General features: G+C 36.0%; 1 protein-coding gene and 1 pseudogene across 2 annotated transcripts; both read left to right on the top strand.

Moving 5' to 3' along the window:
* The first annotated feature begins 45,475 nt into the window (after window positions 1–45,475).
* EDNRB (endothelin receptor type B) lies at window positions 45,476–67,490 on the top strand. 2 transcript variants are annotated; one of them, XM_039886932.1, is made up of 8 exons: window positions 45,476–45,667; window positions 46,609–47,146; window positions 61,603–61,715; window positions 61,851–62,055; window positions 63,432–63,581; window positions 63,964–64,097; window positions 64,659–64,767; window positions 66,244–67,490. In XM_039886932.1, exons 2-8 carry the CDS (start codon window positions 46,661–46,663, stop codon window positions 66,376–66,378), a joined length of 1,332 nt encoding a protein of 443 aa, XP_039742866.1. In that variant the 5' UTR covers window positions 45,476–45,667; window positions 46,609–46,660; the 3' UTR covers window positions 66,379–67,490. The 2 variants fall into 2 exon arrangements, with proteins under 2 accessions (XP_039742866.1, XP_039742865.1); XM_039886931.1 differs by lacking the exon at window positions 45,476–45,667 and having other exon boundaries at window positions 46,400–47,146.
* LOC120622586 (uncharacterized) lies at window positions 55,938–56,056 on the top strand (annotated as a pseudogene).
* Window positions 67,491–72,089: the final 4,599 nt, after the last annotated feature.

Raw genomic sequence — 72,089 nt, 5'->3', positions numbered from 1 at the left:
ACCTGTCTAGGAAAGCACAATCTACTGACATGTCAAAAAGAAAAATGGAACTGAATTAATGATAACTAATTAAGTTTCTCATTTAACAGCTGTGAGAGTAACATACAGATGAATTTAATAATCAATAAGGAATATAATTTTAGATGATTTTTTAAACTGAGCAAGCAATAAAACTTCACTAACCCAAGACTGAAATGAAGCTAAAGATTAACTGCAGAGCCACTATTTTTTTAAATCAGTTAATACTTCAGAATTATAGCTTTCTGATATTATTAAACATTAGCCTAATCCTTAGATATATGCTTTGTCTAGGTGTCAGTACTAGGCATGAATGAAATGATTTTTTTTTAAGAAAAAAATGAGAAAATACATACTTATGATATTTAATCGCATACACACAAATGATGGTTATGCACATGTCATGAATACATGTACATTCCTTAGAATTCCCAAGCAACTGTGAAAAAAGCTTTAGGGTTAGTGTCTAGAAGGAGCTAATAGACTGATTTCCAGTAAATGTGATTACACTCAATTGTCAAACAGTTCTGGGAAATATTTCCTTTTAATTTTAAAAGCTTTCTTTGTGAAGCGTTTCCAAGGTTCAGTAAAACAAAATTACTACTTTTGGTTAGTTTTTTTAATAGATAAAGGTGTTTTACAACATGCAAGCTTATTCACTCAAGGTTAAAATTCTGCACACTGCCATCAGAACCACAATCCCAATGGCCCAAGTTGGTCAGTGTCTGGAAGGAGCTCCACCCCAGTCTGCTGACTGCCCCTACCATGGCCACCATCTCTCACATGTCCTGGGAGCATCCTGAAGTGCTGTGAAAGCCCTTCTGGAAGTGAGTTGAGCTGGTGTGTGCCAAGCAACAGGTATGAAGAGATTGGTTATCTGGGATTTACACAGTGTGGATCCAAATTTCCAATAAGCACCTGAGTCCCAGGGTTGGTTTGTGGCCTGCAGCACCCCCAGAAAGCTCAGAGATGTAGCAATGCCCCCCAGAGTGTGTTGTTGTGCCAGCTGTCACCATGTGGTCTCTGAGTGGCTTGTGGTCCAATTTGCCTATAGTCACATAGAAACTGCAGGTTAATGAAACTGCACATAGCACTGCAGAACCATTCAGGGGCGGCCCACAGTGAGATCTCTGTGGTCATCCTTCAGTTAGTATTCAAGAGGGAAAGAGGTCTCAGGCCCTTTCCTCAAAGTACAAAGTTTCCGTTTTCACCTGACATGGTAACATTTGTTCCCCACTTAGTATTTTACATTTAAATTGCTCAGTCCTTGTTCTAAGTTATAAATGGTCCTTGATAACTTAGAACATTCAGATATTGCAGTGGGCTGAAGTGAGCCACGTCTCCTGAGGGCAGACGGCAGGGACTCAACCTTTCATATAGCTCCTCAAGCAAATCCGGAGGCCTCTGAGAACAGATTACATCTGCGGATACACCACGACAAACACCTCCCTCTGTGTCAGCTCTTATCTTAGTGCTAGATTAAGAACAACACCAATAATAGTAGTGATCACTTATCTAGTATTTATTATGTGCCAGGCCTAAGAGCTCTCTAATCCACACAGTGGCATGATGAGCTACATTTTCTTATCGTACCCATTTTGCAGATAAAACAACAGAGGCACAGAGAAGTCATCATATGTCCATATGTGGTAAATGTACTCAGGAGAGATTCTCTTAACCATATGATTTGTTAATTCTTTTTTACATTATAATGCGTAACGTGTTTGCTTATCTGCTTTATTCACCCAGTGCAGATGAGCTGAGGAACTGGAATAATAAAGTTGGGGGACAGATGAAAGTAGGTTGTTAGAAACAAGGCAGAGAAGTCATTTTGAAACAAATGAGGTGGAAAAGCCCAGACCTGTAACATCCTGTATATCATATGTTTGGTTTTTAAAATGACACTGTATTTTCAAGATACATTTATTTCAGTTATATCGGTTAGAGGATAGGGAATTGATTAATATGTCTTAGATAAATTTTTATCCTAAGGAATAAAAATGAAGAAAACAAGTAAGAAAATCTTCTTGTTTCTACTTGGTCTGAGTACTTCCTCTGCTTTTCTACACTTTCTTCCATTTAATAACTCAGGCTCTTGCATACCTGGGTAAACACAGTGAATTAAAAAATGTTACTTTCAAAATGTTGTATTTGGAGAAAACAGAGCTCATGGAATGGGCATGCCTGTATTGGAAAGTTGTCTCTTAAGCTGTCAAAGCAGATGCAATGTCTTTGTTAAAGTTTTCTGTAGAGCTTTACTCATTGGGCAAGATATGTGATGTCCTCTTATCAACACCCCGAATTTCAAGACCTTTTCCCAAAAGTCCCTTTTTCCATGTGATGGCTCCCATCATTGTCTCTAGGGTATGGTTCATAGCAGCCTCAGCGAAAAGACTATGCTCTGGTTCATTCTCCAAATCCCATAGGAAAAGTATATCTTTTTGTTCTGATGACAAAAATGTACCCCAGGCTCTCTTTTACTCCATTCCCTCACAGTTAAATTTAAACTCTTTTATTGTCTCATCCTCTGTGACATTTTAAGTTCTATTTTAGTATTTTAATATTGCATGATAATAATTTTATTTTATAAATAGTTATTAAAGCCCTATTCTGAACCATGTAGTTAGACATACAATGACTGTGATCCAGACAGGTGAATACTCACACATACATAAATATAGTGGGGGAGTCACATAATGGACAATGAGACATAGTGAGAAGTATGCTGTAATAGGATAAGAAGAGAGAGTGAGAGTAACCATAGGCAGGACCTACGAGAAGAAGCAATCTGAGAAGACTTCTTTGAAGAAGTTATTTCTAAGTTGAAATTTATCAGTGACTGTGATATTATCAGGTGAAGGGGCTAAGATGTAGAAGCTGGAGGTGAGTGCTCGGTGGAAGGAGAAAGCACTGTAGGCAAGGAGACCATCATGTTCAATGTCCGGGTGTACAGCATAGAGCATGGTGAAGAAAGCCACTCAGTATGCCAGGAGGTAGAGTTTGAGATCGAATTGCTGGAAGAAATGAGGCTGAAAACGAAAGCAGGGGCCAGAGCCTGGAAATGTGTTTGGCCATCTTAGGGAGTTTAGACTTTACCCTGGGCAATGTGGAATTACTGAAGGGTTTTAGGCTAAGAATGATAGGATTTGAGTTATATTTTAGAAAAAGCACTGCCATAGACTGAATGTTTGTGTCCTACCTCCAGTGAAATTCATATGTTGAAACCAAATCCCCAACATGATGGTGCTGGGAGGTGGGCCTTTGGGAGATTAAGTCATGAGGGCAGAGTCGTCATGCATGGAATTAGTGTCCTTATAATAGAGACCACAGAAAGCTCCTTTGCCCCTTCTACCACATAAAGACACAGTGAGAGGACAGCCATCTATGAACCAGAAAGCGGGCTCTCACAAGACACCAGATTTGCTGGCCTTGGTCTTGGACTGCCCAGCCTCCAGAACTGTGAGAAATAAATTTCTATTGATTATAAGGCCCTCAGTCTATGGTAATTTGTTATAGTAGTCTAAACGGACTAAGACAATCACTTTGTCTGCAGCAGTGCAATCAAATCAAAAGTTTGAAGTCAGAGAGATCTTTCAGGAGGTTGCTGGAGTTGTTGAGGTCATTTTAATGGTCACCTGAGCTAAGATTGTGGGAGTATAAATAGAGAGAAATGAATACTTCTCAGAATTTTTAGGAGATAGCACCTTGAGAAAACAGTGATTGGCTCTAAGTTGGACGACTGGGTTGATCATACCTAGAGTTCAAAAGAAAGATCTGGGATGGATTTATGACTTGGGAGTTAATAGTAGGGGGAAAAAAGTACAGAAGAATGTCAGATTGTTTAAGGAAAATGCATAATATAAGAAAACTAAGATGGCCCAGGAGAGACACCCCTCAAGACATTACTGCCTATGTATTCTTTTATTTATATCACATATTTTGGGTGCAATTACTTAATTGAATGTAATTACTCAACAAAAATAATTATATGAGTTGCTATGGAAGGAAAAATAATACTATCTATAAAAACCTCCTTTCAATAAACTTATTCAAGTTTTTGAATAGATTATCAACAATGAGACAAATAATATGATGAGATAAATTTTTCTGGAATGTAGCTTAGTGAAAAAGCTGATGAAGCCTGTGAGTCCTGAGCTGACTCCTGAAATCCTGGTAAGTAGTGGTTGAGAAAGTTACTGCACAAAGCTGAAGATGCTGAGGAGTGTTTGAGAGAGCTTGGGAGCAGCATGGCTGAAACTGAGGATTCAGGAGAGGAAAAGGAGAGATGCAGCTGACAAAGGTTGAGACCAGACTGTGATCTCTTGCTTTTCTACCTTCTATACCCAGGGAAGCCATAGCCAAGGAAGGACAACAGACAGATTATTTTGCTAACTGATCATTGATCATTCAAGATCCAGACAGTCTTCTCGAGGGTGAAAGACGCAGAATTCTTTTCAACATTACTCTAGGTCAGTGGTTCTCAAAGTGAGATTTGTAGACCTCTAGGATCCCTTGCTACTGTTTCTGGGAGTCTGAAAGATCAACCCATTTTCATAATAATAAAAAGATATCACTTTCTTTTTCACTATATTAAAATTTTCACTAAAAGGATAACTGCTAACACCTTAGCACAAATCAAGGCGGTGGAACAAAACTATATTGTGATCACTGAATTCTTGACCTCCATGCACTTACAGAGGGGAAAATAAAAAGCTGGTTTAACTTAAGAATATCCTTGATGGAGCAGTAAGAGAATTAATTATATCAAATCTCAATCTTTGAGTTCATGTCTTTAAGAAGTCCTTGTGATGAAGTGGAAACTACAAACAAAGCATTTCTCCAGCCTATAGAAGTATGACAGTCTCAGAGAAAATGACTAGTATGGTTGGTTGAGTTGTGAGTTGAACTAGCTGCCTTTTTCATAGAAAGCTAATTTTACTTGAAAAACACTATGGTTATTTAGACATGGGTATTTGGCAGACATTTTCTCAAAAACAAGTAAGTCTGTCACATCAAAAAACAGCTGACACTATTTATGACTGGTGACTGAATTCAAGCTTTCAAGTGAAAATTAGAATTTTGGAAAATTTATATCCATAACCTTGAGTTAGATAGCATTATAATACTTAAAGATTTTCTGATGAGATAGTGGTGATAGTAACAAATGTGATTTTTAAAATATTGTATGTAAAATGTGCCAACATTTGGCACATAGTTAAAATTGACTAATAAATGATGTTACAAAATAATGCATGGGTAAAAGATCCATTCAAAGAGCAAAATGATAAAACAAATTTAATATTACAAGCAAAAAAAAGTTTATTTATATGAGTTTATATTTCACATTGCACCTAACCTTTAAGAGGTTAAGTTATGAAATCAAAGAAGATCTACAAATACCCCAAAGAGCTATTAAAATATTCTTCCTTTTTCTAATACATAACTGTGCAAGGCCAGATATTTATTTTTTAACCAAAACAACATATTTCAACAGAATGAGTGCAGAAGCAGATATGAAAATCAAATAATCTTCATTAAGCCAGACATTATTTTACATATGCAAAAATGTAAAATAATGCCACTTTCTCACTAAATGTTGCTTTGTTTTGGAAAAAAATGTTTGAAAATATAGTTATTTTATGTATATATTTTTATGCCATCATGTAATGGGTTCTTTTTATTTTAAATAAGTAAATATTTATGAAAATTTGTCTCAGTTTTAATTCCTAAAACAGCACATTTCATAGACATAACCCATGCCAACATGAGGTCTTTAATATTTTAAGAGTGTAAAGGACTCTTGAGACCTAAAAGTTTGAGAACTGCTGCTATAGCCGATAGTCACTAATAGGTTGTAATATGTTTAGTGATATAATGAATGTGTTTTAAACCTCTATCTCTTACACTTATATAGCATTTTATCATTTAAAAGGGCTCTCACATTAATTGATTTGATCTAGCTATGTTAGGAAACTGAGTCAGAGAGGTTATGTAGCTTAAAAAGGTATCACTCCTAGCAAAGTACGAGAACTGAGACTAGTTTTGACTCCCAGTTCCAAGCTCCTTCCATGATATCCATCTAGCTCTGGATTAGATTAGACACGCTTTTCAGAACTCTCGGAAGCTAAAGTTACTCGCTACTCAAACTTTTGTACTTTCATTTTCCTACTTTGCTGTTCTTACATTTGCTTAAATGTCCTGATTTCGCCAATGTCAATGGGCAATATAACCCCTCTTAGATAATGTACGATACGGACGCATACTTTAAATTAAACTAGGCTTTACTCCTAATAGATTACTGTTGGTCTCAGTTCCCACCTTAGTGCTTCCAGGTAAATTCTTCTTCGTGACTTAAACAGGCCCCTTTTTCTGTGACCCCACCTGGAGGAGATCGCTGCTTGTACTTATATTTATGGCTCCTACTCTTTGTAAACCCCTTAAATGGAGACCACACTGATCACATAGTACTCCCAGGCTCCTACCTTCTCCCTTGAGTTTAATTTATCAGCAACTTGGTGTGATATGATTCTAGGAGAAGTTTTAATAAGTTTTTTTTGCTGTAACTGAGAGTTAAACATAATATTAACATTTTTTTTACACTATCCTTCATTTTGCTCGTGTCCTAGTTTGCATTTTTGACCCCCTGTGAAATGATTGATTCTACTTCTCAGTGTAGTTTCTGTGATTATTCTGATAATCCTTAAACATCATTCTTCTTTTCATGATAGTTTTATCCACTCAGTACTTCTGTAATACTTTGCAACTCCCTCTGTTATAACTTGTTACCCTATATTATTATTTGTTTAACCCTAGACTTTTAACCCCTTTTAGAGAGTAAAGGCACATATTTTTATGTGCCTAGGATCAAGCACTACTATCAAGAGGCATACAATAAATAAGTATTCAATAAATAAATGAATGAAAGAATGAATGAAGACACTGATCATTATCATTTGCCTAGATCATTATTGAAAATCTTCAAAATACCATATGTAGAAGTATGGCTGGAAATATCTTAAAACACTTGACTAATTTATAATGACAATTTAAAAATTATAAAATGTTGAGAAATAAACCTAATGAAAGAAGCGTGAGACCTCCTACACTGGAAAAATTACTAATAGAAATCAGAGCAGATTTAAATAAAAAATGGGATATACCATGTTGAGAAATTAGAAGACTTAATATTTTTTGAATATTAGTTCTTCCTAAGTTTATCTCTAAATTCAATATAATCCTAACTCAAATCCCAGCAGTTTTTTTATGAAAATTGACAAGCAAATTCAAAAATGTGTTTGGAAATGTAAAGGGCCATGAAGAGGATTACTAGAAGAAGTCAAACCTTGTTATTAAGCTGTACTATTTAAGACAGTGTGATATTGGCTCAAGAATAAACATATATGCCAGTGGAAAAAAAGGGCACACAAAAACTGACCCATAATTAGAAGTGTCACCTGATTTATAACGAGCGTCAATACAGTGCAGTGGGGGAAAGATAGCCTTTTTTAAAAAAATAGTTTTGGGTCAGTTGAATAACTATGTGGAAAAAGGTGAATCATGACCCCATTCCCAACCTCATACGATACACAAAAATTAGTTCTGGATGTTAAGGAGATCTAAATGTGAAAGTAGAATAATAAAACAGAAAAAAGAAAATATCAAAAATCTTGATGACCTTAAGCTAAGCAAAGATTTCTAAAATAAATTATGAAATGCACCAGCCATAAAAGAAAAGATTATAAATTAAATTTCTCTATTAAAATTAAGGACTTAGGTTTATCAAAACATAATTAACAATGGAAAAGGCAATACATAGATACTTGTAAGAAGATATTTGCTAGACATATATTCAACAAATAACTGATTTCCAAGATATATAAGATCTCCTATAAATGAATAAGAAAATGGCAGATAATAAAATGTAAAAATGTTCAGAAGTCTTAAAATGACATTTCACAAATAAGAATAATCCAAGTGGCTAATAAACATAAATGAGATATTCAACTTCAATAACATCAAGGAAATGCTAATTAAACTATAGTGATATACCATTTACATGTCCACCAGAATGGCTAAAATGAAAAAAACAACACCATATTTACAGAGATCATGAAGCAACTGGAACCTACATATACTGCTGCTGGGAATGCAAATCATTTCAACCAACTTGTAAAACTATTGTAACTAATGAACCTGAATGTACTCATGTCCAATGACCCAGTATTTATTAAGTATATAACCCACAGAAATGCTGCTATGGACTAAATTGTGTGCCCGCCTCACCTAAAAAAATAAAAATAAAAATAAAAAAATACACATGTTAAAGTCCCAACCACCAATGTGACTATAGTTGGAGTCACATGCGTTTAATTAAGTAATTAAGGTTGAATGCAATCCTAAGGGTGAAGTTCTAACCCAATAAGACTGGAGTCCTTATAAGAAGAGGAAGAGCCCCAGGAGTGTACACACAGAGGAGAGGCCATGTGAGGACATAGCAAAGAGGCAGTTGCCTGCAAGTCAAGGAAAGAGGCCTCTCAAGAAACTAGACCAGTTGATACCTTGATCTTGGAATTCAACCTCCAGAACTGTGAAAAAATAAATTTCTCTTATTTAAGCTACCCAGTCTGTGTTATTTTGTTATGGCATCTCTAGCAAACAAATGCATTTGCATTCAGATGTTCATGCACACACACAAAATAAATGTAGAACATTCCTAGCAACACTAGAGAACAACCAAAACCTAGAAACAGCCCAGATGTGCATCAAGGGTAGATTGTATAAATTGTTGTAATGTATACAATGGAATGATTCTATTCATATAAGTTTCTGACAAATCAGTCAAAATGAATCTGTAGTGTTAGAAATCAGGAGAGTGGGTGACCTTGGGGGCAATAACAGGAAGTGAGCAAAAGGGGGCTTTCTGAGATGTAATATCGGTTTCAGTGAGTGCTGGTTACGTGGATATGTCTCTTGTGAAAAAGTTATTGAATTGTACCATTATTTACATAGTTTTCTTGTGTTACACTTCAATGACAAATGATAGGTCTGGGATTCAAACCCTGGCTTTGTGGCTCCAAATCTCTTGTTATTTCATTATATTATAAAATGGTTTTATTTTCTGATCATGTCAGGTAGTCTTAAATATCTGTGCACATTCTTCGATCATCTATAATGACAACTCATACCATTAAAGATGTTCTAGAACTTTTGCTCTGACTAAAGAGCTCCCTGTTATAAGATTCTCTTCAATAAAACCTGCTTTTATTTTTAATTTCAGAACGTTTTGTTCTCACTAAGTTAGAAAGCAATTATCTTCCATAGTCATGTTTTCTCCCATGAAGCTCAGAAGCAGAAAGGGTTTTGCCCTCACAAAACGTCCTGCATGCTTACACTGACTTGAAGTTTCCCATGCTGAGTCATGCTGGGAATGCGGCAAAGCTCCTGGCTTTAAAAGTTCTCAGAAACTATTTAACCTCAAGTTCATCGAACACACTCATACTCTAATGCATGGCAAACGTAGTACATGGATTTTCTCCTAGTACTTTCCATTTAAATCTCTCAAGTATTTGCTCTTTCATTTAAAAATTTTCCTTTTGATCTAACCAATTTTTTTCACATAATGAGTCAACTAAAGCATGTTTCTCAAACATGGCACAAACCACAGGAAAGCCCCCAAGTCCACAGATTTTCTGTTCATGTCTTTAAAGTTAATTAAACCCCAAATTGTTCAAGTCAAAGTCTTTAATACAGTCTATTGATTATCAACTGTTCCAATTTCTAAATGTACACTACCATAGAATTAAAAATAATAACTATTTTATCTTAAAAGAGATATAACTAAAAGAAAAAATATAATACAAACTTTTGGTAAATAATTGTATCTTTTTTCTCCCATATCTTCTATTGTCCCATTTTACCAGTTATTCGTTTGAAAGAAAAATTTCAAACCTTAGAATTTGCTGAGTCACTTTCCCTGCTTCTTTGCCACCATTCTAGTGGTGTTTTATTGTCAAAAGTCATATTCGCCTTTCTGTCATGTTCTCAGAAAAGATATTCATTTACACATATCCTCTCTCAGCTTCCGCACAGCTAGCTTCCTGTTGCTCTCTCCAAACACTGCTGCTGGAAGTGATCTTGTTCATGCTGATCAAAGAAAGACAGTGAAATTCATCTCCCCCTCCTCCACCTCTTCTCTCTGTCTCTGTTTCTCTCTCTCTCTCTCTCTCTGTCTCTCTCTCTGTCTCTCTCTCTCTCTCTCTCTCCTCTCTCTCTCTCTCTCCCTCTCTCTCTCTTTCTCTCTCTCTCTCCCTGTTCCATTTTACATAGAGAAAAACAATTGCATAGGAAATTAGAAAGACCCAAATGTGATATTTTCCAAATTTAACCAAAATTATAAAAGATACACCTTTTTATTTTTGCCTTGAGAATCATAGAACAAATAGATTTTCATGTGAGAAAAGTAAATGCATTGCAATGTTTTAAGGAAAAAAAATGTAGCTGGGCCAGGCATTTCATAAGTTTTAGATGATACTCTATGGATCTCTTATTTCTAGTTCATTCTAAAACATACTCTGACTCACTTAATATTCCAAAATTTAGTTTTCTGAACCAAGCTCCCTGCTCTATATCTCATTTCTTATCCCATCTCTTATTACTTTCTTTGATATCGATGTTATGGCCCAAATTACCATGTTGCTTCCCCTTATCATTTATATCAGCAGATAGCATTTCATCAGTGAGTCATCAAATATTTATCAAGAACCTACCATATCAGGCACTGTTTTAGGTAGGAGGTCTATAGATTTGAACAACGCAATTAAGAAAGAGTCATGATAGTAAATATATAACATAATATCAGAAGATGATAAAACTGAATTGGTATAAGAGAATAGAGAGCTAAGGAGTGGAGAGACTACCTTAGTTAGTGTCCTAGAGATGCTCTCTCTAAGAAGATGTGAGGAGGGAAACTTTAGTGAAGTTGGGAATCAAGACAATCAAAAATCTAGAGTAGTGTGTTTCAGCCTGGGAGAGTAGAGGTGATTCATTGAGAGGGATGCCCGAGGAAGGATTAAGTTCGGCATGTTCAAGGACCAACAACAAGGTCAATGTGGCTGGTGCCAGATGAGGTAGGGGGTAGGAAAGGAGGTTGGAGAGTTCACCAAGACAGAGTGTTTAGATCCATTCAGGGAGTGGCAAAGAGAAACTTATTTGGCATTTATCTTCCAAATTATATTTAGAAATATATTTGGACTTTTTTCAGTTACTAGAAGACATTGGAAAATGTTAAACAGGGGAGCGATTTGAACTGACATATATTTGTTCGGTCTCCTTGACTGAGGTGCGGGGAATTAACTACAGAGGCAGCAAGAGTGTAGGAAGACTCCTCAAGGCATTCCTGTCTCTCCAGGTCACACAACCTTGTATGTTTCTCAGATGTGGCTCCGCCGTTTTATCTGAGCAGCTCATTCTTTGGCCACCTTAAGTGATAACTTGCTGCCTCATCTCTCTGCCTGGCTCAAACCCAAGACTTTGCCATCTTCCTTCTGCCTCAACATGGCATTCTTCAGTTGGTCTCTGCTACTAGGGAGCAACCCACACCCCCACAGCCAATTTGTACTTATGCCCCGTCACCAGGACACTGGAATATTTTAAAATCTTTGTTTATTTCTTTATTTGACATTCCTTCTTTTTCAGTGGACCTAGAATTCCAAACTCTCTACAGTTTAAATCACACAAGCTCAATGAACATGCATATAAAAACAATTTAATTCTGGTAATGATGTTAGAAAAGTTTTAAATAAAGCAAATATTCTTTCCGAAACTTCTACATCGAACAATCTTAATGAGTTGCACAAACTGACTAGAAAATGGAGACATCAGTTCCTGAAAAGTCTTGGAACTTTGCCTTAATCCATAGCTTGGAAAGGCAAGAAGGGAATGTTACAGAAACATTTCACTTAATTTTACACAGGTCAAGAAAAACCACATTTTTTCAAACATCTTTAAACATCATGTCCGTTATTTATTTACAACACCAGATACATGCAGGCTTCTGGTGTTGGTGGAATGCAGCTGACATCAGAAGAATTTCTGGCTGCTCAATTACGCTTCAAAGTTGTTAAAATTTTCCAGAGCAAATATCTCCAATTTCTGATAACACAAGGTACATTATGTACAGAAAATGCACTAGGTTAAAACAGAGTCAAACCCTTGGAAATAAAATGGTAGTTTCCAGTCATAAAAACTACTCCTATTTATCACTACTGAATAAAATGAAAAGGGTAGAGGTTTGGGGGGTGGGGTGCTTTGAAAGCAGGATAAGTGTTCCTCATGACTTCCCTTGTGAACAAGGGCCTCAGATCAGCCTGCAAAATGGACATCAGAGAGATTCACGTTACCCCAGTGTGATAAATAATGAAACACAATGAGTAATTGTCAGCAAGTTCTTAGAACCTTCTCAGACCCAAGCTACCATGCAGAATGCATTACCTCAGGCTCCACAGGGTCATGGGGGAGGTAACCAAGTGTTGGGACAAGTAAATAGATATTATTGTACTGAACTCCTGTCGTTATAACAACCCTTTGGAAAAACCGAGATTCCATTTTTCTCAGTTGCTTTCCCAACTGTGTTGGGAAAGAATAAACGGTCTTTGCAAACGGTAATCCCAAATATGCAAATTTAGCTTCTAATCTTACAGTGGAACCATAGACCTGACTATAGAATTAATTTTTGAAATAAATACTTTATCTTTCATTTTCACTTATCTGAAAATATTCCTGTAATATGAAAATGCTGTGTGCACGTAATATTTATAAAAGGGAGGTAATGACACAGAAGGTCCAATTATGCTGCAGATACATAACCAGTACTTTGGTACCACAAGGAGGAAATGGAACTCAGCTTCTTATGAAACAGGTATCGAACTCTTCTACTTTAGGAACCAGTGAGATGTCACTTCACAATATCGAAGGCTGAAGTAACTCTAAGGGTGTCCCAAGTTGTGTAAGGGTAAGTAAAGGCTGCTTCTTGCTACTTTTGCCTGTTTATTTAACTTCAAGGTCAATATAGGACCTGAAAAAAAAAAATGTCATTTCTCAAAATCCTTAACCTTTTTTCAGGAGCAATTTACAATTTTGCAGCACCAGCTTAGGAGGCAGAAGACATGAATATGGCCTTGACTCATCAATGACCAGTTGACTATATGACTAAAGTCCTCAGCTAATTGCCCTATTTATTATTATTCTCCATTCCCCTTCATCCACCAGCATGTATTCTCTTTATTTCCATCATAACACTTAATAAAACTTATAATTATTTTTATTTTCTTATTTATTTACTATCTCTACCACTAACACATAAATTACATAAGGACAGAAAACATGTCTGTCTTGTTCAACTTCCTATTTCTCAAGAGCACTTGTCTAGTAAAAAATGAAAATTTAGTAAATATCTACTGAGTGAATGAGTAAATGAGTCTTAACTGAGAATTGGGGTGGAGGTGGGAAATACTATCTACTTCACAAGATTTTTAAATATCAAATGAGATTATACATTTAGAGCATTTTATAAAGTAAAGGTATAATTAAAATGAGCTGTTGTTACTATTTACTCCACATGAAAGTCTTCTAATTCCAGAGAGAATAGAATCTCTTTCTTCATAACCAGTGGGCAAATAATTGTAATGTTGCTTAATGTAACAGAGTTGTCAAACATAGGTTTCTGATAAACTAACCTTTGAATCGAAAAAAAAAGATAATTTTGCTATAGTAGACAAATGGGAGAAAATTATTCATATTTTATAATTTTAATTGATATAACATTTAATTTTGTATGGTATAATACTACTTATAAGCAATCTTTCATCTGAGTTCAGAGAACTGTTATGGCACACCATCTTTGTCTTATGTTTACACGAAATTGCATGTGGATTCCTTTCTTGTTGGAAACAAGATGCTAAACTTTAATTCAATACCTCTATGGAAAGACATGTGAAAGATAAACTAGGGTTTTTAAGCCACAGTTGTTAGTTGATGGACTATTTAGAGAATTTCTTAAGAGTCTTGAATAATAAGACATGTCATCCAAAAAAATCTTTTCTGTCCCTTTGGGAATTCGAACTATTTAGGGTTACATAATACTACTTCAATATGTAGTTTACTGCTAATAAACTGTACAAATGTCACCATTTTAGCTAGACAGTCTCAGAAGCAAACATGAATATCAGCGATAGAAAAATAATTTGTTTGTTCTACACCCCAGCCAGAGCTATGCTTATCATTATGGAAAGACCGATTGCATTGTGGAAACAAAGGTATGTACTTAACGTCGCAAAAGTATAGTTTGTGCAGTGTTAGAAGGATAGAGTGCTTTCGGAGGGGCGGGGGCAGAGGGGACAAGCACCAGTTCAACACCACCCAGCTGAGCAGGTCAAGAAATGATTCCTGGGCAAATGCACCATCCTTGTGCCCCGGAGGGCTGATTCCTACCAAGCCCTAGATAGGATTGCTGGAAACTCCAAGACAAATTTTTAAAATTCTGAACAGTAACAGAATTACATTTAGTTCTCTAGTCATTCCTATCACCGTCTTCTCCCTGCACTTGGCTGTATTTTCCTTCACTTTTAAACTTTGATTACTCTGCTTACAATGAAAACTGCAGTATTCTAGGGCGTTTTTTACCTCCTCTGCAAATAATTAATGTAAATAAAAGATGAAAAGAGTCTTTTTACCCAAATGTTCATACTTATCCCTAATGCTTACTTTTCACGAAAAAGTAAGATTTAATAGCCCAAACTCTTGAAGCTTTGCACAGCTACAGCTAATAGTGCAATGAGACTGAGAGAACGAGCCAGTGATTGGGGTTGTGAAATACTGGATATTCTAGTGATGATTCTAAGAAGACTGTAAAAAAATGATATATGAATCTGTTTGTGTCTGTGAACATGTGCATTTTTTTAGAGGAGAGATTCATAGCTCTCATCAGATTCTCAGAGAGGTCTAAGAGAGAGGAAAAAATGTTAAGAATCATTTGATCACCAGTGATGATACTCAGATAAATAAGGGCGCTTGATCATTTGTATTGTGACAATGCAAGTTGACGTCTCTCATCGACTTCTCTTTTCAATTTCAATTCCTGTTTACTTTCTCTTACTTTAGTCCTCTGTCTGCTACCACTCACAAGAGCCAGTCCAGAAACCAAAAAGTTGGGAAATCACTAAGCATGGAGGTATTACCAAATTTGTATGACTTTCAAGTCGTGTTGGAGGATGACAGAAGAGAGCTGAGTATAGGAGGGGCTGTATTACTCATGCTCTTCCTTGTCTCCCTCAGACCCTGTGGAGGATCGTGTACTCCCTCCTCCTCACCTCCACACTCTCCTCCTCTCTTTGAACAATGTTTTGCCACCACAGATCTTGTGCTTCAGCTGCAGACAACAGACAACCATCGTGTAAATCTCTATCTCACAGTGCTCAGATCAGATGGGACACTGAAGTAAAAAGATAGTGGTATTTTGGAAAATACACATGAATATAAACATTAACATGAAATTCTTCCTTCACAGCAGTCACCTGAGGATGATTCGTTGCTCAAAACCTTTGTAGAACATCTTCAGATTTGGTTTAGTCTCATCAGCATAAAGCAAATTTCTCAATGTTGGCCACAGTTTGGGGAGATTTAAAAATTACCTGATATTCTGACATGAAAATTCTGATTTAACTGAGATAAAGCAATGATTCTCACCCTGGGCCATGCATTAGAATCATCTGTGGATATTTTTAAAGATATACATACATGTTCCCTAACTCCGGACAACTGAATGTGAATCTCTAGGGGTGATATCTACACGATTCTATTTTTGAAACTTCTTAGGTGATTCAAATATGCAGTAAGGGGTTGAGATTCACTCCTCTGCATTCATATTTCATTATTGGTCTAAAATATTAACAGCCTGCTCTATTCAATGGAATTACCTCCACACAGATCTTGGCTTTTTCTAAAAACTGAATCTACCTTTCAGAATTTTTTAAACAACTTGCACAAACCCTAGCAATATAGTTAAAACAAAGAGGTGGCCTTATGCTGAATCCATTAAAAATCCTCCTAGGTGATTTCTTTTGAAGGGCCAGCATTCTGGGAGTTCTAAGTGGATGTTTATGATCAATATGCCCTGTTCTGAAGCTTTCAAAATTATCCAAATTTGTGGATACTGCCAAAATATATGGTTTCGTCCATAAGATATATAATAGAGTATGAGTGAACAACCACAAAGCAACATGAAAGAGTCCCAACAGGAAAGTTCATCCAAGATTTCTTACTAGCAAAATAATAGTTAATATTTATTGAATGATTACTATGCACTTATGGTTCTCTGAGAACTTTATATGCACTATAAAATTTATTCACAACTGTTTTCTGGAATGGCATTATTACCCCCAAATTAAGGTTTAGAGAATTTAAGTGATACTTCTGTTTTTTCAGTTTCATAGAACTTTGATGTCCAAGTAAAATTATAACTTATTACATGGTATTGACTGTTAGGATAAAACAAAATAGTCAAAATTATGAGCCATATGCCTATAAATGCCAAGATTTTACTCCTTGCATTCTAACAAATATGTTAAAATACCAGTCTGTTAATTCTATTTCTTGTATCACAGAAATCCATTGCCTTTGAAACTTTAAAGCTCATGGTGAGAACTTTTCTTCTCAAAATATTTTATTTTCTATGTTCTCTCAGTGGACCTGGTGGAGGACACTTAAGATGGAGTTCAAAGGAAACAGTGACTCAAAATTTCTGCAAAGCAATAGATTCACATTTAAAGGAAACACACACACACACACACAATCTCTCTGTCTGCAGTGTCAGAATTTATTGTTCAGTGATTTATCAATATTGTATTATTACAGCTGAATTTACACTGACTGGAAAAAGTTTATTCACTCAAATCACAAAGACACTGTTGTTGGCAGAATAATGGCCCCCTAAAGATATTCATGTCCTAATACCTGGTACCAATGAAGATGTAACCTTACATGGCTCAAAAGACTTTGTAGCTATGATAACAATTAAGGACCTTGAGATGGAAAATTATCCTGAATTATCTGACTGGGTGGGTTCAACCTAATCACGTGAGTCAATAAAAGTAGGAGAGGCAGAAGAGGGAATCAGACAGGTATGGTTTGAAAAAGATTCTACTTGCCTTTGCTGATTTTAAAAATGGAGGAAGGGAGCATGAGCCAAGAAATGTGGGCAGTCTCTAGAAGATGGTAGAGGCAAGGAAATCATTTTCTCCTAGAGACTCCAGAAGGAACATAGCCTTGCCAACGCCTGATTTTAGCTCAATTAGACCTGTGAGGGACTCATGATCTACTGTACAATAATAAATATGTGCCATTTTAAGCCACTATATTTGTGATAATTTATTATGGAAGCAATAAAAAACTAATACAGGCACAGTCCTAGATTTCCCATTAAATCACTTTTAATTGCTAAAGAAGTCTTTACATCACAATGTCTGCAACTCTAAGTGGAGATAATATAGCATTTTTCAGGAATAAATATATCCTTTTCTTAGTTCTTACAATTTTTTAAATTATATGCTATTCTTTATGTTTATTTAAAAGTGTCATCAACAATAATGTCGGTAGTTACCATGTCATTTGTTTAAATTCAGTCACTACTTGAATTCTATTTTCATTGTTATTTCATCAGTTAATGTTTACTGAGGATCTGTGATTGCAAGGCAATTTCACTAGGTATAAATGAAAGTTTCTTACCTGTAATTAAGTATTGTACGAAATAATGTTTTTGGTGCCAAATTAGAGAAACTTAAGCCATTTTCTTGAACTTTTCAAAGTTTAGCTATGTAGTAGGACTGTTGCATGTTTATTCATTTCTTAATCTCAAATCTTTGTTTAAAATGAACGTGTGCACAACGAATAAAATAAACTATTTTATAACATTGATAAAATTCCAGAAAATAATAAAAATGCAACAGGATTTTTGAAGTAAAAGTTAAATAAAATTTATCATGACCACTGTTGAATATTAGCATGGCAAATGATGTATGAAAAATAGGGCAAAGTAGATGGCACTATAGATAGGGGCAGGATTGATTGTATGTTGATGTTGGGTAATAGGTGCATTGGGGCTTATTACAATATTTATCTGCATTTGTGTAAGTGTGACATTCTCCACATTATGAAGTTTATTTTAAAAATATTGCACATTAAAAAGGATGATCATCTATTTTTGACTTAAAGCCAATTTAAAGGAAAGTTGGAAACAACTAATTTTTTCCTATAAATTGATTCTTACATCTGTCTTCTTCTTTTCATTTTACCTGTCCCATTCACCCTAGTTCAGACATTCATTACTTGTTTTCTAGATTCTTGCAATCAACTCCCACCTAATACCCCTTTCTTCAATATCTCCCCAAATTCATCCCTTTTACAAATGCCATGCTATTCTTTATGCCAGTCCAATATGCAAAAACTTTTTAAGGACATTCTGTATATAGATTCCTCTGTCCTATTTTTAAAGTTTCCGCTCTTTGGCCCAAACTATTTATTTATTTAACTTGTCTCTAACCCAACAAATGTGAGAAGAGTCTAGTCTCCTCATTCTTCTAAAGATGCCGTGTTCATAATTGCTGTACAGAGACAGCCTTCTCCTCTCCATGTATTCCAGTTCTACCAATCTCTTAAGATTGATTCATTTCCTTGAATCTTGTTTTATTTTTGGATATTGAAATAAATTGATGATAACAGATATATAAATATATTTTTATATGCTAATATTAGAAATATATAATATACATATTTTTATCTTAATAAGCTTATTTATTTAATTGGATCCATTTAAATGTGTCAATTACTCAGAAAATGATCACTTGACTATTCACAATGAGAGAACTTAATGGAATTTTTTGCTTCCTCATATCTAGTTTTTGTCATTAAATTTAAACCAAACTTGATGAATTCTATTATTTTGAGGTGTTACTTAGAGGTAGGTAGTGGTTGACCTTTTGGTTATTTCAAAGTACTTCTAAGGATAAACAACCAAATGATAAAGATGATGAAAAATACAAGATGGATGTTCTTTCTTTCTCTTACAGTTGGAATCCAGTGCCTTTCTTGAGATGCCTTTGCCTGCTGAGGATGAGGGCTGCCTACAAAGTGGTGAGCTGGAACCATTGTCCCTTATACAATGCTTTCTATAAAACCTTGCCGGGGTTAACCTCAAAGGAATGCAGTTTGCCTGGGGCCAAGACCTCCAGCAGCACATCCATGAAAATCAGCAGTGTGGCAGAGTGTACAATTTCAATCTACAGAGCCATACAAGAACCCCTTGATAGGATAAACATCATCATAGGTCCAGGGCATCATGAGATTAAGGGTGAAATTGGATTTCTACTTAAAAATGTAATTATATTATCTAATAAAGGGTCTCTGTTCTCATTAAAAACTTTTCTTCATCCAGAATATTTCTACCCTAAAAACACTAACTATTATAGTACTTTAATTTGTATTGGGTTAAATTAGCTTATAGGCTTTACCATTCCTTTTGCTTTTCTTCAGGACTTGGCTACTTATATATATAAAGACCTAGCGACATTTGTGAACAACCTAGCGACATGTGTGAGTAGGCACTTGGAAAACTTGTGTCGTCCCAGATTGACTTCTACATGGAATTTATAGCCCTCTTTTTTGCCCTCATTTTGTTTGTCAATTCCTCCCTTCACATCCTTGACACTACTCTTCTTATTCTCCTCCTACTTCTAACTCCTCAGTCCACCTTTCTATGTTGATTTTTTGAGAAATATTATCCTTGACATGTGACACCAAAACTCTCACTCTGTGCCCTTTCAATTACATTTCTATTTTGTTCAGTTACCAAGCACTCCATTTTCTCCCAACCAGCCCCCTCCTGCTTTTATTCCCTGCAGTGTTTACCTGGGTACCTCTGAGATACTCTATTACTCTCAACTCATTTCTCAGAATATCGACTCTTGATGGTGAGGATGTGGAACAAAAGGAAACTCTCATTCATTGCTGCTGGGAATGCAAAATGACAAAGCTATTTTGAAAGACAGTTTGACGATTTCAGACAACTAAACATTTTCTTACCACATGATCTATCAATCATACTGTTTGGTATTTACTCGAATAAATTAAAAACTTACATTCACACAAAACCCATAGCAGATTTATTCATAATTACCAAAACATGGAAGTAGCCAAGGTGTCTTTCAATAAACAAATGGACAAATAAATTGCTACAGTGGATACATTATTTTTTTATTTCAAGAGAGCCAGTAAAAGAGAAATAGGAAGGAAAATCTTTTTATTTTCATTTCATTAATATTTTTAAAATTTTATTAAGTTTATTGGGGTAACATTGGTTAATAAAATTACATGGGTTTCAAGTGTACAATTATATAACATGTCATCTATATATTGCATTGTGTGTTCATCACCCAAAGTCAGATGGATACATTATTTAGTGATAGAAAGAAATTAACCACCAAGCTATTAAAAAAAAAAAAAATGGAGAAACTTTAAATACATATTGCTAACTGAAAGAAGCTGTATGAAAAAGTTACATACTGCACGATTCTCACTATATAACATTCTGGAAAAGACAAAACTATGGAGACAGTAAAAAGATCAGAGATTGCCAGTGGTTGGAGGAAAAAAGGATGAACGGTGTAGCACAAAGGATTTTTAGGGCAGGAAAACCACTCTGTATAATACATGTCAGTATACACTTGTCAAAACTCATAGAATGTACAGCAAGAGTGAATCCTAATGTACTGTTTGGACTTCGGTTATAATAATGTGTCAGTGTAGGTTCATTGATTGTAACAAATGTATTGATCTGGTGGAGAATGTTGATGATGGGGAAGCAGTGTGGAGCGGGAGCAGTATATAGGCTCTTTGAGCTTAATTTCACTATAAACCTAAAACTGCTATAAATAATTGTAAAGATTTAAATCAACTCTGGATCAATGTAGCAGACGGCTGCCTAGCACTGCTGCAAAACCAGAACAGCCAAGCCAATGGCAACGCCAGACACTTATCATTTTCACTCAGTGCTGGTCTGCAAGCTCCTAATGAAATCATTTTGACCTTTATATCCCCAGCTATGCTAAACTTTGACTTGTCTTTAAATGTCCTACATAACCACATCCCCTTTCACTCATCAAATGGTATCTCCTGAGAAAATGAAAATCAACAGTAAGATCTTTTCAACTTACTTCCTCATAGGTAACCCCTAAATGTGTTGTCATCTGTTCCCACTCCATTCCCTCATTCCTTCTGTCTGGATGGAAGAGCGGTCTTTCCTTCCATTCAAGGTTAGCCTCTCCGTTGTACTTTAGATTCCTTTCCCCTTTGCTTAGAGTGGCCCTATCCCATCACTCATACATATTATTCTACTATATTCTTGCTCTCTCCTTCTTTCAACTGGCTTTCCCTCCTGGCATAAACATGCTCAAGTCTTTCTCATCTTAAAGAGAAATCTCCCTTGACCTCATCACTCTTTCATTTGTTGGCAGGCTTCAATATCATTCAATTGTAGTGGTCAGAACATTCTCATGGCAAGTGAAAGAAAACCCCACTTGAACTGACTTAGAATAAAAGGGAGATTATTTACTCCTACAACCCAAGAAAGTGGCGAACTACTGAAGTGTGAGAAAGGTAGAGATTCAGCTGAGACTCAGGAACCATCAGAGACTCATTTTTTGCCTCGATTCTCTCCCCATCTTAATATCAACCGCATTGGACTTTATTTTATCTTAATACAGTTGCCTTTTCTTCACATGTTAAGAAACCAGGTTCCTGAATTTTACCACATCTATCTTTTATCATCAAAGAGGGACTAACCACTCTTTTCTGAATCTCACATTAAAATCCCTGAAAAAGGAGAGAGTGAAGGAAAGAAGATTGTGTAGGAAGAATCTGGAACTACAGTGCAGCTCTGAGACCGTCTCAGCTGGCCCAAGGAGCTCCACTGCAGACTGCCGTAGAAGAGCTTCACTGCAAAGAATGCCACAGAAGAGCTTCGCATTGGTCAGTGGCCAGGCCTTACTCCTCTGCCAGTGTTCACTCATTAATGAGGGCCATCCAGAAAGAGTGTAGCATCAGCTCAAATGCTCTTAACAGATTCCAAAGTTGCTGCAATGGAGGCTGTCACCTAAATGTATCAGGTTTTCTCTTGAAGAGAAATCAAAGTGACACATAAGTATGGCTACATATGGTGCACGACATTGTCATTTATTGTGTCTTTCCTCCTCCATTAAGTGCTTAAAAATAAACAGAATTTTAATAAGCAAGCGATAAACTAAAAAGTATTTATTAATTTGATTTAGTTTGTTTATTTCGTCATATATAGACATTATCTTATTAATCTTTTCATCTCCAGATACATGTTGAATGTTTGCTAAACAAATGAGTGAATAAACAGATCCGATGAAGAACAATGAGGCCATCTTGATGTCTTACCTCTAAAAGTATATTTTTAGCTTTGTGAGAATATTATAAATGATTTTTAAAAAGTATATTTCTTCTCTTACTTTCACTTGCATTAATTTCATCTCACCAACTATTTGGCTGTGGGTTTTTTAGCAGTAAAATGTAGAGATGTGACTGTCACGAGTCCTGAGCATGAAAAAAAGAAATCAGAACATCGATATTCTTATGATAAACATATCAAGCTCATGTAGACAGGGGCACAAAAGCAATTCAAAACCTTCATTTCAATTTTCAATACATTTGACAGTCTTGACAAGATCCTGCTTTACTAAGAATATAGAAGCCATGTATTAGGTGTGAAGTCCTTCAGATTCCCTCATGATTTATCATTTATTTCAAAATCTCCTTAAAAAACCAATAATATGTAAAGGCATGGAGAATTGCAGAAGCAGCAGGTGTTGAGCACCTTACTATCCATCAAACACCGCATTGTGCTTTCATCTCAAAGCTCCAGCACAGATGTGGATCTCAGGGAGGATATGGGAGTATCCGAAGCCAAGTTAAATCCTATTTTTAGAGCAGAGATTTGAAGCCAAGTTTCTTTGACTCTCAAACCCAAACATGTTATTTCCACAGCACCATTGATTCTCGATTTAAAAATCTTATTTGAGCCCAAAAAGAAATCTAGTTCAACCAAAAGAAAATCTCTCTTCCACCATTCTGGAAGATTTTGTCTGGCACACCAGAGACTTTGGGGAGAATTATACCAGTTAATCCTTGAAAGCAAAATTGTTTGACTGTGACTTGCAAAACACCATTAAGTAGTCTAGTTAAGGCTTCGATATTTTTAGGACAAAAGCAGTTAAATATTCTCTCACGACCAGTACTCACTCTATTCTGTTATTAAGAAAGTTAGGAGTTCACCAGATATATTTGACTGAGATATGTTTAAAAAGTTTTATAGAACTAAAAATGAATTTATTTGATTGATCCTAAAAATTTTGAGGTGGTCATCTGATCGGAAATACAATAAAACCAACCCTTTTATTCTTAACTGAATACAAAGACAATATAAAATTAGTAAAAATTATCATTAGTGTTATTATTAATACATATGTGTTCCATAAAATAAAGGGGTCAATACATCCACAGTTTAAATAACTCCTTTAATTTGCTACACTGGGAGTTGTGAGCAATATTGACTTTAATAAAATGTGGTTTTATTTAGAAAAGCTTATTTAAGGCCTTTTTATTAAATTTATTGGGGTGACATGGTTAATAAAATTATATAGATTTCAAGTGTACAATTCAATAATACGTCATATGTATACAGCATTGTGTATTTTAGAATGGTCTTAGATTGCATTCCCTATCCCGTATCCTCCTAGGACCGATCTGAATTTTTCCTGAAGTAAATGCTTGCTTTAAAGAATTATTTCTCACCCTTGCAAGTGTGGAAATAAATCATATGTATAAACTTCAAGCTGCCTAGTGTGATTCTTATGGAAAGAACAATGGCAGTTCAACAATGGATCTGAGGGTGGGAGTTCCAACGGTTATAAATACATCACTAATGACGTCAGCTTATTTCCCTTGTCATCCACACAACTATCTCTGGGGAAATAGAAGCTCAGTTACATGCTAACTTGAATTCCTGTCATTGTACTCAACACATTGGTCTCTCTAGACTCAGGCTTACGGCCGATGGCTGAGGTTATCGTCAACCAAGTCACACCCAGTCACTGACAAAATTGAAATTAATGGAAAGGGATTTTTTTTTCTTATATAGGAGAGACACATGATTCATGAGCTCAGCAATAAATCAGAGCGGACAAAAACAACTGAGCAGTAGGATAAATCTTAGCTGGAAAAACTAAAGGTTTCCAGAGGAAATAATATTAAATATAAATCCTTTCCTATATGTTGATAACTATATTTGCGGCAAGGTTCTAAACTATTGAAAGTGATGACACATCTAGCTTTACAGCATGCCAAGTGCATCATTTCCTTCCCTCTTCCCTCTTCCCAGCCCAACATTTAAGAAAAAAGCTGAGGACAGCACACTCTACAATGTTATACTCTAGAATTTTAGTCTGGCTTGTCCTGGGAGATTTTTGGCTCTTTCTTTAGAGAACAACTATTCTATAAAGAAGTGTACGATTTCTCTACAAGACTCCTAAAATTGGTTTCTGTGACATTTCTACATGTATACAGTAGTTCAGATACTCTTGGCTTTTAAGAGGGTCTTATTTTGTAATTATTAGTGCTTCAGACACAAGTCAGGATTTGTGGTACAGTAAACCTCAAGGAATGACTAATGATGCCAAGCAGTGTGGCAAAGTGTGACTGTCTTCGTCTGATAATTCCAATGGCTGTGTCATATCTGAGTCTGGTTCTGATGCCTGCTTTGTCTTTTCAGATTGTTTCTTTTTTCTTGACTTTTAGCATGCCTTGTAGTTTTGTTGAAAACTGGACGTAATGTATAAGATAATAGGAACTGAGGGAAACAGGCATTTAGTGTGATGTTTTCAGTTTAGAAGTTGGGTTATATCTAATATTTACTGTTGCTGTACATGTCAGAGGCTTCCTTTAGCATCCTTAATTTTTGTCTCCTCTGTTGACCCGGGTTTCCCTCAATACTCTGTCTTAGAGATTCTCAGTCTTGCAGCTTTCTGCTATAATCCACTGTTGCCATAAGGCAGCTCAGTTTATGTGGCTTCTGATCCAGGAAAGCAGATATTGGCTATGACTCTCTAAATTTGCCTGCCTCTCCAGATTTTGGTGTGACAGTTTGCCCTGTTGTTTCAGTTCTCTAATGGGTCCACGAAAAGTTGTTGGTTTTCTTTTCTTTTCTTTTTCCAGTTTTTTCTTATTGGAAGAATGGGAATGATTACTTCCAAGCTCTTTATAAAATTTTGGAGGCAAAATCAGAAGCCCACATTACTGTCTTGGGAATCAGCAAATTGGTGCATTTGTTTGTATAACCAAAAGGGGCCCGAATGATTGTCTCAAGGATCTATAAATTTTCAAATATAAAATTAAAATCAGCTATACAAAACATAACATGCACGTGTGCATCCGTGCGCGTGCACACACACACACGTCAATAAGGCATAAATCCTTGAGGTCAAAAATGTAGCAATAAGAATGACACTACCACAAGCCCCTAGTTAAATCCAACTAATCCTTTGTTCTAAGACAAAGGGCATCGGGTTCATAGTAATTCCACGGTTTTCTCTCAGCCATTCAACAGTTACACCCCATTCCAACACTTCTCATTTGAAAATTTTCCTGCCAAAACATAACCTTTAGCCTACCAACACTTCTACTTCTTTACCCTGGGCAGCTGTAGCAAAAATATTTCATTACTGGCCTTTTCAATCTAATCCCCCATCCTAGTAGTTAGGCTTAAATCATACTAGCTTCTGGGATTGGCTCCCACCCAATTTGCAAGCACGAATTCTTTAATGCCTAAGTATAGTAGATGATTTACTGTTCGTTAAAATATGCCGAGGCACCTTTATTCATGTTGCTTCCACTGCTTGGAAATACTAGTTCCTCTACTCTACCTTTTGAGATCTTATTTATCTTTTAATTAGTAATAACAATTTCATAATCTACTCAACTCTATGTGAATTTCTGTCTTTAAACTAACAGTCCTTTATTTATACTTCTACTATGTATGCACCATATTCTGCCTTTTAATTAAATTAATGGTTCACCTACTTTATCTCTTTTAGTAAGTGAGCTCTAATTTTTTTTAATATATAGCTTATATGTGGTGCCTTATATATTGTAAAACTTTGTGACTCTAATGAGTGAAGGGAGGAGATTACGTTTGTGCTGGGAGCAGAGATTTATCAAGGCTCATGGGGTTATATAATCTCAGAGTTGATAGAAATCCACATGTTCAAGACAACATATTAAATAGATGCATTCAGGAGATGGATTCTACTGATAACCAGGCCCCTGCATTAGATTGGTTTAATATTCAAGGCCAAGAATCCTCTAATGCTCAGTAATATTCCCCATGGAGGGTTATTGGTCCTACTGAGGCTCCCTGACCATCTTCCTGTCCAGACATAAAACCTGGTAAATCTTCCAAAAGTTTACTCCCATAAGATTGACATTTTAATAACTAAAAGATAAGGGATTTTGAAATTTTACAGATTACATTTTGCAATCTGTCCTCCAGACTAAGTGTGAGATAAGACAGATCACCCCGTGAGTTTCACTGTTGCAATTCGGTTAAGTGGTCATTTAACCTTAGCTTGATCATTTCCAGTGTTAGGGTTTCATTTTCCCAGATTTTCTGAAATTTCCTGTGTCTCCCCCAGATCTGTTTCAATGTAAAAGAAAAGAATCATATTATAGAAATTTAGCAAAGTGCTAGTAGTTAACTTTATAAGAAAAAAAGATTCTTAAAAATTTCTAAAAACTTTCTAGAAAAATCTATTTACTTCTTCAAAAAACAAAGAATATGCATCTGAACTCAGAATATGAGATATGTTTCTTATTACTGATGTCAAGGAACAGATAAATAATGAACCTTAAAATGTCCATGAAAGAAACTAAGATAATGAAAAGGGAAGTTGAGACTTCCATGAGGAAAGGCCAGAAATAATTCGATCTCACAAGTCAGAAATGATAAAGGTTAAAAGGAAGGTAAGATAAAATATATAAAACCATTAACTTATTGAACAGAGCAAACATGGCTGAGTCACTAAATTTTAGAACAATAAAATTTTAGAACATCTTTTAAAGTTTGATTGAAATCAAAAGCAACACTATTTATGAAATACTTAAAGTAATAAAATTACCTCAATACGCCTACCTGAAAAATTAAATGGACTAAAGAAGAGTTTCAGTAAAACAATAGATGAGTTCCATGGGTTATAAAGAGAAAGATGAAATTCATGAATACGTAAGAAACTTCCATTGTTATGGAGATTACCCCAAACAGATTTCTTTAATGGTATGGGTTTTATGTAGACATTTAATCTGATGAGATACATGTAATTTAATGGTTCTAGTCTGTATACTAGAGATAATTTAAGTAAATCACTGTTCTCAATGATCATATCCATACAGCAAAATACTGCTCTACAGGACAGGGTGTTTGATATTTGTTTGCATGAATGTATGAATAAAATAATGAATGGATAGCTGTAGTAATGGTGAATATCAACATGGTGTGCATTCCAGAAGAACAAAATTTTAAGTTCAACATGCTGCCATAATTTGAAAGAATGTCTAGGAAAGAGAGTTGCACACTTTCGTTGAGTATTCACAGTGTGCAAATCTTTCAGCAACATTATCCCATTTAACCTACACAGCAGTTCTTTAAGGTAGGCATCATGGAGCACCTAAAATGCATGAGGCATTTTTACCCGTGACCCTATTTAATCCTCCCAACAAATTTGTGAAGAAGGTATTATTTTGACAAATATACAAATGATAACATTAAAGCTCAGAGAAATTAGAAAATTTTCTGAAATTTATACAAGTTAAAAGTACCAAAGTCAGAACTCCAACCTAGTTCTCTGCCCACAAGAATAAATGTTCCCCAAGTTAAATTTTGAAGCTTAACCTATCCATGACATCCATGGGTGTTTTGAAATGAGCATATGAGTTGCTATCATCTTAAGGTTGCCACAGAAACAAATATTTCCAAAAAAGGATATTTGCAGAGTCTTTAAAATAGCCCTGTCATCAACATTTCTCATATATGTGCAGTGCAAGCAATATTTGCATATTTTGATACTTGGCAAAACATCAAAGTTTGCTTCTTTAATGTGATGTATCCTTTAGTAGGTCATGACAGATTTATTACAACTGGATGTTTTCCAAAAGCCATTATGCTTTCGGATTTATTCATTTGTTTTAGTCTTGGAGATATTTGAATTGAACTCCAAATTTGTATATTTAAAACATTAAAGTTGAGTCGTGTCTAAAAAGGGATTGAAAGAAAAAACTGCTTTGGCCAACAGCAATCATTGGAAAGGTTCACTTAGCATTTTTGGTTTTGATTGTATTTATTGTCTTTTTCCGTAAGTATGTCAGTGGAAGGCAGACAAGGAAGCTGTGAACGGACCTTGACATGCAGTGTCAATGTGAGAATGATCAAAAGATTTGGTTAAGAGCGTGGAATTGGAGTCAGACTGATTTGGTCTCAGATTCCCGATCTTTCACTTACTTGCACTGTGGCCATAGGCTCAGACTTATCCTTTCTGAACTTCAGTATCATCTTTAGTGCTGAGGAAATATTACTTCACAGGGTTTTTATTTTTTATTATTTTTCATTTATTTTTTTCACAGTATTTTAAACAAGATTCTAATAAAGTAATACACATGAAGACATTAAGTGAATGATATATCTTTGAGATTTCATTCAATAAATGGAAACTATTTAAATAATAACTCTGGTTAAATAAGCAACAGAGACTGATGTTTCTTGTATCTTTTCAACATATTACTATGTAGGTAAGTTCCGATAAATTAGATGCAGGGAGAGCCTCTGCAAAGGTTGAGAAAGAGCTAAGACTATCTTTGATGTCCACTTTACTTGAGGGACTTTGAGCATGTTTGGTCCCCTGAATCTTGGTTTCATCTTCTCATGTTTGCCCCTCTCTAGTCTTCTTTTTCTGAAATGGTTTCTAAAATTCAGGATTTCTGTCTCCACCTTGGGTCTATTCCTGCCCTGTTCCTAACTGGCTCTCTCTTAACATTTTCCTAATAATCTAATTTACCAAGGTAGTTATATCTGTGCTATAAAATTGGATTCTGATTATTATTTGTCTTATCTTTATATATAAGAAATAGAATTGAGTCTTTTTGGAAACGAGTGTATAAAAATTAGTTTGTGAGTAATATTTCTTATTAAAGAGAATTTTTATTGTATGATTTGAGCTGCCCTAGCCAATCTATTTAACTAGAGATAACTATTATTAGATGGGAGGAAATTTAATTCTTATAGAATAATAACATGGAAATTCCTTCACTTTGTGTTTGATGCTGCATTGCTCTAAAGAGTTGGGAGTTAAATCCTAGTCATGGCAAAGATTTAGCTCAAAGACATGTTTCAGGGTGAGTTAATAAACAAACACTGATTGACAGTCAAAGATTAAATCATGATTAAGTCTTAATAATAAGCTAGGATTCAGTTACCAGATTCCAAATATTTCTTAGGTGCTCGTTTCTTTAAATATTTGTTTTAGAAGATGACATTCTAAGCTATTTTGTGTTTTCTCTATTCAGATGTTTAAATAATTTTATTTTCAAATTTTATAAGCTGAGGGCAATTTACTGTTGTACTTCATATCTAAAAAAAAATCACAGTCCTTGTATTGTGGGTCACAGAACCTATGTAGTGTATGTGTTGAGAACACAGAATAAAATCCTAAGATGATAAAGAAAATTTCCATCTGAAAATTACTGAATACAAACCTTTCTAGAAATTGTCATAAGAGTTCCCTGACAGTGGAATTTTCAACATCACCTTTGCAAGCAAGAATCTTTCAAATATCATTTATATCCTAAATTGTCATGGCAGGTCAGGTCTCTGTCTGCTCATCATACCCATTCTTCAAGATGGGCCCTGACCCAAGTCATAAAATTTGTGATTAGACAAGATTTTCCACCACAAGTGAAAAAAGAAAGATAGAACATTCAAAATCTAAATTAAAATATATAGATGAAAAACATAACAAAGATGCTCCCACATATGAAGATAATTGGTATCATATAAATTGATTATCGTGGAGATGGATTGACTTTTTTTATCGGCTTATTTTAGTGAATGATCAAAGAATATACAGAATTCAGTCCTGGAAAAGGGTCATCTAACTCAACACATACCAAAATCCTGTAGCGAGCAGTAAGAAATAACAAAATCCTTGTCAAACCTATAAAATGACAAAATCTAATGGTTGTGGAAGTCTGAAACCCCTAACCAAGAAGGTGGCAGTCTAGCATAGAATGTCAGCAGAGTCCCATAGACACAACTGAGGACAGATGAATAAAACTGTAGTATGAGGTCCTGAGGAGCCTAGACCATGCCTGCTTCATGTTATTCCTACTGTGCTTGTGGATAGTTCATATATATTTACTAACTATATAATTAAAACAAAAAGATGAGGAGAAAGGGTCTGAGATGACTACATCCAGCCATTGGCTAGTGAAGTGTTGCCAAAGTCATGAAAACAGAGGGATATCTAAAAAAGAAAAAGAAAAATTCATATCTGTGCATACTTACTGGTAGCTGTATTAATTGGAGATCTTCATAACTGTTTGTGTGTTTGCTTTAACACTTTTTTAGTTACCGCTTCCACAATGTGGTATCCTCTGGCATTTAGTTTTAAGGTTTCCCTTACAATATGATTGTGTAAAGTATTTAGAACCAGGTAGAAGCTACTTGCGAGCTGGGTTTTCCCAGATAAGAAATGATTGCCCCCAAATAGTAGAGCAAGTACTCTAACCTAGGGTATACATAGAAAAATGTGAAAGGAAACAGGTGAAGAAACAGTAACCAATTAAGAAGAGCTGCATAAATACTGATGGGCCTGACAGCACTCAAAAGTTTCTTGATAAGTGAATGAATAAATGTATGAAATGCATGTATTAATTGCATTTAATACGACAAGAATTATATTAGGAATTTAGGCATCAAAGAAAAGAACTATTGTATGGAGGAAAAATTACCAAAAAAATGTGTGGCAAATCATTCTTCCTTTAGATATGAGTGTATTTTTTTTTTAATTTAATATGAGTGTATTTTAAAAACTAGTAAGCAAATTATCATTCACATACCATCCCTGCTGCACTGCCTGCTACCCCCATTTAGGGCAACCCAGCATCAAAGCAAAAGATAAAGATATCAAGAAGGAGAAAAAAATGGCATAGATGATAGCAGCTCTGTTCAGCCCTCTGGCAACCAAATCACAGTTGTGACAGAAACAGGAGCAGCAGCAAGGAAAAATCACCTGGGATCTAGAGGAACAAGCCATACAACTAGGGAGAAATCCAGGAAAGCACCCTGCAACGGCAGAAGGTAGAACAGGGCCAGGATGCTGGGCTGTCTTGTTTCCAGCAGCTGAGTAAGGCAGAGGCGGAGGCGGAGGCGGAGGCGGGGGCTGTGGCAGACGCCTCTTAAAGGGGCGGAGTCTGCAAGCAGATTTTCGTTTGATTGACCTGCTCGCTCTGAGCACTACTGCCGATTTGGCTGCACGTAGGGGTCACCAGGGATTTACAGGGAGACATTGTTAGCATGAGGGCCAAAGGGAGACTCACTGGGTGCAGAAGTGCCAGCGGAATCCATTGTTCCCTGTTGAGTCCTCCCCTCTATCAGTGCATGGACACAGCACTGCCATAGCTGTGACATCATCAAACTGAATAACAGAGGTGGCTCTGCTCAGAGGATTCCCTGAAACCCCGTCTCCCTCAACTTGCAGCCCCACCCAAGCCTCATCCAGGTGTATCCTCAGAGAGTCAGGTGCTCCTTGCTGAGCAGCGCCTAGACTCACACTGGAGGCAGCTGGCCTTGGTTTCTGGTGTGGGCTTCTGAGGCAACTCTAAGCACAGCATCTGTGGATTGCTTGCTGAATCTTATCAGGTGGCCCTGGAGGGGTAGAGAGGTAGCTTGGGCTAAATTTGGCCTGCAGCTGAACCCCTCTCGGGACTGTGCCACTAGACACCCATTTCACAAATCCACACTAATAAGACTGGGAGACTTAAGAGCTTTGCTTAATACATAGAAACAGACATAGAAAGGAAGCCAAAATATGAAGATAAAAAAGCAAAAACCATATGAGAGGACACAACAGAGATCCAGATATAATGGAGTCAAGTAATCTAACAGATGCGGAGTTCAAAACACTGGTTATGAAAATGCTCATTGATCTTTTGAGAGGTGTAGAGAATTTCAACAAAGAGATAAAAAAACATAAAAATGGAAATGGAAATTATAAAAGAGAACCAGTCTGAAATGGAGAACACATTATCTGAGATGAGAAGTGTATTAAATGGAATAAACAAAGGAATAAACAAAGTGAATAAAGAAGAGGATCAAATGCCCTATCTAGAGGACAGGAAAGCCAATCAGGACATTCAATCAGAATGGCAAGAAAAAAGATGCCAAGACTATAAAAATAATTTAAGGAGGATATGGGACACTATTAAGGCTCCAAATATCTGTTTGATCAGCATAACAGAAGAAAATCAAGATGTTGAACAGCTGTTTGAAGAAATAATGATGGAAAATTTCCCTAACCTGGTGAAGGAAATGGACATAAAACCCCAGGAAGCTCAAAGAATTCAAAAAATCTGGGATCCAAAGAGGCCCGCACCAAGACACATCATAATTAAAATGTCAAAGTTTAAATGCAAAGAAAGAATATTAAAAGCAGAAAGAGAAAAACAAATAATTACTTATAAGGGAATACTCATAAGATTGGCAGCTGATTTCTCAAAAGAAACTATGCAAGACAGAAGGGCTTGGCAAAAAAATATTTGACAGGATGAAGACTCAGGATCTACAACCAAGAATAATTTATCCAGCAAAGCTATCATTTAGAGTTGAAGGACAGATAGAGCTTCCTAGACAAAATTAAGGTAAAGGAATTTGTCACTACCAAGCCAGTACTATAGGAAATGTTGGAAAGACTTCTTTAGGAAGGAAAAACATGTATCAAAAAGAGGAATAAAGAATGATAACTACATTCCTATCAATAAGTACCTCAAATGGAACAGAATTAAGTGCTCCAACCAAAAGATAGAGTGGCTGAAAGGATAAGAAAACAAGACCCCTACATATGAAAGGGAAGGGGATGGAAAAAGATATTGTTTTAATGGACCTAGAAGGTATTTAAGTCAGACAGAGAAAGATAAACAGTATGTGATTTCACTTATATGCGGAATCTAAGGAATAAAAAGAACAAACTACTCAAAAACAGACTCACAAATACAGTGGACAATTTGGTGTCAGACAGAGGGGAGGGAAGTTTGGGGGGCTGGGAGAATGGGGTGAAGGGTTAAAGAAGTACACATTAGTAGCTGAAGGATGGTCACGGGGATGGGGAGCACGGCATAGGGAATGCAGTTAGCATTAATATGATGGCTAGGTGGAGGGTCAGGGGAGGGAGGATGCATTTGTGGGGACCATTTTATGAACTGTCTAGATGTCTAACCAATGTACTATATACTCGAAACTAAATTAAAAAATAATAATAAAATTGTATTACATTAATTACAACATCTACATACATTTGAAATTAAAAAATTTGTAAATTCAAGTATTTTTTTTTTCCTAAAGAGAACAAGACTAGAATCTCATAAGGAAATTTTTTTATTTAAATTTTAGAGATATTAACCATATATTTCTGCTTCAAACTGTGATACACATTCAAGCATTATTCTTCAAAAACGATCCTTGTTTGCATGCTAGCACATGGCTCCTAATCTCAAGGGACTTACACTCTTTGAAAGTGGTAGTGATGGTGGTGATGCTGGTGATGCTGGTAATGGTGAAGGTGATGGTAATGGTGATGATAATAGTGATGGTGGTGGTAGTCATGATGGCGGTGAGAGTGGTGATGGTCGTAGTGATAGTGATGATGGTGGTGGGGGTGGAGGTGTTAGAAGTGGAGGATAGTGTAGAGTGCAGAGAGGCAGACGAGCAAATAAGCAAATTCAATATAATGTAATATTTCCTCTGATGAGAAAGCACTTAGAAGCTCTAATCTAATTGGGGGCTTAGGAAAGTCTTCCTCCTTAAAAAAATTTAAATTAGCAAAGATATAAAGGATGTAGGTTAGCCAGGTCATAGGAGTCATCCATCATTAATTAAAAAGATTATTTCTATTTTTATCCTCTTATTTATCAGTTCAAACACACTCACATACACACTCATTTTTTTAATCCACTCATATTTCGCAGAGACAAATACCTCCTCCCTTCCCTCAGAGAAGGGATTTATTGATGATGACTATCTTTAAATTTAGGTAATTTATTTACTTACCAATGTTTACTGAAAAGTTTGCCCTGTGCCTTTCACTAGTTTAGACACAATAAGAATGACGATGAACAACAAAGAAAAAGCATGCCCTTGTAAGCTTATATTCTAGTGGAGTGAGATAGAAAATCAATCAAATATAAAAATGCATAATTTTTCAGAATAAGAGGGGCAAGTGATGGAATCAATTTTATTTTAGATAGGTAGCTAGTATAAGTCTTATTTATGGTTTTTGAATCAGCCATAACTATTTCAATTATTATACTTACTGAACGATGCTATACTGAAAATAATTTGGGAAAAGAGAAGTTTTTTAGATACTCAATTTTTCAACCCTAAGGAAAGATAGGGCTATATTTAGTCCTCCAAAAACCTAGACAGAGGGACTCAAAGTCAAAGGAGCTCTTTCCCACCCCTCTTGGCTAGCTGGCTGCATTATCTTAATTGTGCACTGACCCTTGCCATGATAGAGGCCAACAAGGTCTCCTATGAAAAATTGTTTCCCTGACCTATTTTAAAAGAAACAACAACCAAATTAGGAGAAAAACACTGATAGGACAGCTTAGGCCTGGTACTTCCCCATCACTCAGCCATGGCCAAGAAGGCTGGGTCACATGGCACAAAAATGGCCTCTTAGGGGATCCAACCCCACATGGTCAAGACAGCTACGAGAGAGGAAGAAACATCTATGGGTCACGAAGCTTCTTGAAGAGTATCAATTATAAGCAGGTTAATTAGAAGTTTTATTTTTTTAATGTGACTTGTTATTTGAAAAATTCCTCAACACTGTGTGGAAAGTCAGATTTAGGGGCATGACTTTATAAACTTTAATGAAATTGAGCCACTTCATCAATGTCCTTACAATACTTAAGCTTTCATTTTATTTTAGTCTAAGTTATATATATAAGTATTTTAGATGTATTAAAAATAGAAATCTGGCTTTACATAATGGCTTTACAAAAACAGGCTGGAATTATCTTAATCAACAACATTATGATGACATTGGGCAGCAAATATTTAGACACTGCTTTTCAAAAACAGCATTTGGAGACTGAATTTGTTTGTCTTTGGCTTGCAAAAATCATTATTTTGCTGCTAAACATAGGCCTATATATAATACACATTTAGAGTCTGAGTCTTTACCTTATAGGGTAAAAGTAGGTATGGAAGTATCATAAAACAGATAGTGCTACAAATTCCACTGGCACCAATAACAAGACCCAGCTGTGCATGTTAAACTTTTCAAAGACCAAAGTTTAGGCACTGCATGTGTTTAGCCAAGTCTCATTATTTCTGAGAACATCTCAGAATTACTAAAAATCCTATTTTGGCACATAATGAATGAATCAATAAATGCTGGATTTAAAATTAACTTTTAGTATGTACTTTTGAAAAGTTAATGAGTAACAAACTATGAAAATTTCTGAAATAATTTTGGTCTCAGATCTACACCGATCTGGATGAGTTTATGTACACTGCTGCAGAGGTTTCTACCTGAAACCATTTCTCTATTGTCTTCCTGAGAATAGACAGCCAAAGAGTGAAGAAACCATTTGGGCCAATTTTGGTACCATGCTAAGGATGTTTAATAATATTAAATATAAAATTAAGAAGAAGTATTCTGAAGTAAAATTTGGAACTGATAGCACTGTGGTCCAGTTATCTACATACTCTTCTCCAAAAGCAGTTTACCGGAAGCACACTTCATACGTGAACACCAGTGACTGCGTAGACTAGCTATCCATCAATTCATAGACAAATCAAGTCTGTTAGAAGCAAGTCTTTGCTAAAGAGATGCTATTGTGAAGTCTTACAAGTGTGCTCACATTAAATTTCACCTTTCAGGAACCAGATAATGTGCTAATAGAAACTATCTCAGGTATTTCATAGACAGTCATTTTATTCCAGGCATTATACTGAATGTTTTACAAACTTAATAGAATTTAAATTTTTCTAGAATTTAAATTTTTCAGTGGACCCACTATTCTTATTCTCCCTCTTACCTAGGAAATATATGGAAGTAAAATGATTCACATAAATTTTTTCAGCTATGTAATTGACCAGAATTCAGAATCGCTGAGATCCATACTCTTTTCTCTTTTCCAGGCCACCTCACTTGCAAAGGGGCATGATTCTCTCATTTCCAGTAGAGAGGTTTAAAAGGAAGGGCATTTTCAAGAAGGTATTAGAAAATTTGCCTGCCACGTAAATTTCAGTCTTCATGGCCTTCACAAATATCTAGCCCACGTAAGAACTTAGAGAATTAATATCTCATTGCTCTAAGATAGATAAATCTTAGTCCAAAAATGTAATAGAAAATATTAGCCACAGAAGAGGAAGTCTATTATAATGTACTTTTAGAAAAATAAAGGTCACTTAAAGAAGATAGAAGCTGTTATAAGAGCAAGCTAAAGCCAATATAACATCACTAAGTATCCAAAAATATCCACATATGTATGGATGAAAAGATACATCCTGCCATGACTAGACCTTACATGTTTATCTTACCCTCTTTCCCCTACATCATATTTGTGAATGTTTGGGAAAATAAAGTGCTATATTTTTGGTCCTCTCACTTGTATGCTGTGAAGATTTCTAATAATCAAAACACTTCATGGTATTGGGCCTATGTTATATTTGCTCATGCCACACAAACAAGACATTTACATGATTATTTTCACTGTCAGTCACTTCCAGAAATCTTTGTAATAGGCAGCATAGTGACAGGAAATGAATCACTAACCTTTTGACCTTCGTCAATGTCTGAACCTAAAACTTAAAGCTGATTCATGTTGAAATAAAACATGTTTTTTTCCAACTGAAAATGCCCACCACTGAGTCAACATTATTGCTTTGGATTCTATTTCATCCTTTTCTAATGTCCTATGCTCTAAGTAAATTTGGTACTCACAGAAATTAATTTTAAAGTTGGTGTTTGGAAGATGGTTGTTATTGTTAAATTAATCCTTAGAAATGTTTTAAGAAATAGGAAATTCTTCTTAAATAATTTGGTGAAAACGTTACTAAGATCATAACATTTTGCCTTTGTTTCTTATCCCTAAAGCAAATTTAATGTCTCCCTAGAGTAAAGGTAAGGACAGCATTGTTCTCAAACTAGAGCTTCTCTTGACTTCTGAGAAACTGTGTTATATCTGGAGTTCCAAAGGAAAAGTATCATTTTTGTTTTTCAGGCAAATCCATTATATTTCAGATTAAATAACTTAAATATGTGTTTTTAGAGCTAATTTTAAGACAAACACATTTTTGATGCCTCCAGTGGTAAATATTTTCAGGAAAAGACATTCCTCTCAAAAACAAAGCTCCTTAAAATATCATGTACTCTAGCTAATTTTAAACTGAAAAGGCACCGTTATGGAAAAATATATAAAAAATATTTGGTAACAATACCAAAACCACCTTGTGGTAAACAAAAAAGGAGAAATATTTCCTCAGAATATTTCTTGGTGGTAAATGAGGACCACCAAAGATTAGGTCACTTGGTTCTTGATATAAGACAGTGGGTAACAGTACAACATTGAAAATATAATGATATATTATAGTAATAAATAATATTAAATCCACATGTGTATGTATGTAGAATAAAAGCAATATCTTATTTATCCCCCAAATTTTTATAAGATAAAAGATTAATTGAATTGCTTGTCTACTTGGCTGAATATGAGATTAAATATACCTGAGTAACAATATGTTTTCTACAAATACTTAACTCCCTCCAAAATTTATGAATTACTCATTGGGAATATCTAGATAGATGATGGATAAAGGTGCTAGAAGAAAAAAATGTAACAGTCTAAAGGTATTATTGCTCTTACTAAAGATAAATTTTATCCAAAGCATCCCAATGAGGATAATCATTCGCCTATTTTTTCAACTACCTTGGAATTGGAAAAATATCATGAAACATTTTTGTTTTCATCTAAATGCCAGAGCTAGTCTCTCACAAAATTGTCAAAAAGGGAAAATTTGTATCAAATTTCTCTTGAGCTCCCTCATCCTTGTTGACCCTTGACCTAGTACCTTGACACAGACTTCCCCAACCCTCACACCCTCAGATGGGTCTGTGAATACCCTTCTTGTGCAATGTCAGGGGTCCCCAGCATCTAAACCAATTCAGAAGGCCAGATATAATTCAAGAGTCTAACCTTCAACCTACTTCAACTTGGGAATCTCTGAACTTACTCAAGCTCCTAGATCAAGGACATGAGGACTCAATGCCCCCAGTGGTCCTTAAGTCTCAGACATCTACCACCAAGAATGGAGAACTAGGTAATTAAGAATAACTTTTCTGCTGAAGATGATTCATGATAGATATGGATAGATGGTAGATGATAGATAGATAGATAGATAGATAGATAGATAGATAGATAGATAGATAGATGACAGATAGAAATTTAGATAGGTACCTTATATACTTGTACATGTGCACACATTTTAATTAGCTTGAAGACATCAAAGAGTTAACAAGGTAATTAATTATGGGTCCAAGTTCCCAGAGAAAAGAGTCTGTCATTTTGAGGCCACGTTTGCTGTCCCTGGATTAACCAATACGGTTCTTGGAAGAGGCAGTTTTTTCCAGCCTTTCAGAGCTGGAAGGACAAAAACTGCAGTCCAAGACATACCATGAGAGGGAGCCCTGTTAAATGTCCCCCATTTGGGTTGTAACCTAAAGGTGTTGCCTCTTAAGAGTAAGGGTGGGCTAGAAGCAAAAGAGCTCCCACATAGACTAAAATGCAGCTTCGAGTCATGGGCCAGCAGCATGTGAATAGGATGCCATTGGCTGTAACCCTCAGGAAAGTTGCCGAAACTTCAGCAAATGGTTCCTACTGACCAGTCGTGGCCCAAGACTTTCTACTCACCTGTCCCTTTCCTGCATGCCAAGCTCAGCCTACCCTCTCCCCAGCAGATGCTTCCTGCTTACCCAACTTGGCCAGTGATTATGGTCCAGCTATGGTCCAGGACAACCTTGGGAACTTCTCCACCACCCAGTGGCCTTGAGGAGGGGCCTCCTTTTCTAAATGTTTACCCTTCCTTGGTGCTGTCTCAGGCCTAGGGTATTCTTTAGAGTTATCTTTGTAGTTCTGGCTGGCAGCCTCTGAATTGGCCCTAATTCATCCCCACCTTATGTTATTCATACCCTTGTATAATTTCCTCCCCTGGAATGTGGGCTGGACCTAGTGACTCACTTTAATGAATAGCATTTGAAAAAAGTGATGGGATGTCACTTCCAATATTAGCTTACAAAAAGACAATGACTTCCACATTGGATACTCTCTCTTATTCTCTTGCTTGCTTACTCTGAGGGAAGCTAGATGCCTGGTTGTAAACTATGCTATGCTCAGATTGCCATCTCCTTGCTGTGTCCTTGAATAGCAGAAGGTACATAAGACAGCTCTCTGAAATATCTTTTATAAGGGCACTAATCCCATTCATGAGGGCTCCACCTCCCATAGGCCAACCAAGTACCATCTCAATGGGGATTAAGTTTCAGTGTATGGATGTTGGAGGCACACAAACATTCAGTCTACAGCACATGTTCATTGATTGCAACAGTACTCACAATAGCCAACATGTGGAAACAACTCATATATCCATGGACAGATAAATGGTTACATAAAATATATAAATGGATATATGTATATATACAATAGAATATTATGGAATATTATTCAACCTTTAAAGGGGGTGAAATCCAGTCACATGCTACAACATAGATGAAGCTTGAGGACACTATGCTAAATGAAATAGTCACAGAAGGCAAATACTGTATGGTTCCATTTATATGCAGTATCTAAAGTAGTTAAATTCATAGAAATAAAGTAGAAAGGTGGCTACCAGGACCTGGGTAGAGGAGGGAAAGGGGAGTTGTTTTTTAATGGGTATGGAGTTTCAGTTTTACAAGATGAAAAAGTTCTGGAGATCTATTAGACAACAATATGGATATACTTAACACTACTGATTGTACACTTACACATAATTAAGATAGTAAATTTTATGTTATGTGGTTTTTTACCACAATATAAAATAAACAATATAGGTATCCAAAGAGTAACCACTCTCTGTATTCCCTATTGCTGTATCCTTCCTCCCTCTCTGCCTGCTACTTTGTATCCATTACCTGTGCACCATGGCCCCTCAGATGCCAGCCTCACATTGCCTGGCTGCCCTTGTAGGAGGTATGTCCCCTATGCATTTCCTGTGAGATTATGTGAGTAATTTCATTTGGATAATTCATTACTGATAAAGCCAGTTCAGAATCCCTGTCTCCACAGGTAGCAACAACTGTTCTAACTAGCAGATCTGAAAGAGAAGAAGCAATTTCCTACACTTGCATCCATAAAGGAGATGGCCAAAAACAACCTTATGAAATAGGACGTGGCTTTGAAAACTCCCATGATTCCTCATCTTGACAAAGGTATGCCATAACTCTGAGCTATTTATTTTAAATTATGCTAGAGCTCAAATTATTTATCTAATATACAGTAAATAAACTTTTCAGAAAAATCATTGTATCTTTTTACATTTTGATTCAAGTAGTTTTATTCTCCTACAACTAGATCTCGAAGGATAGGAAACTTTGTAAAGATGTGGGCAGATTTTGATGGAAAAGATTTTCATTAAAATCCAGAGCTTAACCATTAGCAGAAATATCAATAGTTTTTATTTTTTTAAAAAAATTCTGCTGTTTTGTACTGCAAAGAACTTTTCCTTTCTTTAAAGAAATAACAACTCTCCTTTATTCAATAATGGTCTGTTAAATCCCCAAGCTTCTCTTACTTCTTCCTTTCTAACTTCCTTTGACTATTTCACATCCCTTTGGACATATCCTTAGGACATTAAAAGAATGGAAATAAGAAAAAGCGAAAAATAAAGAAAATAGTTGAAGAAGATCTATAAACTCATTATAAATTATATACAATATAAAATAACAACCCCCAAAAGGTATACCTTACACATGGTAGAATTGTTCTAATATAAATTAATGACAATATTTCATCCATGATTGAATGGCCTAAGAATAATTTACATAAATGTCAAGTATGCACCAACAAACCAAGAAAGCATAGGTTCAGCTGCCTGCTTAGACTGGAATTTCTAATATCTTCATAAAGTTATGTCAAAGAGTTTTTATGAATAGTTTTAAAGATTTCGTAGACCAGGAGATTTTATATATATATATATATTTTTACTGATGCTGGTGTAAAAAGAAAAAACACATCAAAGAAAAGAATATTAAAATTACTTAAGCCATAAGCAAGAGAGCAAATCCTTTAATTAAAGTAAACCATAGAAGTAGCTGAACTATGCTGATTTTCTCAGACAGAAAAAATAAAAAAGTGTGACATTCCTGTTTCTCATAATATTCTGTAAGCAGAAAAGAATAATGTCTTATTTCTAGTTACTATAAGTCTGTCAAATTTTCATGACTTTAAGGGTGTGGACTAGAACTGGGCACTATCAAACAACCATCAATAAAGTTTCAATTCTTAGATTCTCTCATTTGTACTCACACCTCTAATTTATGAATCATGTTTCAGTTACAAAAGTTGATAAGTATAAAATAAGGTGTCAAACAAAAAATGTCTTAAGTAAAATTTTAATAAGAACAGTGTTTGAATTCAAAATATTCTAATTTTGCTACTTTAGAAGAATAAATGCATTTTTATAAAAGCCTGATTAAGTATGTCACAGAGATGTACACATTTATCAAAACTCAGCAAACTACACTTACAACCTGTCCATTTAACTATATATAAATCATACCTTAATTTAAAAAGAATAAAAAGAGCATCCTTAACCATAAGGTCCAAAGAATTATAGTCACGTAATATAAGAGAAAAATCCGAGAAATAGAAATGCTCAAGCTGTTTGCTATTGATTTGTGCAGTCACTTTAAAGTTTCTTTATGCTCTTACTTCAACCAATATTTGATCATTGGATCTGTTCCTAGGGGAATGTGTGGAGAAGCAATTGAGCCAACTCTTTCTGTGTTTTTCATACACCTTGTCCCTCAGCATTTATGATTTAGAGAATGCAAGGTAGATTTCGAAGGGTACGTTTATATCAAGGGGATTACATGAAAGAATTAGTTTTTTTGTGTGTGTGGCTAAAAGGGCTTTTCTTTGTTCTCTTACTAGAGGAAAAGGTTTGCTTTGGGCGAGTTCCCCATGGCAAAGCTCTTTGAGGAATGAATTCTGAAGTGCATTCATCCATGTCTTCAGGACCTTCTAGTTAAAGCATTTAAAAGGGATAGTGGGACATTGTCCTTCACCACCCTTTCTTTCTGTCTTTGATGTGTGATTTTAGCCAATCTGGGATTTTGATACACTTCCTAAGACCCTTCAAAAAATGTCTTCATAAAAGCAACTTTGTAAAAGATTCCACATGTAGCAAGTCAAAAAAAAAAAAAATCCTTCATAACTGCTAAATGCAAAATTAACTCAAACTCAAAAGTTTTCAGTAAAGGAGCATTAAAATTTGATACAAATTTTGCTCCTTATTTACAAATGAAATTTTACACAGCACTTTAACTACCGATAAGTTTACAAATAGTGTTTATCAATAAGGGGTTTTAAGTCATAAGGTAAAAAACCTTGTGTAGTATTGCCCAAGACATTAGTAAAAAAGAAGAAAAATTAAAGCCTCGCATAAAATCTATTCTCACTTTTCTGCTCTTCAGGGTCAGTTTGTCTGTCAGACTGAAGAATTAGAGCAAGAAGTAACTTTAGAGATCATCTAATCCTTTTTCTCCATTTTATAAACAGAGAAACTGAGACAATTTTTTTGTGACTCGATTAAGGACATTCATGAGGATCAAATAATAATCTTTCTCATGCTTGCCTTTACATTTTCACTAAATTTAAGGTAAATCTTTGGTTAAATATTACCGATGTCTAAATCACTGGTTTCTCAAAATAAGAAAAAAAAATCTGTTTAGACTCCATATGATGAAGTTAATCAAAATCACAGTCTATATGATCCTAGTTCCAATTCCTAGTCCCACAACTAACTAATCATGTGACCTTGAGTGAATCTCTGAGACTCCATTTAGCTACCTATAAAATCATGAAAAACAATTCCTAACTCAAAGACAGCTGGGAGTAAATAAGGTCATGCAAATGAGGTGCTTAGTATAGATCATAGGCCCTATAATAGGTAGCTGATACTGTATTTCAAATTACAGATGAGGAATGTATATGTTTACATTAAAATTATTTGGTTGTGCTCTTGATCCCTATAGCTAGGATTACAATTAAATAACATGTAATTACAATTAAATAAATAACTTAAAAATAACTTAACATGTAAATACAATTAAATAACTTAACATGTAATTACCAAATATATAAAAAAATATTTCATGAGCTCAACTTGTGGCAGGTATTGTGATGGTACTAAAATAACATACAATTCTGTCCCTATCCTGAAAAATAAATTAATTTCTATGAAATTAACAGTAACCCATAAAAGACTCTGTGCGATCAAGTGCTCAGTTGTGTTTAACAGTTTTACAGTGCTTGAGGAAAAAGAAGATATCGATCTCAGTGAGGCTTAGAGTAGTCACCCAGAACTGGGTGGAGGAAAGGTGAATGGGGAGGGAGAGAAAGTGGCGCATTTGTAGGGTCTCTATGTATGGTGGGAAGAAGGCTTGTGTAAGAAAAGCAGGTTCAAACTTAACAAAATATTCAAACTCCAAACGAACATATGGAGCACCCATCTAATTCCTCATTCACACAGCACTGTATGTTGTTTCTTGGCTCAGCTTTGAAACAACTGAACGCTGACCTTATTTTTACCCAGACAGGGCGGATAAGTTCTGCGCTAAAAACACCCTGATTTGGAATTAGCACTCACAACCCTAGACCGTGTTTCTCATTCCTTTCGCCTTACTCCTTAATCATGCTCCTTAGACCATATTTCACACTTAAAGTTCAACTTTTAAAATAGAAATTGATTTTCTACTTCTACTTACACAGAAAACATTGCATAGGAATCAAAAATGCAAAGTTCTTGCCCCGCCTATGCCATTAACCACCTGTGAAGTCAAAAATGAGCCATCTAGTCTCTAAATAAGTTGATACACAGAATAGTTCCTTCTAGGTCTGAAATTTCACGGATCCAACCAGTTGACTGGAAGACAGCAGAGTAATATCCAAAACACATTACACAGTCTGAATTTCTGACTTTTGTTTTATACAATTGTTGGGCAAAACTGTCAGTCTCTATTATTTCTCTCTATCCCATAAAAACTGAATTCAAGGAAGGATAGGAAGAATTTATTTTATGCCTCTGCCTGATAAACATCATCCTGAATTTGAATGGCAACTTTCTGACTATTTTCATGTCCCCTATAGGTATAAGGTCCCTCGACAGTATAAAAATCCCAGAGATGGCCTGATATTAACACTTCAGGACACAGGGAGAGTAGCCGCTGCTACAGACAATAAGGGAGGAATTTTAGTCCTCTCCTAGGGCGGTGAGAGGGCTGGAGAGGAAAGGGTCGTGCCCCTCCTTGCTGAGGGCGATGGGGACTTGAAATTGAAAGGGGCGGGGGGGGGGTACAGAAACAGGGCAAAGAACAGCGTCTCCAAACCAACCAGGTCTTAGATATCACGCGGGGTATTTAACGAAAGTTACAGTAGGCATTAAAAGTCCAGGTTAACACGTTTAATACAGTGTGCTAGTCTAGAGCCCAAAGGCATCACCGAATGCGTAGAAACTTGCCCTTGGGTTAGGCTCATCGTTTGAAGAACTCAGAACTGTGACAGATAAAGCACCTCTCGCTTCTTCCTCTGAGAACTGACTGCCCTGTCCAGCGGGCAGCTTCTGCTGATGCTGTCCAGGCATCGCCCAAGGGGAAAGGTTGCGGCGCGGTGGGAAAGACGCAGGAGGAGTCTGGCGGTGATTGATGGGGAAGGGACGAATGAATAAAAGTACTTGTCTAGGGATAGCAAAGAGCCTGAGTAAGCTGTGGAGCTGCACGGTCTGGCATTCCCTGAGCTTTTCGTCAGAGCCAGACCCGCCTGCTGCTGAAGGGAGGCGTGCTCTGCTCCAGGGATCAGGGAAAACCGAGGCGTGAGAGCCGAGCGCGTCCCGGGAAAGAGGTTCTGGCTGGTCGCTTTGCGCCTGCTGCGTCCCATCCGAGAGGTAAACATTCTGATTTGGTATCCAATTAAAAGCAATGATTGACCCTTGTCCTGGGGCTTCAGCTTAGATTACTAGTTTGGGAAATTATATATATAATTTATATACATATAAATTATATATATAATGCATACATATACATGCATACACATGTATATGTATGCATTATATATATAATATATGTGTGTATGTGTATACATATATGTGTGTATGTGTATATACATATATATAAATTTTTTAAATAAAACGTATAGACACAGTGAATTGAGGTTGGCGTACGAGAGGGCGTGTGAGTGTTTGAAGTCACTTGGGGGGGACAGAAGCTCCGAAGTTAATGCCAATAGTCTTCCCAAGTAGAACCGAGTTGAGAAGTCGCAGATTTTCCGAGTCAGCCGCGCACTCCCGCGGGCCTCGGGGAACCCGAGCTCAGGCAGCGGGGTAGAAGCGGCTTTCACCCACCAGGAGTCTTGGAGTTCAGACACGGGTTGTCTGGGTTCCCGAAGGAGCAAACTGCAGAAATTGGCACATACCCTCGGCCTCTGGGTGCCTTGATTCCCCCCGTCCCCAGAATCCTTAGCCAGAACGTACATGCTCCCTCAGGGCACACCAAGGAGCTCAGAGCTTTGCCTTGGACACCCATGCTTCCCTCCTTGACACACCCCTTCCAGAATGTCCCGCCCCACTGAGAAACATTTACCACTGGAGATGGAGGGGAGAGGGGGAGGGACTCAGGGGAGAAAAACCACCGAGAAAACTGGTTCTGGGAGGACAGTCTAAGGGCGCAGGCTGGTCGCACTCGCCAGTTTCCCACTCGCGCGCAAACTTGAGTTATTTTTGCATGCGGATAGTAGCCGCGCGGTTGGACTCTGCGCCAGCGGTTTGCCGGGGCGTGGCTGGGGCAGCTGAACCGAGTGTCCTGTCTTCCTTCCCCTGCTGGTCTCCAGACTCTGAAAGCTGCGGAGCGGCCACCCGACTCCCACTGGAGCAGATAGCATCATGCAGCAGCTGCCAAGCCTGTGCGGACGCGCCCTGGTGGCGCTGATCCTTGCCTGCGGCGTGGCGGAGGTCCAGGGAGAAGAGAGGGGATTCCCGTCAGCTGGGGCCACTCCACTGCTTCTGGGGACCGGAGAGATCATGACGCCCCCCACTAAGACCTCATGGCCGAGGGGGTCTAACGTCAGCTTGCCGCGGTCATCAGCACCTCCGCAGATTCCTGAGACAGGGAAGCCGGCAAGAGGCCCTCCACGGACCCTCGCTCCGCCCCCGTGTGAAGGAACCATTGAGATCAAAGAAACTTTCAAATACATCAACACGGTGGTGTCCTGCCTAGTGTTTGTGCTGGGCATCATCGGAAACTCCACGCTGCTGAGAATCATTTACAAGAACAAGTGCATGAGAAATGGCCCCAATATCTTGATAGCCAGCCTGGCTCTGGGAGACCTGCTGCACATCATCATTGACATCCCCATCAATGTCTACAAGGTAAAGGGAACCTGCTAATATCGTGATGAGAGAGCAACTGGTTAGGTAGAGGGAGATGGGAGAGACTTTGGAGGGAGCTTATTCAAGAAGATCCATCCCCCTCTAAAAGTCAGCAACCATTGCAACCAAATTACCTACGGGTCTTCAGTACCAATGCTAAGCCTAGAACAAGTGTAGTCCCCAGAGGCATCAACATCACTTGAGAATGTGTTAGAAATGACATTTTATAGCCTCAAATCTACTCTGGGGTGGGGCACTATATATATATATTTTTTATTTTAAAAGCTCTCCACGTTATTAGGATGAACTGTAAAGTTTGAGAACCATGTGTACTGAAGGGTCTTGTCCCTAAGTCCAGCTCACTGGGTACATTATCTCTAAGGTTTGGTCCATGAACTGGCAAAATTGATATCACTCAAGAGCCTGTTAGAACAACAAGTCTACCCCAGACTTGCTAAATCAAACTTGTGCATCTTAAGATATCTAGGTGATGTATGTGAATACTAACCTTGGGAAGCATTTTCTTGGAGGACTCTGAAAGTAGAGGGACTGGAATTCGTTTTTAGGAAACAAATAGCCTAAAAGAAAGAGGCTCAGACTGGCGAGTGGGAAAACACAGGTCCTCTGCTGTGTATAACTGCACTGTTCCTACTTTTTATTGAATGCCTGCAGTAAGGCAAGCACTGGGGATAGATGTATTACATTTTTTAATCCTTCAACAACCCACAAGTAAATATTACTCCATTTTACAGAAGATTAATAGGATGTTCAAGGTTTCACAATGAGTAAGAGATTGAAGGTGGGAATCAGGCTAATTCAAAGTACTAGCCAGCCACACCTTATAGGTTACTTCATGGACAAGACCAAGAGCACTCAACTTTAAGTCTGTAAAGAATGGTTTCAGTAGCTAACACTACTGTGTGATCACCAGGGGCATCAGAGGGAATAGTCATGGAGAGCAAGGTCAGAACATAAACCTTGACACTATTTGCCACCAGGTTGCTTTGGATCTCTGGACACATCCTAACATCCCTGGGCCTCAGTTTCGTCAACTCTACAACAAGGCTTCTAGTGCCCACTTACTGGGGTTTTGTGGTATTAAGAAAAATAGCCCAAGTGAAAGAGCTGGAACATTTTAAAAGACTGTATAAATATGTAAAACTCTGCTTCCCCATTATGATCAGCAATAGAAAATCAAATATAAAAACAGAACCCAAGTGTAGAGGAATGGTAACGTGTTTTGAAGATTTGCTTTAAGCTAGTCCTGGACTTGGGTACAGGAAAAAAAAAAAAAAACAGAATGTGGAGTTGAGAAAGGCTTGTAGAGCCTTTGCTTCATCTTTCGTGGCAGAAGTTATCATAAGCCATGCCTTTAAATTGTCCTTCATGAATCTCTGGAAATTCTAATCCAAATAGCCATATTTTAAGGGAATTCTAGAGATTTCTGAGGTTTAGAGATAGGATTCAGATTAGGAACAAGGCCCGAGAAGGAAATATTCCCAGAAATTGGTGATAAATAGAAGAAATTCTAAAATTCTGCATGACAACTGGTTCTTATGAACTCTGGAGAGCATAGTCTGAAATGAGTCTCTTCAATGCAATCACAGCTCCTTTTGGGTCAGAAGTGACCCATTTACTTCTTAAGGAGTCCCACAGACCAAGTCTTACTGTTCCAATCTGGCAGAGGAATTTTAATTCAATTCATCAAAACTGACTTGAGAAACATTAGAGTACAAGGTGTTGTGAGAAATTTTAAAATAAATGAAATAAGATCCTTCTTAAAAGAGAGGTTACATCTAGTTCTGCTAGTCTTGCACAGAATTTTGTGAAAGGCCTGTTTAGAGAGGTTCCAGGAAACCCCACACATCTAGCCTGGTCAGAAACCTTCCTAAGCCAGCACTTGAAGTGCTACGTGGAAGGAGGGGCTAAGAACACTCTGGTGTTGCTTTCAGGCATGAGTAAATCAGCTCTTCCAGGACCATCCTACTTCCTCTGTCCAGTCAAATTATTACACTCAATAAGTCACAGAATATTTGACTCCCAAGGGGGCACGCAGATTTTATTTTCATTTCAAATTCCTTTATGATTTCCCTAGCAAGTTACATCTTTTCGCCTGAAGCTATTTAGTCTGTTAAAGCTGTGTTTTCACTTCTGAAATAAACAAACTAATAAATCATTACAAATATGACCATCTCCTTTTCTATATTGGTCATAAACAAAACCATCACAAAGAGTTAGGTCCCATCGCTAGGTTTACCATCATTGAACCCCATATAGTAACCTTTGGTTGATTTTTGTAGTATGCATAAATAGGTAACACTTGAGGCGTAATATAACAATGGCAACCATTTATTATGCACTAGGTACTTGGTTTATTTCATTAAATCGCTGTGACAACCTTGTGGAGGAGGTACTGTTATCATCCCTATTATATGGGGAAACTACATGTTGGAGAGGTGAAGATTGCCCAATGTCACCCCACTAGAAAGTGATGAAAGCAGACTTGAAGCCAGGCCGCCTGGCCCCAGCACCTGTGGCCCTCCCCGGCCTCCTGCACTGAGCAGGCTCAGGCACAGAATGCCCTTCTCCAACCTGGAGTGTTGTGAGGGCCTCATTGGAGTGCTTCAGTGAAATTATGTGACACAGTAGGATACTTGGTAAGCATTTTCGGGTTCAATTTGAGTCATCTGAAGATTTCTCTCTCCAGAAATCCCGTTCAGATGATCTGTAGTGTGTAATATTGATAATAGCATTGTTATTCTAAAAGCTTTGTTTACTGAAACACCTAATCCAGGACTAGATAGAAGTTATTTATTACCCTAAATAATTATGACACCATATAAGTAAGTTTTTAAAAATGCATTTATTATTTCAGAGTAGTCAGGTATTATACTTCACAGAAAGTAATTTAAGTGAATTATGAATGCCATTTAAATTTATCCTAAAGTGGGGGACTTGAATCTCTAAGCCAGCGATTTATGTTTTTGTTTTTGTTATTTTTGTAGAATGTTACCGTTCTCTTTGAGAATCAAACAAATTGTTTTTATTATTTATAATTAATACATGATATATAATGTATATAATTGTGATTAACATATAATATATTAAAATATACATATATGTGCACACATTCGTAATTTCTGGGTATTCATAAAACCCTCCAACCCATCTGTTGGCACACCCAGGGGCCCAGAAACGTCAAAGTAAATCTATTACATTTTGATCTGGAGTTCAGTAAATCTAGAGTTCAATAACGTTGACAAACCAAAAAATGTGAAAATTCTTGCTGGAAGCCATAGTCCTTAATACCGCTGGAGAATGAGACAGGACGTCACAGGGAGGTGCTGCTGTGAGGAGATGACAACCTCTGTCTTGCCTCCCTCAAGGAACTGAGTCTCTGGAAACTTCTAGGTAGAGTCAGTCTTCCTCACCATGAAATCCAGTGTTGGAGGCCGGAGAGATATCACAGGACATTCAGCAAATTAAAGCTGTTCCGGTGCTTGAAATATTTATGTAAACATGTTGAAAATAAAAGCCTCTTTATTCTCCTCAGTAGCACACACTAGGGCTGTTACACACTATATTACATAACACCATCCAGATGAAAAATGAAAAATGCAATCATCCAAAGATATTTAAAATATATAGAGATGGGTATGTTTATGCATATTTATAAACATATTAAATATTCTAAGTATGTATGGACACATAAGTAGGTGAATATCTTTTGTCACAGTGTATAGCACGTAGTTAGCAAATAAATGAGTGTGTGTATGTGTGTATGTGTGTGTTTGTGCATGTAAATAAGAATGGAAATTTGTAGGGTTTTTTCCAGCTTTTGCCATTATCACCATGACTACAAATAACATCTTTGTACATATGGCTTAGCACACATGTGTGATTCTATCTGAAGGGTAAATATCTAAAATTAAAATTACTGAATCAAAGGATATGTGCATTTGTAATTCTGATAGATATTGTCATATTGTGGGCCAAAGTTATTGTTTTACTCTTAGTTTCACTATTTTATACATCACTATTTTATAGAATCACTATTTTATACATCTCCATAGAGATATACACATATTGATGTCTATCTCTAATATACACATGGATCACCATGCCAGTAGTTACATGGTGTATATACGTACCAGACCCAAAAGCCAGGTTTAAGTTATCTGATATGACGATGCATCTCTCCTTATTTGCAAGCTACTTTTTATATCCTTCATAATAAACTAAAATGAATGGGGTAATCTAGATGTCTGTTGCCTACAATAGCCTATCTGACTACTGAATTATAGTAGCGCCAATGTCAAAGTTATGTGGGAAGCAAAAGAACTGTGCACACTTGTGGATGCTATGGAGGTTTTTATGTTGTTGGTTGGTTGGTTAGTTGGCTTGGATTCATTTGATTTAGCAGTGATATTCAACAAGCCTTGATTGCCAGTTAAGTTAAAATTTCTTTAATTTATTTTAACTTCTCAAGAAGTTGAAATTTCTTGAGCAAATAATGAGTTTTAAAATTATTTATGAATTTTAGTTAACAATTTCACTCCTTGTGCTATATTTACATAGATAACTGAGTTAATATAGTTAATTCTCAAATATAGCTTCCTTTATGTGTAAGCAAATTGCTTTTGAAAACAAATTTGTTTCTAAACTGATAAGGCAAATATTGATGGGCATCAGTTTGATAAAATCTGAGTGCAATCAGATGTCCAGGGGTGGTGGAGAGCTTTTTGAAAATTAGGCTGGTGACCTATTGGAGTGCTTTTAGATGGCTTTGCCATCAAGACTTTGTAGGCTACTTTTAGAGGCCAGGAGGCTGCCTTCATACCTCTGAGAGGCAAAACTGCTGATCTTTAACGTTTAACTGGTTAAGGTAGAGTATATCTAACATTAAAATACCAGCATGTCAAAATGTGGAATTGCTTCACTGAACCAACAAATGAGTTTTGAGTCAAGTGACCTTGTCAGGTAATCATATATTTTCTGCTTGTGACACGATCAAAACTATCTTCCTGAACAAAGTCACCTTTCTCACTATTTGATTTTAGACTACTTCTAGTACTTAACAAGTTGGTGTATAATTAACTAGTTTCATAGTTAGAGCTAGAAGTTAATGGAACACCATCAGATTTAACTTTTGAAGGCATAATTTTTCAATTAGTGAACAGAAGTCTATTTGTATGGAGCAATACCAGAGGTAAAGGTGTCATTGGGTAGGGAAGTCTAATTTCTTCCAAGGTAATAATACTGTTTCCATTTCCATTAAGTAAGCGAGATCTTTTACTAATATTTTAGTAATATTTTGAGATTTTTAAAAGCATTTTGAACCCAAAATGGAACCTAGAAAACCTCTGAGATTCATTTATTTAAAGCTAAAAAAAAAAAAAAAATTAAGGAGCACCAATTAAGCACATTTAGAGTATTAGCTTTTAAAAAGTATTAATAGGGGGAGATAGATAGGATAAAAGAGGTGAAATATGTAAAACTTATGCAAATTACATGAAGTGAAAAATAAATAAATAAAATAAATAAATAAAAATATGAAATAAAAAGTATTAATAAAAAGTAAAATGATTACTCTGAATAACCTCAATTTATTAACAAACAAAACTAACACCCTGGCCCACCTAGTGCAGTGTCTGCAACAGTCAATACCAGACCGATGCTTGTTGACAAAAGATTTTATAAATAAGATGTGAGGCAGGGGGATTTTTCTAACTCATATTTTTATAACAGTCCAGATGAAAAAGAATGGGAAAGTTTGCTCCCTTTTCTGTATGAAGATATTGGTCAAAACTGAATAACAGGTCGATAGCAGAATTAAAATAACCCAGAAACTCAAATTTCATATTTCTAATTCAGTTTCACTGATTCCCATGACAAAATGGTTGGCAAACACTTGGCTTTGGGCAATGAAAGTTACCCTAGGTTAACTCCATGGTACTTCTTGTGTTTGTCTTTAAACTGCTACTTGGTCACTTCGTAAATCTAAGCTTCTTAAAATATTAAGGTAGTGTTTCTTTCCACACGGTAAGGGTTATGTATTAAAGGCTCTACATTTTTTCTTTGCTCACTTTAAAGGAGTTGTTCAAGTTCGAAGATATTTCCATAACTGTATAAGAGGATGACATAACCAAGACCTTGTTGTGTCAGGGCCAGGGCACTGTGTTCTTCATTTCACACACACACACACACACACACACACACACACACACACACCATATAAGGTTATCTCTGTGTGGGTAATATGCTATAGTTGATTATTTTTACAGAAACATGCCAAATGCTAATAAGTGATTAAGTGCTTTAAAGGGTGTTGACAGATAAAGCCTGAACTGAAATAAGACTCAAGATGTAATTTATGATGTGAAACGTTCTCTTTCAGTGCTTTGCAAAGTTAAAAGGAGGTTGGTTATGTTTGGGAAAAAGCTGAGGGTTGTGTATGGGTATATCTTAGCCAACAACTTCTCTAATTTTAGACTTCTTTTTTTTTCAAATGCTTTTACTTTAGAGATTTATTATTTCACTTTCCCTATAGATCTTCTCTTATAAATGTATAGAAACACGAAAATGACCAAACTATTTGTAGAAGAGAGAGAGGAAGATCATTCTTGTGTCAGAAATTTATTAGCAAAGTTGACTGAAACATAACTCAAGCAATTCTCTGTCCCTGAGACTAACAGCCATACTCAGGCCTCCTGACCTGTATCCTCTCTCTATTTCCCTCCTCTTTAGCTCCATCATAGTTTCCAGAAAGGGGGAAAACTTGCTCTGAATGTTTACATTTTACACTGTCTTCTTCCCCCTCCCTCAGTGTTTTAAAAATATTTTAAAGGTCTTTTGGATTTCATAGCAATCAAACATTTTCTCTTAGTAGCTTACCAGTATCCTTTAAGATATTCTCTGGGTAGAATTAGATTCAAGTAAGACATGAAATTACCTAATAAGGTTTGCTGAATTCATTAAGTTTGAGAGTCTCTTTCTGAGCCTTGAGACCATCAGGTTATAATTCCTCAGTTCCTTCAAATGTCATGGTGATCTCAGAAGAGCCAGCTCAGATAAGTGACTTTAATAATAGGTGAGGTAAACAGCATATCATAATGCTTTTAGGTGAGTCTTTCAAAATACGTAGTGTGTCAATGAAAGTTTTTAAGCACAAACTGTGGGTAAATTTTTAAGTTCAGATAATAGGAGAGTAGCTATCCATTTATTATTTTCCTGTTACAGGCTTGGGAATAAATTTCATTGTAACACTGATAGAGAAATATATTTAAGGTGAACTTAAATTTCTCCTATGACATATTTTTTAAATCTTTTTTTCTATTTCTTTGTTTCTCTTAGAGATTTTGTTTCAAGGAGCTTAATTCATATTCATGGAGTCATTGTTCCATTTCAGCAAGTCATAAGAATGTTTCAGAGTGAAAAGCCCTCTGTTTTGTGGGTATGCACACAACAGATTCCTAGAAAGTTTCTGCCTTGCACAACTCCAGGGGGCACTGTTCACATTCTTGCCTATTTAAATATCATTCTTCTATATAATTAGAAGCTGACATTTTTTTCTGACCCACGTAGTTCTAACTCACAATACTTAATCTTTAAGTGATTAAGTGTATTTTAATGGGTTTGGGATGGAACTTATAATTGATATTTGTCCTTTAAGGTACAAGTGAAATAAATGTATATCAAGAAAATATTTATTATGTACTCGACCAGCAGCTTACCTTAAATTCTGTATGTACATGTGAAAAAAAGAAAGGGAGATTATTTTGTGGAAATCCTTGAATAAGGATTAAAATGCTAGTTCAAATGCAAAAAAACTCCTTGATGTGGAAATCCTTGAATAAGGATGAAATCCTTGAATAAGGATTAAAATGCTAGTTCAAATGCAGAAAAACTCTTATCTGCTACAGGAAACAGATAAAAACAGAAGAATACACCCTTTTCCACACCACTCCATTATTTCCCTCTTTGACTGTCACTATAAAAACATAATACCAGTCACTTGAATGAAATGTTCATAGTGCATCACGAGATGGAACAGACAGCAATTTGGCAAAGTAACCCTGGTTTGTCTTCGTTAACGCGTTGCTCACCCGCCCTCTTAAATGATCATCTCTTACAGTGTCTCTATGCTTACTGCATCCATCTCCACCAAATTTGCAACTAAAGCTCCTCATAGAATTCATTAGATAGTGAGAAACAGTAGGTACTGTTTTTGATTAGTCATTTCCTTGACAGTTTTGAGTAGGAGAGAGAGAATGGGAGAGGAATTTTTGCTTTTCACATTTTCCGGCCTGTTTGGAAGGTAGAACTCCAACAAGAGAACAGCCAACTCTCACACCCCAAGGCCCTGGCTCTATTTGACAATAAGACCTGAGCATCTGGAAGAGGGGAGGACATGGACTAGACAATACAAAAAAAAAATAAATGCACAGTCATCTTAATTCTCTAAATAATTTGTTTAGAATATGAGAAGTGAAAAGCCCATAACAAAAGTTTTATCAGAAGATTTCTGACTTGCAATCAAATTCATTCATTCATCTATTCACTCATTCATTCACTATTATTCAATAAGCATTTGATGAGTGAGCACTGTGTGTCAGGCTCTGTGCTAGGAATGAATGCTACATGATATTCTGAAACAAATAAGCAGTTAAAGCTCAGTGTTTACTTTTAATTAAAAAAAATAGGGAACATGGTTCCATAGTGTAGCGGTTAGTATGTCTGCTTTACATGCAGAAGGTCCTGGGTTCACGCCCCAGGGGAGCTACGGTCCATGGTCTACGGCCATGCCACCCTGAACAAGTCCGATCCCGTCTGATCTCGAAAGCTAAGTAGGGTTGGTCCCAGTTAGTACTTGGATAAGAGACCACCTAGGAAGACCAGGTGCTGCAGGCATAAATAATAAATAAATACATACATACATACATACATACATACATATTAAAAAATAGGGAAAATGATATATAGGGTTAATGAGACAAATTAAACTTTGTTAGTGCAAGATGGTTAACTGGCATTTCCTGACTTTATGGGGCTGGTGTGTATTGCAGGGTTTTCTTCATTTAATTTCTCAAGAATGTAATTTTTAATTAAAAAGAAAAATGAAAAATGTAAATCCCCTAGTTAGAGAGATTTTGTAGAACTCTCTTAAGAATAACCTTAAAGAAAGGATAGCTATTCCTCATCCATGCTATTTATCCTTTCAGAAATTAAAAAAAAAAATCTTTATAATCTAAAAATAATTACATAATGTAATATAAACTAATTATTTGGATTCTGTTGCCTATATCCTTTCTCAAACAGCTGTTCTAACATAAAGTTATAAAATTATGGTCATCCTGGAATAGAAAACTTATAATCATTATGGTCAAGTCTTTTTTAAATCTAGTTTTAATTACTTTATTTATTTGTGTTTATTCACACAAAAGAAATGTGCTAGAGAAGCAGTATAAGCATTAGGAGAAAGGGGTCAACACAAGCATAGGCGATCATTTGACAAATGGACACTGCATTGCTCGTAAGACCCAAAGTAACAAAAGCTCTTAGATGAACCATCATAAAGTGAAAACCAGTGTCCATTATGAGAGTATTTTCTAACTGGTTCACATTTGCTAAATATTAGGTACCATATATTCAAATTTAATTTTAAACAGGACCTAAAAATTTAATTCATGTAGCAGGGACCTAGTAACAATATCAAACACTAAAATTCTTTTCGTGACCAGAGAAACTTCTTTGATTACATGATTGTTTTGTCTTTAGTATTTAGACTTTGCCCTTAAGTTATCTAATTTAATGGAATAAAGTCTAAAGAAGAACCTAAACATAAGGAATAAGAATGTGTTATTGCTGGGTTTAAAGTTAGAGTTTCTCCCTCTTGCAGTAAAGAGAATCAATTTCTTCTAAAAAGAGGAAAGCTATATTGTTAGACTTCAAATTAGTAATTACTAGAAATAATTACTAGAAATTATAAAAATCTATAATGATATTTCTTTAACAAATTTTAAAGAGGGCATCTTGGTTAAGAGTAATTTTTTTTTTTTTAACTTTATGGCTTTTTCCCAACCCAGGGATTTCTTTACCATTAAACAAGAGGTTGATGTCTTTCCTTTTTAAATAAGCTCTAAGCACTAACTTACTCAGACTTTCTTGCTGGAGGCCACTAAGAAAGAGATGAGCATCAGTAGTGGGCATGGTTTCTGTCACAGGCTATCAGCCTTTTCAGTGTATCCACAAAGCCTTCTGGTCAGAGAGAGGTAGAGGTTGTCAAAGTCATCTTTCCCACTGCAAGATAACAGAAGTGACAGTAAGCACTCAGTCACGAGTCATTTGTTGCCACTAAGGACCAGCAGCATTCAGGTCTGAATTGAAAGCCTGAAATTCTGAAAAGCTGATGAAGGTTAATGCCTCCTATTTTGCAGTTCCTTTCCCTTTGGAAGGGTAGATTACAAAATTATAATCTCTTAGTTATGATTAGCTTTGTGACTATCTCTGTGTTGAATTTTCAGTTTGTGTTTCCTTGTCCTCTGTGATAACTTAGGTCAGAGGTTGGGCTGCAGGCCTCCCAGTGGTATGAAGAGCAATAATACAATTTCTAGGCTGAGCCAAAAACAATAGTAACCTCAAAACTGGGCCTGGCCTCGGTGCAGAGCTCATTTTCATTGGCCAGACTTCTTTCTTTTCAGTGGCCTGGACACTCATTCATCTTGATCCACCTGAATGCTATACCTCTGTAATCTAATACTTGCATGCTTTGAAAATAGTTAAGAGGCAATAAAATGATTGAAACTTTCCAAATTTGGGGACGTTATATGAATAAAATAGCTAGGTAGTTAAAAGAAAATTTTACTCTGCATCTAGATATTTTACCATTGTTTGACACATAGCTATGTGTTTAAAAGTACTAATATTCATTTAATTCTAAACATTTCTTTTTTCTAAGATCAATTTCCTCAAAATACTACATACTCCAGAATCAGACCATGTGGGTTCAAATGTGACTCTATGACTAATTTAAATGAGTGACCAATGATAAATATATTAATAATCAAATGATGAACACCAAATTTCTCCAAAACTTAGTTACATGAATAATAAACATTTATTATCTCACGTTGTATCTGTGGTTCAGGAATTCAGGAGCCACTGGCTCAGGGTCTCTCATGGGAGTATAGCTAAGATATTGGCAGGGGCTGCAGTTATCTTAAGGTCTGTGTCTAGGGCCGGAGTATCTTTTCATTCACAAATCGGGCAAGGTAATGTTCATTGTTTTTAGGAGGCCTCAGTTCCTTACCATGTTGGCCTCTCACAGAGATGTGTGAGTGTCCTCCTGGCATGGCAACTGGCCTCCCCTAGAATGAGTGATCCAAGAGAGAGCAAGGAAGAAGCCATAAATGCTTTTTATAAACTAGTCTCACACATCAGACATCATCACTTTCACTGCATCCTATTTGTTGAAAGCAAATATTAAGTTCAACCCACAGTCAAGGGGAAGGAAGTGAGACTTCAGCTTTTGAAGAGAGGAGCTTAAAAAAATTGTAGACATATTTAAAATCAACATAACAAGTTGATAAACTTCTAAGTGACTCAGTTTTGTTACCTATAAAATGAGGATAATAATAGTACTACCTCATAGGATTGCTGTGGAAATTCAGTGTAAAGTGCTTAGGCTAGTGCTTAGCCCATTGTAAGTGCCATACAGTGTTAGTTTTGCTTTTTTTTTTCCCCTGCTATATCTAAGAATGATTAGACAGAATATCGTCTAGCTAATTTATACCAAACTGGGTCTGGCAGAGTCCTTGAAACTGGTAGGAACATTTTTATTTTTATATTTCCAAGGGCAATTTGCATTTCCTTCAAAACATCTTGAGTTTGTAGCTAGTTCAGACCTGTGGCACCCTGAGTTTTCCCCTATTTCAGTAAATGGCCCACTATTTACATGGTAAATCTCTTTAAGTTTCTTGACTCTTCACATCTGACATTCAACCCGTAGACAAGTCCTGCTGGCTCTACCTTCAAAATATATCGAGTCTCTAACTCATACTCCTCAGCCCCAGGGCACCACAGAGTCCAGCTCACCACAAGCATTCATCAAAGCTTCCTTTCTTGACCCCACATTCTATTCTACATTGAACAGAGTGGAAAAAAGGAAAATAAATGAGATCGCTCTATTTCCTTTTTTAAAAGCCTTGCGATGGATTGCTTCAAAAACAAACAAACAAAAAATTCAAGGTCCTGCCTCTACAACGTCATCACCTAGACACTTGGTTTAGATCACTCAGCTACAGCCTTGATAGATTTCTTCCTGTCCCTTTAGCTCACCAGGACCTTTGCACTAGCTCTTTCCTTTGCCTTGAATGCTCTTTGCATGGCTTCTTATTTTAGTCAAGTACCTACTCAAAAGTTGCCTCTTTAGAGAGACCTTGCTGAGTAGCTTGCCAGAAAGCACCCTAAATCCCATTATACTCCCTTAATATGATGACGCCCCCTCCATGTGACACCACATTAAATATTTGTGTCTTTTTTGTCTGCTTCTCTCACAAAACTGTGAGCTTCATAAGAGCTGAGAGTTTGTCTCATTCACTGATGTACAGCCTGTACTGTGAATGGTGTCTTGCACATAGTGGATACTCAATACATGTTTACTGAGTGAATGAATAAACAAGCAGTTATAAGTCAATTGATTAATCCAGAAGTCACAAGGTAGAGGCTAGTCCAACTCACAGATATATTTTGTTAACACAATGTTTTTTAAAAATATGACTTAGTTGACAACTTTTATATATTATGCGATTTCTTACAAAAATTCTTTTTTTTTTTTTTTTTTGGCTAAAAATCAAGAGATATTTTTATTTGGAGTCCCTTAGCAAAAATCATGCCAGGTTTATTAGCAGCTATTCCTTTTAGATAAGATTTACCCCAGACCCCACCACTCCCAATTATCTTCCCAACACCAATGACTTTCTTACACCCAGCTCCCTCCACAGCTCTGTGTTACCTGCCTGGCTCTGTAGGCTTTCAGGGCCCTAGAATAAGCATATTTGTTGTAAGTTTGTCAATATTTGTCCTATATGTCAATGTAATTTTTCATGCTTAACTTAGAAATGAAATTAGTCCCATGTTGGAGTTCCAAGTCATGTTCATTCTGAGGTGTACATTTCAACCTTTGGTGCCATTCTTGTTACAGAACAATCACCCAGCTTGACAAACTCCACAAAGAACCTTTGCTAGTGAAAGAACGAAAAGACGTAATTGTGTTTCAAAATAGTTTTCACTTTTGGAAGATTATTTTTTAAAACATTAAAAAATAAACATAGATTTGAAATACTTTATTTTCAAAACCTCATGAACATTCAATCCAGATGTTTACCTAAAGTGATTCATTTACCAGGGTGGGGCACACTCAGTTGTCTTAAGAAAGAAAATAACTGAGTTTAACAATAGATAGTTGCATAGTCTGAAGTCAGATCAAGAGAAATATATGTATAATAGCAAGAACTGTGTCTTTTGCTCATTGGATAGCCAGTGCCTATATACATTAGGGGTTTGAATATTTATTAAGCATCTGTTATGCGTCAGGACCTATATTAGGCAGTCACAGAGCCCATAGTCTGTCAAATACTTTAGAGGTGCTAGACAGCAAAAACTACACAAAACAAACAAGTAAATGTTATAATATAAGCAATAGGAGTTGATAAGTGCTATAGATAAAAAGGAATGTGGATGAGGGAAAGGGAGATGGGAACATCTGGCTGGTTACTATTCTTCATAGTGTGGTCAGGGTAGGTGGTGTTGAAAAGATGAGACTTGAGCAAGACCTGAAGGATGTAAGGAAGTTTGCCTAGCAGATCTTAGGGAAGGAGCCTTCCAAGATAAGGAAAAACCGAAAGTAAAGCCTGAAGGCAGGAGTGTGCTTTGTGCGGTCAAGGAGCAGCAGCATGCCTACCCTGGCCGAGTTACTATGCAGTCTAGTAGGTTGACCAGAGTAAAGAATAAGTATACAAATGCACACGCTATTCTCCCTCACTAAGGAACATTTATCACCTATTTTTAAGTAGGCTATATTTTGATTTGGCCAAGAACTGAGCATTAGAGACTCCATGACAATATAGGAAAGAGATGTATTCAGTGCCGCAGGTTCAATTGTGTAAGAGGAACTTAAGCAGCTGGCTTCAATTGACCTTGTGGTGGAGATCCTGACCCAAAGTTACTCTAGATGCGTAACGAATTCTCTGGAATGGGTTGCATTTTCATTTTCCCAACACACTCTCCTGTTCCATGTATCAAACACTAGCGCTTTTCAAAGGAGTAGTCCATGAGGAAAAATATTAGAACTGAAATTTATTTTACTTCCCATGTTAATTACTCTCCACTAAGTACTTCAGTTCAGAGGGTGCCTGATGGAAATCTCCCTAACAGAGCTCCATGTGTCCTTATTGCAGCTTCTCGCAGAAGACTGGCCCTTTGGAGTTGAGATGTGTAAGCTGGTGCCTTTCATACAGAAGGCCTCCGTGGGAATCACCGTGCTGAGCCTGTGCGCTCTAAGTATTGACAGGTAATACTGCACATTTAAGTCAGGTATATCCTGAATAGTATTCTAGGGATGGCTATGTCACTCAGAAAATAAGCTATGTAATTCAACAAAGCCAGGCTCTGCCCACTTGACAAGCAATTCTATTTTGCACTTCAGATATCGAGCCGTTGCATCTTGGAGTCGAATTAAAGGAATTGGGGTTCCAAAATGGACAGCAGTAGAAATTGTTTTAATTTGGGTGGTCTCTGTGGTTCTGGCCATCCCCGAAGCCGTGGGTTTTGATATGATTACCACTGACTACAAAGGAAGTTATCTGCGCATCTGCTTACTTCATCCCATTCAGAAAACAGCCTTCATGCAGGTAACTTTTACTTCTCTTTTTCCTTTTAGTTCTTGCCTTATAAATATTTAGCTAATTTCCCCTTGACCTCTCCTTCTTGGGAAGCTTGATTTATGACTGTCCTTGGCATAAATTAAGAGTGGGACCCAGGACCGAGGGGTTAACAGTGACTAATGACCGAAGCTTCAAGAAGCTGGGTCACTACCTCTCCAAGAATCCCCTGGCACTCAGGGATACAGATAAACGAGGTTCACATGAAAGAATTGATCTGAATTTATAACTTTTCTACTCAAATTCCCACAAGGACTGACAACGGTGACATTTTCTGCATAAGACAACACAACAGTCATTAGAGAGAATAGATAGATGGTTCAGTGACTGATCAAATAGAAATCGCCCTGGTATGGATGGATTCTGAAAGGCCTGACCTCCTTCTGAAAAGAAAGCTGCCAATGCAAAGAAGTTTTCATCTTGGCCATTTATTCTAGAATGTTTAATCAGGAGATAGGAAAAGAATGGCAATGCTGGTCATCAGAAGATAGATTTTAAGTGTAAAAAGCTCTTTCCAGCAGCATGGGTGAAGAGGAGTTAATGCAAAGAAGGCTCATCTAAGTGTCACCTGTAATTATTTTCCATTTTACATATAAGAAGACTATACAAAATTTTATGAATTGTACATATATCATGGTAATCAAAAGAATAAAGAGGGCCATCAATGTGAAATTGAAAATGAGATTGCTGTTTTCTTGTTTCTTATTAGTTAAAGGGGAAAAGGTACTGCATAGATTACATAAATTCTGCTCCAACACAGATATATCCGGAGCAACAATAAAAAAAAGAGAGAGAGAGGAAAAAAAAAAAAACAGAAAAAGAATAAGAGAAAGAGCATACGTCCTAAGCAGCTTTGATTTTTTTTAATTAATAGGTTAGATTTATATATTACTGAGCTAAATGATTAACGAAGACCATTTCATATGTTTTTCCCATTAAACAAACTTGTTAAATAGTGAAAATTTTCCTTAAACACTATGATGTCTTTACATATTCAAATGTGGTATTTAATACAAAAAATACCTTCAGGATAACTGGCTTATATAAAAACAAAAATATCTGAATTACCAGATATTTTGAATTTTGCTCAACTGCTTAAATTTAATGCATGATTATAACATACTGCCTAAAGAATTAAAATTTTTTATAGGAAAAGTTTGTTTTATTGAATATAATTATTTAATTATTTGTTCAGTAGATATGGCCTGAAAGATTCTACATAGTATTTATGAAATGGATCTACTCTAGATGATAATTATTCCTTGATGAATATTTTTAATTTAACATTTGTATATAAATTTATTTTCGAAAGGAGTATTAATAATAAAATTCTCTCTTTCCCATAGTTTTACAAGACAGCGAAAGACTGGTGGCTATTTAGTTTCTATTTCTGCTTGCCGTTGGCCATCACCGCATTTTTTTATACCCTAATGACTTGTGAAATGTTGAGAAAGAAGAGTGGCATGCAAATTGCTTTAAATGACCACTTAAAGCAGGTAAGAAAATAGAAATATTTGCTAACTCAAGATAGTAATTATGATTGTGAATAGCATAAATATGATGATAACAAACTAAAATTACTATATAGTAGAGCATACTTTTTCTGGTATTTTTGAATATACAAAGGCTTTAAAATGTTATCTATTTAGATATTTTATATAATCTAAAGGATCCAGAAAGAACCATAACTTTTTAAAGATGAATCACTAGCCTTTTTAATTCTAATTCACATTAACTATTCAGTTTAAAGCTGTGTCCTGAATTTTTACAAATGCCATTGGCTTTTGATAAACAATATTAAATATTCTGTTTGGGGAAAAAGAATGCTGTAATTATAATGAGCCATCTTTTCAGGGTTTGACTATGGTTTTATTTCAGAGACGGGAAGTGGCCAAAACAGTATTTTGCCTGGTCCTTGTCTTTGCCCTATGTTGGCTTCCCCTTCACCTCAGCAGAATTTTGAAGCTCACTCTTTATGATCAGAATGATCCCAATAGATGTGAACTTTTGAGGTAAGAAAAGTAAAATAGAGATAGTTTTGTAATTAAATGCCAAGCACAAGTTTTCCATCGATCCTTTTCATAGGCAGAAAGACGGAGTATCATTTTTCTGATCTTTAGGGAGCAATTAAGATTCTCTTTTTACTTTCATTCCTATTGAAATGAAGGAGTAAAAGGAACTTAAGAGAACACTGGGAATGGAAAGCCAGAGTTGTCCAATGATGAGTGTGTGGCATGATTGAAAATACCAGGTCTGATTCTCCTTTGCACATTGTAAATCTTTTCTTTTCAGCCAGCTTCAGCACTTTCAAATGCGATTTTATTTTAAAAGAGAGAATTGAGCATGATGGGGTGTTGGGGACAATGTGTGTAATGACAGAGACAGAAAGGGAAAGAGAGAGACAGGCAAGAGAGAGAAAGAGATACAAAGATTGTTATCAGCAAAGACCAGTAGTAAAATAAAAACCATTGTATATGGGTAATTTTTTTCTTCACAAAAACACAAAAGACTCCAAAGAATATGTGCTTGGTGAGCATGTTTTTCACAGATATGTTTTGGGTTATTTTTTGCAGCTTTTTGTTGGTATTGGACTACATTGGCATCAACATGGCCTCCCTGAATTCCTGCATTAATCCAATAGCTCTGTATTTGGTGAGCAAAAGATTCAAAAACTGCTTCAAGGTAAGAGTTCCAGAGTAAAAAGCCCTTTTTAATATGGCACCAAATATAAAACTTCCAAACTACTATTATTTCTATCCAGAGAGATCGAGAAAGTTGTTTTACAGTTTTCCCTTACGTTACATCATAGATAATTTTTTTAAATATGACTTTTGCTCACAAACTTACTGTAGTTGATTTCTGCCTATAAATCCCAGTCAACCATTTCCTACTGCCTCAAACAATCAGTTATACTCATAGAATTGCTCAGAAGATTAATAAAAATTACATGCATTGATGTCTGACACATCACATGGTAAATAAGAGTTAAACAAGAATTCGATTTGGGGTAGATTTTGGACTATGCAGCACAATTTGGATTATAACTAAATCCAATTATTTTTCATATGAACATGAGTATAGTAAGTCAAAGAAAGAAATTTAATTCAGGTTCTACCTCCTCTCTTCCACCTTCTTAGTAGAGATGTGTTACTTGATGTGGAATATGTATAATTATTCTTCATATGGCTGCTTGAATTGTAACATCCATCTGTCTATCCATCCATCTATCCATCCATTTATCCATCCATCCATCCATCACTCTTTCAACAATCTAACATGGAATAAAATATTTTCACTCATTCTATGGAAATTATCCATTTGTCTCTGGTAGTTTATTATTGTAAAGCCAAGAACTTAGCTTCCTTGTAAACTCTAAGGCAGTCTATAAAATGTTTTGTCCACTCATAAACTCATAGATTTTAGAGCTAGAAGAGAACGTTCATCAAGATCAACTCCTTCATTTTACAGAACAGAAAACAATGGATATCCCATTTTTTATACATATAGATTCTCATAAAACAAACAGAATGAACAAATTTTTGAATTTTTAAAAATTCAAGAAAAAACTGGATAAATAAAACTGAGACACTTGTATACTTTGTAACCTTATTGTGTAACAGTACTGAATAGGCATATGAGAATCACATGTGGCTGAAAAAGTGGCAATGTAATATTAAATTCATTGATAGATGAAAGATGTTTATGATGCTGTCAAGTGAGAAAAAGCAGGCTGTGGAGTATATGTATAGTACAATTTTATTAACATTAATTGCACATACACTTCCACACACATGCACATGTATAGTCATATGTATATATGTGTATGGTAATATTTCTATTTGCATAGGAAAACGTCTTAAGTTACATATTTATCAGATATTTAAGAGTATTTCTCAAGCAGTCAAGGTTAAATATCAAGAATCAAGAGTGACTTTCTCTTATAATTTTAATTAAAAGGTGAGCAGTTTTAATTATATAAGTTTTTCCTCTTATATTCTAGTTTAAAAATTATCATATGCTATACATGTAATCATATATTTTTAAGGGGAAGAGTAAGGGAGCATGGAAAGAAAGTGGCTCAAGAATTCTCAATCATACAAAGCAAGTCAGATAATATCACTGATGTAAATATATAACGAGTGACTTTGTTTTGTACAGTCATGCTTATGCTGCTGGTGCCAGTCATTTGAAGAAAAACAGTCCTTGGAGGAAAAGCCGTCGTGCTTAAAGTTCAAAGCTAATGATCACGGATATGACAACTTCCGTTCCAGTAATAAATACAGCTCATCTTGAGAAAGAATATTCACTTAATTTTATTTTCTTTATTTTGAACAGAAGTCATTAAAACAATGAGGCACTTGCCAAAACAAAAGAACTGTGTGTTTGCACAAAACAGTGTAAAATGTAAGAGTGATTATTTTCTTAACACTCATAGTTACACATGACATTTTATGAGCTGTTTACAGAATGAGAAGAAAAGCAGTGAGAATTAAGAAAGATTCATTGTGAAAGCACTTAATTTTTTACAGTCAGCACTTCAATGTAGTTCTTAATAATTTCCAGTATATTCACACACCACTTACATTTAAATTGAGCTCACTCAGTAAAGAAATTTAGTTTTAAATTAATATGAATCTGATATAAAGGAAACATGTGTCACCGTAAAATGGAATTTTTAAATGAAATTTAAGTCACTTAATTTAAATTTTAAAAAATCCTTCAAAACCTTATTAATAGTATCATACCAGTGGTTGGACTATTTTAACTATAAAATGTGTAAACATTTTGGCTGATATCTTTTTTTGACATTAGAAACATTTAAATGATCAGAAGAAAGTATCAGAAAGGTAAGAGATTTTTAAAAATCATCAAACCTTTTACATTCAGATAAGATCAACTGTTTCAAAGGGAAAGAGAGAGAAGGATTGGAATGCTATCCCAAAAGACTCCTTTGAAATATCTCATTCATCTACTCTGCAAAGAAAACACTACCTACAATTTTTTCAGGATTATTAATAAAACATTCTTTTCTTTCTTTATCCCTATCATAGTTTAAATGCTACTTGTTTAGTTTTATCAACTGTAGATACTTATCTGTAATACACAATGTGTAGATTATACTAAGGGCAGGCCCCAGTGTTCATACCTGTACGATGGAGGGATGCCAGTAACCGCATAACGGACAGAATGTGTGTCGCCTGGAGCAGTGTTCACATGACCAAGGAAGAGGCAGCACTCTCTCTCACCCATACTGTATTAAAATGCTCTCTGGCATATGTATAATATGATGGTTAAAATTCTGATTATTTTTTAAGATTACACTCATCAGTCAACTTAACAGCTACCTGTTACTTACTAATTTTTATACTATTTTTGTAAATAACTAATAAAAAAAAAGTTCTTGATGTGGTGCTTTTCTGTCACTTACAGGTGAAACTGTTTTTTTGAGATGGTAAGAACTTCTTGCTTTTTGCATTCTTGCCTGATTCTTTCATCTCTGCAGCAAAGTGCCTTAGGTTAACTGGAGATGAGATGTGTGTGAAAGTACAAGAGAAAACGGAAGAGAGAGGAAATGAGGTGGGGTGGGAGGAAACCCATGGGGACAGATTCCCATTCTTAGCCTGATGTTCGTCATTGCCCCGTCATATCAATGCAAAAGGTCCTGATTCTGTTCCAGCAAAACACAGTGCAATGTTCTCAGAGTGACTTCAGGAACAAATTGGGCCCAAGAGCTTTAACTCAGTCTTAAAATATAACAGAGTTTCTACTTTTTTTTTTCTTTTAGTAACCCGGGGCCACATGTTGGAAATAAGCTAGGATGTTGTTTTCTGCCAGCTTCTAATGTGATGATACAGTAAATCAAAACCCAACAATGTGGCCAAAAAGAAAGGACAATAATTAATTTACATGCCACATGGATTCAATCTATTTACAAACCACTCACAGTCTTGTTTATTAATTTCTTCCCAATCACTGTTTCAGATGCTTGTTGTCACAAAAGATATTTCGAACTTTGGATTTTAAGCAAAATCCAAAAAAAAATAGACTTATATCTTCACAGTTTAATATATATTTATTTCTGTTTAAGTTTTAGCTCATTTTTATTATCATGTACCGAGTTTTGGTTCTTCCTCCTCATTTATATCCTTAATACTCTTTCTTTCTCCATGTCAGAATTGTGGCCTGTAACCATCTTGCCAAATTTTGAAGCTGCACACAAAGAGTATATATTTGCACTATTTGAAACATAATGAAATTGTGTTCATAGCCTTTATTACAATGTTGGGTTCAAAATTTTAATATACTGATAAAGGTTTACTAAGACACGAACATGATTTCTTGGCATAATTAAGATCTAGATAAGAAAATGTGTCACCGATTAACTTTAAAACACATTTCCTAGTATTAAGAACTGTATAATAGCAACAGACAAAAATAGTGTTAAAACAGATGTTAAAATGTAAAAGATTTATAAGAAATTTTAGTCTATTTTCTCCTTTATTCATTGCTCATAGATGTGCATGTTCAAACACCTTTTAGTATCGACAGCTTACAAGTGGCAAAAAGAACATAGTTTATAGCAAAACATGGGTATGCTGTAGCTAACTTTATAAAATTATAATATGACCATGTAAAATAATTATATATTTTGTTTTTCTGTGGTCGCTTAAAGTGGCAACTACTATATTCATGGATTCCTTATTATAAAAACAAAATAAAAATTTTAATTGTTTTAAAAAAAAGACCAGATTATTTTTCACTGTGCAGGCAATAATTTACCAAATGCTAATTGAATAAGTGTTTAAAGGAAATACAGAAGTTACAAGGGGACATTATTTATGTTTTAAGCATATAATTATCAAGAAAATATAAAAGCTGTTAAATTAAAATGCCAATTTCTGGTCTCTAGGCTGTGGTGTTATATTTTATTGTTACGAGGAACAATAAACCTCAGTTTCCCAAGGTTGACTGTGTGGTTGATAGTTTCCAATAGCACCTTATGTCTGTCTTTCTTTGGCTGCCTGCTTTTGGAGCATTTCACTATTTATTCAGTGTTGTGCCATAGGTCAAAGGTGAAAGGTTGAAATGAGATTTGAGGATTACTCATTTTATTTCAAAAGCTTCTTTTGAGGCTTCACTATATGCAAAGTGGGATGAAATTAATAAAATATAAGGTTCCTACTCAATAGGAGACAGAAATGATAACAAAACTTAATATAAAAAAATGAAATGGGAACTAAATAACTGCATACCTACAGCTCTTAAAGTTCATGTATCTGTGTCTCCTAGCACACAATCCCTTTCATCACCTGCCAAAGATAATCAAGAATTAGCATTCACTCTTCTCCCATGTAATTGTGTGACGCCCAGTTCCAGAAGTTTCTGTGATTTATCTCTGACCTTTGTGGGATTTCAGCCGCCTAATCTCAGCTGGGCACTTGGAGATATACATGTTCTGAATTCCAGGGGCTTATTTGAGATGTACAGGAAAGGAAAACATAGGCAGTACCCTCTTTAAAAGTCACCAAAAAGAGCCTACCTTCTTCTGAATAGATGTCAAGTAATAATAATAATAGTAATAATAATAATAATGCCCACACAATTTATTAAAGTAAAAGTAGGCAGAATGAATTCAATTTAGATTCTTGGAAGAAAACCAAGAAATGCGGCAGCCCTGAGATGGAAATGTCCAGAAATACACATAACACAGAGGGTAAGCTTGCAAAGAGCAATGACACTGGACTTATTTGCTCTCAGTCGTTAGTCGGCCTCAGAAGTGACAAAAGATGGAATAAGTACACCAAAATTGGAAAATCCCACTGGGTACTTCCAGGATTCAAAGCTCTCTTGAGCACAGGGAGTAACCTCATCATGTTAGGAAGGCAGCATTTGGAATGGAAAAAGCACCCTCTACCAAAAAAACATAATATCCTTGATTGTTTTGACAATATGATTGACCTCAAATAAGTCATTTAAGATCTCAGGTTTAATTATCTATAAAATATAAATATTAATAATCTTATCCTAATTTTTACATCGAATAAACAAATTTGAATGGACTTACTATATAATTTTAGTGTACTCTCTAAAATATACATATATGAAAATGAAGAAGTAATAGTCTCTGCCCTCCAGAAACTCACCATCTAAAGATAGACAAATAAATAAAAGCAGTTAATAAGTTAATATATGGATATGTACATGACAGAAATCAGGGAGTTTAGGGTAACTCATCAAAGGAATTGGTATTTGAGTTGTACCTTAAAGGAAGTTTGCGAAGCAGAGAAGGCATTGCTGGCAAGATGGGAAAACTATCTTATGGGAAAACTGAAAAGGGTGAAACAGCCTGGCCAGTTCAGGAAAACGGCTAAATCTCAGCATGTTCAGGGAGGGGCTGGGTGAGGTGGGGCTGGAGAGACAGGCAAGGAAGGAAGGGCCTTGTGTTGCCCTTTCCCATGGCCAGTGTTTCTCAAATGTCAGAACTGCATGCCACAGACTCATCTGGGATGTTTGTTTAAAATGCAGATTCCTGGCCTCCAACTCTGATTTATATAATCAGAATTTCTGGGGTGCAGCCCAGAGGTATTTAATTTAACAAAGACTTCGCATAGCTCTTATGTACCTAAAATTGAGGAAGCCCTGCAGCGTAGATATTTGCAAAGTACTGAGTATTTTAAGGGAGGAATAACAAGATAAATTCTGTTTTCATACAACTGATTTAGAAACAGTATGGGGCAGGGATTAGAAGACTATAGAACAGAAAGCAATGAGATTGGATAAACAGTTACCGCAGTTGACAGATGAAAGAGATGAGAGTCTGAGAGAGGAAAGTGTGTGGAGATGGTGAAAACAGATCAGGTCAGATGGAAAGATATAGTCACCTTAACATACTGACCAGATTAAGGTAAAGCTCAATCAAAAGCCTTCTGGCCGGAATGACCTAGATCAGGGATCAGCCAACTATGGCCCAAGGGCCAAATCCTGTGTAGTGGACTGTTTCTGAAAGTAAAGTTTTATTGGAATACAGTCACATTCACTTGTTTGCATATTGACTATAGTTGCCTATCACTATGAGAGAACAATTGAGTAGTTGTGATAGAAATCTTTAGCCCACAAAGCCTAAAATATTTACTTTCTGGCCTTTACAGAAAAAAATTTGCCAACTCCTGACTTAGATAAATAATATTAAAGAAAAAGAGAGGTGGCAATTAAATCAGAGGAGAAAAAAAAGAGTTCTAGGATAGAATGAATTCTGTTTTGGATATAATAAGGTGCCATGGAGAATCCACGGAGAAACTTGAGAGATCTATCTGGGTTAAAGACAAAAATTAGCTTATCATGGTTTAGAGATGATAATTAAAGAAGATGAATGGAAATGATCGAGGAGAATCAGAAAAAGTAGAGGGGAAAAGGAAAGAAGAGATAAAGAATAAAATAACAGAAATATAAGAGGAGTAGACAGAAAAGAGAAATTCAGAAGAAACAAGAACAAGAAAGACTGGTGTCATAGAAGTCAAGGGAAACAGCAAAGGAGTAGGCTGGGCATCGGAGTAAAATAAGAATGGAAAAGTGAACCTTGAACTTGCCAATTCAAAAAACGTCAGAAACCTCATCCAGAGCAGTTTGTGTATATGCATGTGTGTATGTGTTTATGTGCATGTGAGAGAGATATGATGAAAATATACCTCTATTTTCTCATCTCCCATTCACTTATTAATATATATTTTACATAAATCATATATCATATCACCTTAGCTATAGAAAAGGATTAAGTTTTTGGTTAAAGATAAGTGTATTAAACACATATGCTTTTTTTCTCATCCTCCTTCCAAAACTCCACTAAGATTACAGAAAAAAATAAGAAGGTATAAATTCACAAGGACAGGAATGAAGAAACAGACACTTGCAGACTAGAATATTAACAAAATTGCATAAGATGAAAACCAGAGAGATGAGGGACAACTTATTTAGATTTCAACTTTCTCTAACAAATCTCTGCCAGG

Source organism: Pteropus medius, unplaced genomic scaffold (assembly GCF_902729225.1).
Source record: "Pteropus medius unplaced genomic scaffold, Ma_sr-lr_union100, whole genome shotgun sequence".
Taxonomy (NCBI): Eukaryota; Metazoa; Chordata; class Mammalia; order Chiroptera; family Pteropodidae; genus Pteropus; species Pteropus medius.
The sequence above is the reverse complement of the archived record's forward strand: the minus strand, read 5'-3'. Positions and strand labels throughout refer to the sequence as shown.

What these genes read in the sequence shown, in the direction of transcription:
- EDNRB (XM_039886932.1), top strand. Translation starts at nt 46,661, where the DNA reads ATGCAGCAGCTGCCAAGCCTGTGCGGACGCGCCCTGGTGGCGCTGATC. An exon ending in TCCCCATCAATGTCTACAAG is followed by an intron (nt 47,147 to 61,602) that starts GTAAAGGGAACC and finishes TCCTTATTGCAG; the next exon opens with CTTCTCGCAGAAGACTGGCC. An exon ending in GATTCAAAAACTGCTTCAAG is followed by an intron (nt 64,768 to 66,243) that starts GTAAGAGTTCCA and finishes TGTTTTGTACAG; the next exon opens with TCATGCTTATGCTGCTGGTG.